Source organism: Salvia splendens, chromosome 5 (genome assembly GCF_004379255.2).
Source record: "Salvia splendens isolate huo1 chromosome 5, SspV2, whole genome shotgun sequence".
NCBI classification, from domain to species: Eukaryota; Viridiplantae; Streptophyta; class Magnoliopsida; order Lamiales; family Lamiaceae; genus Salvia; species Salvia splendens.
Genome location: NC_056036.1, coordinates 22,109,799 through 22,181,887, shown reverse-complemented (window position 1 = coordinate 22,181,887; position 72,089 = coordinate 22,109,799). Strand labels below are relative to the sequence as shown.

General features: G+C 40.5%; 1 protein-coding gene and 1 long non-coding RNA gene across 2 annotated transcripts; both read right to left on the bottom strand.

The window, feature by feature from the left end:
* Positions 1-32,791: 32,791 nt before the first annotated feature.
* Positions 32,792-33,338, bottom strand: LOC121803372. The gene is made up of 2 exons (XR_006050973.1): positions 33,134-33,338; positions 32,792-33,007 (listed from the first exon to the last, which is right to left on the bottom strand). It is a non-coding gene; the product is annotated as an uncharacterized LOC121803372 (long non-coding RNA).
* A 27,888-nt stretch (positions 33,339-61,226) lies between these two features.
* Positions 61,227-61,994, bottom strand: LOC121803970. Its single transcript, XM_042203535.1, has one exon. The coding sequence runs from the start codon at positions 61,992-61,994 to the stop codon at positions 61,227-61,229; it is 768 nt and encodes a 255-aa protein (XP_042059469.1).
* Positions 61,995-72,089: the final 10,095 nt, after the last annotated feature.

The following is a 72,089-nucleotide window of genomic DNA, read 5'->3' as shown; positions in this document are numbered from 1 at the left end:
TTGGTCCGATATGATCGCTCTTGGTACTCCGAACCGGCTAAAGATATGACTCTTTAGGAACTTGGCCACCTCCCTTGCTTCACACGTGCTTGTGGCCTTGGCCTCCACCCATTTGGAGACGTAATCCACTGCAACTAAAATGTACAAATTGCCATAGGATGAAGGAAACGGACCCATGAAATCCATTCCCCATATGTCGAACAACTCACAAACAATGATGGGTACCTGCGGGCATTTCATCCCGGGCAGATATTCCTCCGGTCAGTTGACAGCGCTCACAAGTTCTGCAGAACTCGTACGCATCCTTGTTGAGCGTTGGCCAATAAAAGCCGCTGTCCAGAATCTTCCTTGCCGTCTTCTTAGGACCGAAGTGTCCTCCACATGCCAAAGAGTGGCAATGTGTCACAACGTCCCTTTGCTCCCAGTCAGGAACGCACCTCCTTATCACTTGATCGGATCCTACTCGCCACAGATAGGGGTCGTACCAAAAGTAGTATTTTGCCTCACTCCTGATTTTCATTCTCTGGGCCTTGGTAATACTCGGCACCTCTGGAAGTTCTCCAGTCACTAGGTAGTTGGCCAGGTCTGCATACCACGGCTCTTGCCCTACCTTTTCTTTTCCTTTTTCAGTATCGTACTGGCCAGTAAGCTTCATCACTTCTTCCCACTCAATCTTCCTGGCCTCAAAATTTACCTCACATAAATGCTCTTCTGGAAACTTGTCGTACACTTCTTCGCTGTTTCCCTCTTGCACTATTCTACTTAAATGGTCCGCCACCTTGTTCTCGACTCCCTTCTTATCTTCCACGTCCCAATCGAATTCTTGTAACAAAAGGACCCATCGGATCAAGCGGGGTTTGGATTCCTTCTTGGCAATCAGATACTTAATCGCTGCATGGTCAGTATAAACGATGACCTTGGATCCCAACAAGTATGGCCGGAACTTCTCGAAAGAATACACCACTGCCAGCATCTCTTTCTCAGTGGTATCATAATTCCGCTGGGCTTGATTCAGAGTCTTAGATGCATAAAAAATTACGTACCTCTTCCCATCGATCTTCTGTCCCAGTACGGCTCCCACTGCATAATCGCTGGCGTCGCACATCACTTCGAAAGGATAGTCCCAGTCAGGAGCCCGTATGATAGGTACGGATATCAGCTTTTCCTTGAGAAGGTTAAACGCAGCCTTGCATTGCTCATAAAAAACAAACTCTACTTCATGCTGAAGGAGTCGGGTAAGGGATTGGGCAATCTTGGAGAAATCCTTGATAAATCTTCGATAAAATCCGGCGTGCCCCAGAAAACCCCTTATCCCCTTCTGATCAGTAGGGACCGGTAATTTGGATATAACATCCACCTTAGCTCGATCCACCTGGATTCCCCTCTCTGAAACCACGTGTCCCAGAACAATCCCTTCGGTGACCATAAAATGACACTTCTCAAAATTCAACACCAGACTTTTTGCTTGACATCTTTCTAGAACTATATCCAAATGATGAAGGCAAGAATCGAAAGAGTCTCCGTAGATCGTGAAGTCATCCATGAATATCTCTATGCAGTCTTCAATCAAATCGGAAAATATGCTCATCATACATCGTTGAAACGTGCCTGGAGCGTTGCATAGACCGAAAGGCATGCGTCGGTATGCATAGGTTCCGAATGGGCAAGTGAAGGTAGTCTTATCCTGGTCTTCCGGATCCACGTAAATTTGGAAGTAACCGCTGTACCCATCCAGAAAACAGAAGTACTTCTTCCCAGCTAATCTCTCCAACATTTGGTCGATGAAAGGTAAGATAAAATGGTCCTTCCTGGTCGCATTGTTCAGCTTACGGTAATCGATGCACATTCGCCAACCCGTGACTAGCCTCGTTGGTATTAGCTCATTCTTCTCATTCTTCACGACTTGGATCCCTGATTTCTTTGGAACCATGTGAATGGGGCTGACCCACTCGCTGTCCGGTACTGAATAGATAATCCCTAGCGACAACAACTTCAAGATTTCCTTCAATATCTCTTCTCGCATGTTAGGGTTTACCTTCCTTTGAGCATCTCGATGTGCCTTTGCTCTTTCCTCCAACCTAATGTGGTGCATGCAGACGTCAGGGCTAATTCCAACTAAATCTGTGAGACTCCATCCAATCGCCTTCTTGTTCTTGCTCAACACGGTCAGTAGCCTAGCCTCTTGTTCCTTCGTAAGGCTGCTGCTGATGATCACTGGATGTGAGTTCTCCTCTCCGAGGAAGGCATACTTCAAATTCGATGGCAGTTGCTTCAGCTCAACTTGGGGTGGAAGTGTGTCTTCGGGTAGAGGGTTTTTCTCAGCCTCTCCTCCTTTCTCTAATTCTCCCTCTGGAGATTCCTCTATACTGACTGGTAGCTGAACCCCTGCGACTCCAATGAACTCTGATTTCTGGCAGAAGTCCTTAATTGCTCCTTCTATCTCTTCATCAGTCAGCCCTTGGCTACTGATCAGATCACACCATGCAGCTGCTTCTACGTCAGCTTGCTCATAGACATCTAAAGCTTGGAGCTTTTCCTGCAATAGTTCATTCTCAAGAAAATCTTGGACTAAGGGGTCAATCACATCAACATGGAATAAATTTTCAGAATCGATAGGCTTTTTCATGGCCTCATTAATATCAAAAGTAAACTTCTCCCCATGAAAATCAATGCAAATTGTTCCCTCAGCCATGTCTACTATCGTCTTGGCCGTTCTAAAAAATGGCCTACCTAACAATATTCCACTAGATTCCCTAGCCTCGGACTCACTCATTTTGATCACATAAAAGTCAGCAGGGTAGGTAAACTCTTGCACTCTGACCAACACATTCTCTAAAACACCCTCAGGACTTATGCATGACCTATCAGCCAGTTGGATCAACACCCTAGTACTCGACAATCTAACCCCCTTCAATTGGTTATAGATCGACAAAGGCATGACATTAATAGAAGCTCCAAGATCACACATTGCATGCTCGACTTTCACATCTCCTATTGTTATAGGCAGGGTGAACATACCTGGATCGATCCTCTTGGGCGGTAGCTTCTCCTGCACTATTGCTGATGCTATCCCTTCTACCATAATTTTTCCATCCTCCTGGGCTTCCCGGCTATGAACTCCTTAATAAATTTCCCAAGTGGGGGTATCTTCATGGCTTGGAGGAATGATATGGTAACATCCAGTTTCCCGAAAATTGACAAGTAATCCACTGGGTTTTCCTTCTTTCTCTTAGTTACGAAACGGTAAGGGAATGGTTTCTCCCCCTTTCTCTCCTCTACCGGTCCCTCAGCAACCTTCTTGGGACCTTCCTTGGGCAGATTCTGGGTCTGAGTTTGCTTCGTTCTGGATTCTACCTCTTGATGGGGTTCCTTCCTGACCAGTACGTTCTCGGGCTCGCCTTTTCCACATGGTGTTTCTCCCAAGAAAAATGGGTCCTGCATCTGGGGTAGAGGTCTGCGTAGCTCTTCTTCCGAGACAACGTCCCCCAATAATGTTGCTCCACTTGGTTCTCCACTAGACTTCTTTGGCTGGGGTCCTTCATAGGTAGTGTCGGATCGTAGTGTGACTTTGCTCACATTCGCCTTTTCAGGCAAATGGACTGTGGACGGGAGTTTCCCTGAGTTTCCTTTTATTTCACCCATCGAACTGGCCAGTTGGGCCAACTGCCTATTCATCATATCCATGTTCGCCTTATGCTCCTTCTGGGCACTGTGCATCCCTTGCACTACTTAATTATGGGATTGTAACTCACCCTTGATACCTTGCTGCGATCCGAGCAATTCTCCCATCATGTCCTCCATAGATCTCCTTGACCTGCTAGGATATTGGGATTGATTCGGCCCTTGGTGCTGGTTATACTGGGAATTTTGGAAATTTTGCTGGTTCGGGTTAGGTGGGTATTGGTTATACTGGCCAGGAGGGTTGTACTGATCAGTATGATATTAGTTCTGGTTCTGGTTTTGGAACTGGGTTGGGTTTTGCTGAGGTGGTGGTCCTTGGTTAGGTTAACTCTGATAATTTTGAAAGTTCCTCTGGTGGGGTGGCACATAAACAAGGTTTGGGTTTTGTGGGTGTTGGTTTTGAGGTTGTTGACTGTGGGGTTGTTGGTTCCTTCCTGACTAGTTGAACTGGTTGTTTGGATTTTTCGGGCCACGGTTGAAATTCTGGTTCGGGTGGGGGTTTTATTGGTTCTGACCTTGACCTTGGTTTTGATTTTGGCTCCCATCTCCCCATCGAAAATTTGGATGATCCCTCCATGGTGCATCCCGTTGTCTCCCTTGGATCCAATGCCCACTAGAATTGTAATACCCAGCAGCGTTGACTTGCTCCATATTCACGAAGTCATTGGGCTGATCATAACTCGGCCCTTGGTTCCCTTGTTCTGCACCCTTGTAGTTTCCAGCTGGGGAAGTTGGTGGCGCATTTTTCTCGATTGCGCTTAAGAGCGTCTTCTTCAATTCGTCCATCTTCAAATCCATCTTCTGTTCTATCTTCTGCTTCTGGTCAGTAGACAAGGCGCTGGCAATCCTTTCTCTACTGTAACCATCTCTGGAATTGTCATACTCCTTTTTTGCGCTCAACAGTTTCCCTAGGACCCTTTTAGCTTCGCTGACCCTTAGCTGCGTGAAGCTTCCTCCTGACGAAGAATTCGCTAGATCCTTGGTTGCTTTGTTCATCCCTTCATAAAAGACATGGTGTACTTCAATATCCGCCATGCGATGGTTGGGGCACGCATCCAAGAGGCTCATATATTTCGCCCAGTAATCACTCAAAGGTTCATCGTACCCTTGCTTCACATTAGTTATCTCTCTCTTCAGCGCACTTGTCTTCGACGATGGGAAAAACTCGCCTAAGAATGCTGACTTGAAATCGGCCCAACTCTCAATGGAGTTGGGTGGCAGACGCATGAACCAAGTGTTGGCTTCCCCTTTTAGAACAAACGGCAAAGCCTTCAATCTATAGTCATCCTCGGTCGCCCCTGCTGGCCTCCTTTGCACCCTACAAATCTTACAAAACTCATGCAGGAACTCGTAAGGTCCTTCATAGCTCTTTCCGCAGTATGTAGGCAGAATTGCGATAACATGGGGCTTCACATCACAGGCAGTCTGCCCCGGGGTGACTACAATGGCTTGCGGTGGTTCTTCCTCGGTATGCGCGTTCAGGGTACCGATCTCTGGATCATCATCTCCGTTGCCAGCCATCTCCCCTGGGTTGCCTTCCAACAGTGGTATCTCTTCTGGTATTGGTCCTTCTATGGTGTATTGCTCCTCGTCGCTACTCGAACCTAAGTCAGACAGAGCCGTCGACAAGCCGGATCGAGTGGTTATGAATATAGATCCTCGCTGAAGTATCTTCGGCCTCCACTGGTCAGGAGCCGAGCTGCTTCTCATATACTGAAATAAAAAGAAAAGGAAAACGTTATGCACAATATATACGCCAAAGTATCACACACAATAGCTTCAAATAACGACATCCATCTCCGGCAACGGCGCCATTTGAAAGAGCATGGTTTGCGTAGGTGTCGCTCAAGCAAGGATCTATCCTACTGATCAGTATAAGAATCCCCGCTAGCCTAGAACCTGCTTTCAAAGAATCCTCAACCCTCTTCTACTGGGTAGTATAGTGAAGGTAGGGGTCGAATCCCACAGAGATGGTGACGGTTGGACAGATTGCGGTGATATTTTGGATGGTTTGGTTAGCTACCACGCTTGGGTTGAGTCTCTACCTAGATGGGAAATTAAGATGGTGTCCTACTGACTAGGAAGGGTGAATGGTGGTCGACATGTAGCGGTGTACGTGGAATTATGGTGGATGCGGTGTAACAGAAAATATGCGGAAAATACTAGGTTTCTATAAAAGGCTAAACAGAAAAGCAGAGAATAAGTGGTAGTTGTGGTGATTAGGCTGACAGATCTGCAGGGTGTACTAAAGGTGAAGGACAAAAAGCAAAAAGCGTCTAAAAAACAAAGTGGTCCCAAACTTGGATATGGACATCATCTTCTTCAACAAACACAAACTAAAATCAGAAAACAAACCAGATTCAGCACCATAAAAACACAGATTAATAACTCACGAACACAGATCTACAATAAAAAATTCCAAATTGAAAATCAAACATCGAAACTGAAATCCCGCCTACTGATCAGCATGGAAGAAAACAGGAAACACATAACTGCACCTTGCATGAAACAAACCTCTATGAAATAAAAGTAAACAGATTATGCTAACTCGAAGAAATAAACTACTAACTGGAAACACACGATTCGATACTCAAAACGACCAGAAACTCTAGATCTAAGCTAACTAGGCAGAAGGAAAAGAGATCGGCAAAGTACACTGAACAGAAAACAACTTCATAGCATAAAACATGTTTGGATCTTCAAACAAAGTACTTCTAGGCGGTGAAATTCAAAAGCAAACAAAGATCTAGCGTAAGGAAAAACAAGCAATTTAACTACGAAAGCGAAATAAAAGTATTTTGCCACGCCGGGCGATGGAACTTCTAACTACGATCTTGATGACTGGATGAGAACGTCTGGAACTCTGGGAACTTCTTGATCTTCAAATGACCATGGCAGTGGCGAGGAACGAGACTCTGGACTGGGCTGAATGACTGAACTACCGAGAGAATTCTACCTAAGAGTGATGATGATGAATTTGTTGATCCCCTTTCTCTCTCCAAGTGGCTTCCTTTTATAGGGAGGCTTACCCTTAATTTTAGGGTAAAATCTTGTGGTGAGATGACTTCTTTGCCCTTAATTGTGGTTGATCAGTCCCAGCTATCCTTCTTCTCCATCTCGAGCCATTTTTGCATGTATACTGGTCAGTACGTAATCGTCCTGACGCCCTTTTCACCTGAAGTATCTGAAGCTTTTCCTACTGGCTAGAACACTCAACCTGCACGGTTAAGCAACTTGTTTTGCAGATAAAGTTCAAATATGCACATCATACTCACCAGTAACCAAGGCCTAGAATACGACTTATCATCCACTTATTTCTGTTTGTTCATTTCAGGAAAGTTTTAGTATGAGTTGATCAGTTTAGTTAGTTTAGTCTCTCAAGTCAAGTAGTTTAACTTAACCCACCCATGGAATCCAAGCCCCCTAGCTCAAGTGGTTGAGGAGGGAGGCAAGGATACCGCGCCATCCTGGAGGTCACGTGTTCGACCTCTGGGAGGCGCATCATGGGGATTAATTTCCCCTGGGGCTTATGGATTCACTGCCTGGACCCAGGCATCGGGGGAGTGATCTGGACCCAGGTATCGGGGGAGGCTGTTGGCCTGGACCCGAGCCAGGGGAAGGAAAAAGCTGGACCCGTGCTAGGGGGAAGGTAGGTGGACCTGTTGGTTCCCACCTTGGCAACGAAGCGCAGCTCGGTGGTAAGACGCTTCACCTCCGACCGTTAGGTCGGGGGTCCGAGTTACTTCAGGGTGTAGATGGGGAACCATCGACGATCCTCTTTTTTTAAAAATAAAAAATAAAAAATTAACCCACCCATGGAAAGCGTGGTCACAGCCATTCCCATTGAGCTCCGCCATTCATCTCACTCTAGTCGGATCGAGTCAAGTTGATCAGTCTGAATCTCCTCTGGAACCACTCACCGATATTCGCAAGTGAAAGGGGCACACATAGGCCAGATGGATCAGTTTGACAATTCAACTTGAGCAGTTCACAACGATAGGAAGCGAAGTTCATCAGACAGCATTCTTCAATTACAATCCAAAATTGCAATCTGAAACCCCCCACACTTTTTCTTGTATTTGTAGCAATGTTTCATGGTTAAGCGTTCGAGTCGCTTGAAGCAATCACTTCACGAACTCCACTCTACTAGGTCTGTGTCTTCAATCAAAAGAGATCGAAGACAAGGAAATCCCGATCCCTCCACCCTCCAACTCGCGCCACTGAAAGCATAGCCTCGCAATTTGAGCACTTTAAGATGTAGCAACGAAGCAATCTCGCCCGTTTCCTCCTAAGGGAGACCCAACCCACTCAAACTCAACTTTGTCATACTCGATGGTAGAGTCGCAAATGGAGCAAGCCGAATGGCACCTCCAGGATTCACGACATCACATTTAAGGGATACTAATCTCTCAAGACAGGAAATGTGATCGAAGCATCTTAAAGGCTCACTTTTACCATTTGGCGCCAACTCGATCCGAATCCCTAACTTGCTTAGATTGGGGATTGCTGTAACGCCCCACTTTTCGAACCCTAAGACGATTGTTTTAATTTCTTTTAATGTCGCGAATTAAATGACGGATTGTTATGTGATTTCTTTGGTGACCTAATTTTGATTTGACTGAGTCAACTTCGTTGATTTTTATGACGGGGCTTTTAAATAATTGATGCGGGATGAAATATATTGCGGTGAATTATTTTCCTAAGGGTGAGTGAGATTAAATAGGATCATCAATTTTTATCTTGCCCTTTTTATTTAGAATTTTCGACCACTATTAATTATTGGAGTGGAATTCTATTTTCTTGGATTTAATTATTTGTTTGGGATAATCATCCAAATTAAATCCAGAGCCCAATTACTTTATTTCTTCATGAGAAAAAAATCGATCCCTATGCTACTCCAAGGGAGGTTTCAAAATTTCCCTAACTATGGGAGGAGGAAATCATTCCACTATATTAATTGATCCCCTAATTATTTCTTTCCATGAATGAATTGGAATATCCTAGCAAATCTTGCCTTACCTTATTCTATTAAAGATTTGGAAATTTTTCCTTGTGGGAGGAACCCAATTACACGCCTACTTCCCTATGTTTTGGAAGGATTATTATTAATTTTCTGTTCGGTATTATTTTATTCTACTCCGTGTAATACAAAATTTAATCATAGGCTAATTAAATAGCCTATGATTTTCGAAAATTTCCCCTTATTCCTCCCCATAGTTCACGCCAATCTCCCCCTCAAATCTCCTTCAAATCTTCATTTAATTAATTAATTGAGATTTCATTGCACTCTATAAATAAAGGGGGAGAGAAAAACCCTAAACCTAAACTACACGTCTCCCTCCCTCCTCATTCCACACGCCCATCTCCTCCCGACACCTGTCCCACTTGTTCTTCTACTCTACTCAAGATCTTTTCATCCTTGCCAAGAGTTGTTGAAGAATCAAGATTTATATTTGTTCTACCGATCGTTTCAATCAAGAAAGGTACAATCGAACTTTTTCTTCATCATCTCCTTTCAAACCTTGTTTTGACTCCCTCATGCATATAGTGAGTGTAGGGATTTCAAATCTAGGAATTTAATCGGTGGGAATTCGTGTTTGAATGAGAGCAAATTGTGAATATGTGTTTTGAATGAATTTGTGTGGAGTCTAAATGAATCATGGGTGAAAGATGTGTGATTATATGAGAACATGATTTGAGAACCTTTTAAAGCATGGTTGTGTGTTGGAAGCATAAAAAGGTTGTGTTTGGATGAATAAGGATAAACCCCTAATTCAAATTTTGAAGCATGAAATCTGTAGTGTTCGGATAGTAGGTTCCGACGCATGTTTGACCGACCAAACGAACTCCTTTTTGTACGATTCTTTTTTCTGAGTAAACCTCAAGGTGTCTTATGTGTCGTGTGTGAATTTCAACCTATTTTTACGAAAGATGAATATTTGGTGAATTTTTGAAATTGCTTGCGCAGTTCTGCCAGAAATTATTTTTCTCGACCAGTGAGTTACGTTTTCGATTTGACCGACCTAAAAAGATTATTTTGATGTGAAATTTTAAATGAATGATATTCAATGTGTCTACTGTATTGTGGGAAAGTTTCAGCCCCAACGGAGGCCGGATGAATTTTAAATGATTTTTACAAAATGACCGCGCTTTTCTGCCAGATTTCTATCCTTGTGAAAATAACGATGTTGTTGTGTTTAAATGATATACATGAGTTAAGGAACCCACTCTATGATGAAGTGATGTGTTATTCGATGATGCATGCTACGGTGTGCTTCCTTTTGTTGTTGGGGAAAAGGGAAACGTTGGGGGCATGCATAATTATGAGTCAATGTTTGTGACTGATTGGTAATACATATTATCTAAAGGTGATAACTCGTGCACGAAGCGTGATAACAAAGGGAAAGAAGTACTTAAGGTCTAAACGGTCGAGGTGGGCTTTCTTTTAACTAAGGACAATGTCCTAAATACTTTATCGGTGGAAATTACTATGTTTATCATGCCGTGTTTTGTTTTAACGTGCCAATCTGATGTGGCTTTTGTCACTATTATTTAAATCGAATTCGGGTCCTCGTAGGGCCGCAAACCGTACTTGGATTAGTGTACACCTATGGTAGATCGTGTGCTAGCGTACGGGCTGGCCGGTATAGTGACCTGGTTTGCGGCCGCATTCCTTGTCATGTATTGGCAGATGTGGCTAATGTCTATGGGAAAATGACTGACCAGTCGACTTTTACTATGGGAAATGATTTTGAGTGCCTCGGCCCTTTCTAAAGCTAAACCCCGATGGTTACTTACGTATGACATGATAAATTATATTTTTACTAAAAAAATACTTTCGGCATGAGCCACTGAGTATTATTTTTATAGTATTCAGCCATGCATGTGTTTTCCGTCGACGAGCGGTTGAGCGGCGACGAGCGGTTGGTGGTGTTGAGCAAATATCAATAAAAACTATGGTTGTCTTGAAACACCGATTGTCGTTTTGTCTTTACACATGACTTCACTCTTCTCTTGGATGCTTCCGCTGTGACATTTCCTTTACTTGTCTTTTATTAAAATTTGAAGCTGTTTATTTGAATGTTTGAAAACTTGGTATCTTTTGAATAATGTCAAACCCTTGGTCGTTTTATTAATTATGGGTCAAACCTTTATTGAAACTCTAGTTTTCTATGTCTGTTCTTTAAGTTCTTTAATCACGATCGCCCGCATTTATTAACCCTAAAAGGCGGTCGTCACAATTGCCTTGAGATTTCCTTTGGCACAACTCAAAACTCTCACATTTGAAAGTATTGGCATGTTCTCCAACAACGTGCCACAAGGGTCTGGCAAGTCACTCCCCATCACACTAACATGCTGCAATTCTTTCATGTCCCATATCTCCACAGGGAGGTATGTTTGATTCCTGCAAGATTTGACAACAAAATGTCGACCAACAACAAGGAACCTAAGCTTCGACAGTTTGGATATCGAAGCAGGAATCTTTCCATCCAAAGTGAGGGCGAGGTATCTCAATTGTACTAGTCCTAGTATCTCCATTGGGAACTCGTAGAAACGGATAGCGAGAGCATCAAGTTCTCTAAGCAACCTCAAACCAAAACATATCGGCACTTGGTATTGATGATATGGACCATAGTAAAAAAGAGAACACGTTGAGTATGCGCAAGTAGCCATCACTAACGCAAACACATCCTTGATGTAGAACAAAATGTTGTTGTGGAATGCCAACCTTTGTTGCCCCATTAATATCTCCTTATCTAAACCATCATCAATAGTTATCAGAACTTGACAGAACTTAATCTTCCCTGCTTCTCTAACGGCCAAATACCAGAACGACGAATGGAGGCCACATCGCTTTATCTCTTTGAAACCAACCAATGAAGTCGCACCTGCGGTTTTCTCATAGATCATAGCAACACTATTCGAAACAAGCTCCTCCAAACAAAGAATTGCATCAATCTGAAATTTTCTCACAAGAAATCCAGCAATACCCTACAGGGTAAGGAGCTTAGAACGCGTTACTTCAAAATTTTGAGGGAAAACAACCATATAAAGAAAGCAGAGTTGGAGGAGCAGAGGTAAAAAGTCATAGCTTGTACGTAGCAGCTTTGAAATCTCAAGATACACATCCTTGAAAATCTGATGGTCTTTCTTAGCAGGCAACATGAATCCAATACTCAAGCGTTGGAGGGTTTCCTAGTTTATCCGCAACTCTGACAATCGTGAGAGGAAGGCCATCACAATTCTCCGCAATCTTCTTTCCAGGCTCCTCAAGCAGAACAGGAAAGGGGTGGGAGCCAAAGACCCTCAGACGAAGGAGTTCCCAACTTTCGTCTTTATTCATCAGCCGAATCTCCATATGATCAACATCCCCTTGCTGCAACCTGGTGGTAACCGACACTCGACTCCCATTATCTCCTCTCACATCACCAAACAACTAGTGCAAGCGATAAACCGCGTTTCTCTCCCATACATTAGCCAATACAATCAGATGCCTCTTACCCTTCATGTAACGCCCCACTTTTTGAACCCTAATTTTCGAACCCTAAAATTTTTGCATTAAATGTTTTAATGCCGTGAAGTATGTGGATTAATTGACGAGTGAATTAATTGCTTGATTTCTATGTGACCTAATTGTGCTTGGAGTTGAGTTTTGGTTTGAATAGTCAACATTGTTGGAGAAATGACGTGGCCATAGAATGGTCAATATCGTTGAAGACGGACGAGAATGTGGAATAGTCAATCTTGTTGACTTATGACGTGACTGTTTGAATAATCGATGCGGGGTGAAATATATTGTGGTGAATTATTTTCTAAGGGTGAGTGTGTAACACCCGTCCATTAAGTACGAAATTTATTTTATGTAACGAAATAATTGATAAAATTATTTCGTTATATGATGTTTCTCGTTAAATGTGCTTTGGAAAATAGTATGGTTTCTATGTGATGATGTGTTTTTTTTTGGAACGTCCTTTTTTTTATGAACATTGAGAGACATGTTGAAGGTCTCGTTGAAAGAATGACGACGAAATTGCTATATTTAGTAAGACGAATGAAATACGTGGAGATGAATATTTTTATGGAAGACGACGTGCGTAAATCGAGGAATGGTTGAAGGGATTATATTTGGGACAACACCAAATATAAGTTGTGCCATTAAACGTACTTTAATTTTTTGTTTGGTTGTGAAGAACGAGATAACCAAAATTAATAAAGACTCGTGAATTTTAATTATCGAAGGAAAATACGAAAATATAAAGTATGAACTTATTTTGGGTTTTTTCAAAATAAATTAGAGTCCAATTAATTACAAAATAACTTGGATCCTAATTACTCTTTTAATCCATCAAATAATGATATTATTTCTAACTTGGGCTTCCAATTAATTTGATCCCAAACCAAAATAAATTATTGAAGCCCAAGCATGAATTTAAAGTGGACCAAGCCCAACTCCCCTCTTCTCTTCTTCTTCTTTTCTATCTCCTTATGGCCGACGGTTTCCTTCTCAAAGAGGAGACTCTCCATTTTCTCCACCTCTCCATCTTCCTCATCAATGCTACCATCCAAGAGCCACCACCACTCCTCTTTAATCCATTCTCGGACACTTCACATTACACAACAAAGAAAACAAAGAAAAAAAAAGTGAGAGGAGCCGAGAGGGAGATTGCCGAGAGGAAGGGATGAAGTTTTGGCTACCATCTTTTGTGTTTCTTCTACCAAATTCAACCATTTTTGGAGGTATAATTCTTTCCTATCACCAAGCATGAGATTATTATAGCCTTGCATATTTATTTTTACACCTTCGTATTCCATAACCCAACCAAATAACATCAACTAAGAATCAACTAAACGATCGTCGTACGTAACCGAAACTACGAATGAACTTAACTTTATAATGAAAACGCGTGTTGAGGGTTGATTCGGGGTCGTTCGGGGTAGTTTCGAACGAGAAGAAGTCACCGCCGGTGACGGGGAGCGGCGAACATGCCGCGCTCGACACTCCCGGTGCCGACGACGTCCCTGAGGCTGGACCTCCCACGGCGACGACCGCGACGTTCCTCTCCCCGGCGAGACAGCAGCGGCGCTGGAGCAGACAGCGACGGCGGGTGAACGGCGACAGCAGCTTCTTCCCTGCGGCCCTGCGACGGCGGCGAACCGAGGAAGCACGGCTTCGCGACCTCCCCGGCGGCGACAGCAGCTTCTGATGGGCAGCAGCCCTCCCGGCGCGAGCGGCGGCGGCTGCTCGTGGTTTCAGTCGAAGAGGGAGAGACGGAGAGAGAGAGAGGGAGATGAGATAGAGAGTGAGATAAGATTGGGCCATGTTTTTTTTCTCTTTTTAGTTGGGCCTCACCAATTATTTTTTTTTGGAGGAATAAGGTGGGCTAAGTAAATATATCCTTTGGGCCGTCAATTAATTTAAATCTCAGGAAATTATTTAATTAAAGCTCGGAACGTTTGAAGAATGAATAATTTACCCTAAGCATGAAATAGTAATTTTCAAAGGTAAATAATTGCGATAATTAAAGTATACGCTTAAATAATTCTTTTTTTTTGAAATTATTTTTTCGACGTAACGGAAAATACGAGGAACCAACGGAGGAAAGAACGAGCGTAAGCGGTCGACCGGTGTCGCACGCGATGCCTTGGGCGGCCGCCGAATAACTGAAAATGCACGAAAAACCGAGAAAGAGAAATAAAAGATTCTAATTAGAGTGCATGCACTCTAAATGTCTTCGTTACCGAGATTGATGTGTACTTTATGTATTTTCCGAAAAGGTGGTTCGCACGACCGCTAAAAGTCGGAACAAAAAGCTACTTAAGGAAAACTCTAAGCTTTTGAGGTGGGCTCTATTACTTAAACTCTTTTATTTGCAATGATATGTATATGGTGAGATAAGGGTGGTTTAAATGGTATGTCATGCCGTATTTTATGTTTTGAATTGCCTATCTGATTGTCTACTAGGATAATGTCCTACTAGACTTTGATGGTTAACGAATTCGGGTCTGACTAGGGAGTGAGTCCCTACTCAGACTAGTGCACTAATGGGGATCGTGAGCCGTCCCTTAGGTCGGCCGGTCCAGTGATCGAGTTTGTGGCCACATTCTCGTTCCACATGATGGTTCAGATATGGTATATGATGGAGGATGACGATTGTCCGCGCGGACACTATTTTATTAAAGGAATGGTTTTAGTATTTCTCGGCCTTTTAAAGAAAAACCCGAGTGTCACTCAATGATGGCTGACATAATTCTATCGATAAATGTATTTCGGGCATGAGTTCACTGGGTGCATCAAGTACTTAGCCCCTGCATATGTTTTCCCTATGTGCAGGTTGAGCGAGGACGGGAGGCGGAGGATGTTGAGCAATGATTCCGGAATTGTATTCAATAACTGTTCCGGTTATTATTGTGTCTTTATACATAGTAGTAGCCAAACTCTCAATTGCTTCCGCTACTCTACATTTTAAGAATTTCTTTTATTTCCTTTGAATTGTCAAACTATGTCATTCACGTTATGTACTTTCGGGATTTGAAACTTTGATTTGATAATGGAATTTCGCCTTTTGATCTACATGTCGTACCCCTTGATTGTTTTTCCCCCTTCTTCCCCACTTCTTAATTCCCCCATTAGTCGCGATCAACCGTGTTTTCTATCCTTAGAAAATGCGGTCGTGACAGAATGGTATCATAGCAATTTTTCCTTCCGCTCTGGACTGAAAGTCGTTTATTCAATCTAGTCTAGACTCGTTTTGCTAGACTAAAAGAGTATCCATTTAAGGCTCAACACTCCGTTTCACCGCGCTCAACAAGAAAGAAGGTAAAAGTTTGAACGAGGAATATTGGAAGTGATAACGAATGAGAATGTTTGAGAAGTAGACTTCAACAGCCTTTGGTGTAGGCTAGTCGTTCATACGAATTTCTTCGGTGATGACGATACAAGTATTGATGAAACGAATGGGATGCGAATTCCAAGGGATGATGAGATGACGAGATAAGGACAACCTTGTGAAGCGCGACTAACGCTAGATCGAAAGATCGATGAAATTGCAGATTGCTACGTTTATAAAATACGCAACATCTATCCTTAGATGAAAAAGGGAGAAAAGAATTGTTATGACTTTTCCTTATGGAAATCGACAGGTATATGCACGGTAGCACGTATGACGTTCTCTACGCTTTTTATCTTTCTCTACCTTGCTCTATTCTTTTCTGCGACTGGTTGCTAAGGGAACTTACTTTCAAGAATGGACTGAGGGCGGTGGAACTGTATCGCGGGTTCGAGAGGGATGAGAGGGCCCCTTTGTTGTCTTATGTTTCCGACTACCTGGCACTCTGGCGGGATGCTCATGGGTGTGGAGTGAGGCACTATGAAGGCATTAAGAGATTGATTGATGGATTACCGGCACCTTGGAATAGGTGGGCCGACGAGGCTTAGCTGCCATACTTTTGGCATAAGCTCCCTGACTATAGTGTGCAAGGAGACATGCATGGTTTTGTGAAGGTCCTCTTGGAAGCCCTGGTCGATGCTCGTGACGGACCGCCACCCTATGCTCCACCTAGGAGGGAGGCATCCTCATCGAGTCGCAGCCCCTATAGCGGGGGTCGGTACGAGGGTGAGACGCCGCAACCAAACTTCCCCAAGAGGAGGAGACTTGGGATGCGCACCTCCGCACCTCCCGCGATGGAAGTTCTTGTGGTCGATAAGCATATCGACGTCGCTACTTATGTGAGGGAGAACGATGAGGAAGAGGAGGAAGATCCTCTTGAAGATGAGGAAGAACCCCTTGAAGACGAGGAGGATCTCATGGAGGATGAGTATGACCCCGAAGAAGAGCCCCTTAGAAGGGAGGTTGAGGTTGAAAGTGAGGAAGGGGCGAATTATGAGAGAGCTCCCGAGGAGTAGTGTTCCTTTTACTGTTTTGCTAGCTTTGAATGTTTTGTTTTAGCGAACGATGTAATGTTTTCTTTGAAGATTTGGTTTTTCTTGTTGCAAAGACCTTGTGGAAACACGTACTGTTTTGTTTTAAGTTAATAAAGTTTCCGTTGTTTTATCGTTGTGTTCGTTTTACCTTGTTATGTGTAGGAAAGTTTGTGAAATAACTTTTGGAAAGGTTGTGTGGTGTGGTGTGGTGATGGTAAAATCGGACTTTTGGTACTAACGCATGTGTTGAACAGAATGCCTCCCCGACGTGCAGCTGTTCATCACGAGAATGAGGCAAGCAATGAGACCCAAAGTAGTGTGGGCCCTGAAGGAAAACCACCACCACCACCTCCACCACCGCCACAGCCAGAACGAAACATTGAGAAGGAGTTTCAGAAGGAACGTCCTCCTTTTTTCGATGAAATGGGAGATCCGGCCAAGGCTGAGACCTGGATTCGGGCCATAGAACGTATCTTCAAGTTCCTAAGATGCACCGATCAGGAGCGCCTATCGTGTGTGACCTACCAGCTTACGGGGTCCGCGGAATTTTGGTGGGAGACCAAGCAGCGAACGATGTCGCAGGAACAACTGGACGCCCTAACTTGGGAAAACTTTAAGGAGGAACTCTATGATAAGTATATCCCGAGGAGTTACCGCAAGGCAAAGGAGGCCGAGTTCTACAATCTGAAGCAGGGGTGGATGACAGTGACTGAATATGACCGTGCCCTATGCGACATGTCGTGATACGCACCGGAGCAGGTGAATACTGACGAGAAAATGTCGGAGAAGTTTTGTGCCGGTCTGAGGCATGAAATAAGAATGGCTCTAGCATGCCGTGGAAGACACTCGTATGCCGAGTCATTGTCTCGTGCATTGGGTGTGGAGGAAGCGATGCCACGGGAAAAGACAGTTACACCCACACCGCCGACCCCACAGCAAAATTTCTGAGATAAGAGGAAGTGGGACGGGAACCGCGAACCCTTTGACAACAAGAGGTTCCAGGGAACCCAAAAACTCTACTCGGGGCAAAGGAAAGCAAGCTGCTCCATACCAAAGTGGAGATTTCCGTCAGAGAGCACCTCCCTGCGCCAAGTGCCAGAAGAACCACATGGGGAAGTGCAGAGTCGGGACAAACGTGTGCTAGAAGTGTGGTGGAGTTGGACACTTCGCCAAAGAGTGATCGAGCAACAATAACACTAGAGTTGGGGGAACACCGAATGGGCCTCGAGGGAATCACACACCACCTCAGCAACCGCAACAGCGTCGCCAACCATATCCCACTCAAGCTAGGGCCTATGCCTTGGGACGCAAGCAAGCTAAAGCCCCACAGGGAGATCCAAAACAATATAATCTGGCAGGTATGGGAACGCTACTTGACATGCCTGTTGCTGTTCTGTTCGATACGGGTGCGTCTCACTCCTTTATATCGCACTCCTGCGTAAATGCTTTAAGACTTCCTGTTGATGAACTTGAACATAAGATGAATGTGAACTCACCGGTAGGAGGCCTTATAGACCTTTCACAATCTTGCTCAAACATAGAATTTATGGTGGGAGAACTTAGCTTAGTGGCTCACAACCTACATGTTATGCCAATGGATAACGTTGACATTATTCTGGGGATGGACTGGCTAGCTGAAAACTATGCCACTATTCGATGCCAAGAGAGACAAATCTCGTTACAAACCCCGGGGAAGGAGCCCTCTACTTTCCACGGGATTTCGATGAATCAGCGGACTTGTGTGATATCGGCACTTCAAGCAACTACGATGATTAGAAAGGGGCGTCCTGCCTATCTCGTTTATCTACAAGGACATGACAAGAAAGAAAGGAAAGTTGAAGATGTGGCGGTAGTACGTGAGTTTTCCGACGTGTTTCCCGACGCGTTGTCAGGCCCTCCGCCTGATCGAAAATTGGAGTTTACTATCGATCTGGAACCAGGAGCCGCACCAGTATCGAAGGCACCTTATAGGATGGCACCGAAAGAGTTGGAAGAACTCAAAATCCAGCTACAAGAACTTTTGGACTTGGGTTTTATCCGACTGAGTGTATCGCCGTGGGGAGCACCTGTGCTGTTTGTGAAGAAGAAAGACGGGACCTTGAGAATGTGCATAGAATACCGAGAACTGAACAAATTAACCCTCAAGAACAAGTATCCTCTGCCGAGGATAGACGACCTGTTCGACCAACTCAGGGGAGCAGGAGTAATTTCAAAAATGGACTTAAGGTCAGGATATAATCAGCTGAGAGTACGAAGAGAAGACATACCAAAGGCGACGTTCCGAACGAGGTATGGGCATTATGAGTTTGTAGTAATGCCGTTTGGATTGACAAATGCACCTGCAGTATTTATGGACTTAATGAATCGAGTATTCCACCCCTACTTGGACAAGTTCATCCTGGTGTTCATAGATGATGTGCTGGTCTACTCGAAGAATGAAAAAGAACATGAGGAGCACCTAAGGATCACGCTGGAAACACTAAGAACGGAGAAGTTGTACGCCAAGTTCAGTAAGTGTGATTTCTGGCTAAAGGAAGTAAACTTTCTGGGGCATATTGTGACAGCCGAAGGGATTCGAGTTGACCCCACAAAGGTGGAGGTCGTATAACAGTGGAAGGCGCCAAAGACCTCAAACGAGATTCGGAGTTTCCTTGGACTGGCAGGGTACTACCGGAGATTTATTGAAGGATTTTCTAAAATCGGAAGGCCGATGACTCAACAACTGAAGAAGGGGACCAAGGTCCATTGGACACCGGAGTGTGAGGCTAGTTTCCAATTGTCGAAGGAGAAGTTGACCACCGCACCTATTCTAGCCGTGCCGGAATCGGGAGTAGACTATGTGGTTTACACTGACGCGTCTAAGGTTGGACTCGGATGTGTTTTGATGCAGAATGGTAAGGTGATTGCCTATGCTTCACGGCAGTTGAGGCCACACGAACTGAACTACCCCACTCATGACCTGGAATTAGCAGCCGTTGTGCACGCATTGAAGATTTGGAGGCACCATCTCTATAGAGTTCGGTGTGAGATTTTTACCGACCACAAGAGTCTGAAATACTTCTTTGAGTAGAAAGACTTGAACATGAGACAACGCAGATGGCTTGAATTGGTCAAGGATTATGACTGTGGCATTAACTATCATCCGGGCAAGGCAAACGTAGTGGCCGATGCATTGAGCCGGAAAGCCCAACCACAATTGGCAACCTTTCTCACTCAAGAAGCGGAGTTGATTCGCGAATTCAGCAAAATGCGATTGGAAGTAGTGAGAGCTCCGGAGACCGTGAAAGGAAAGATCGCCACCTTGGTAGTGGTATCCGATCTGCGAACAAGAGAAGGTGAGGAAGGGCGAACAATAGAAGGACAACGAAATGATGAAAATTTAGAGAAGGTTCGACTGAAGGTGAGGAAGGGCGAGCAAGAGAAATTTCGAGAAGAGGCTGATAATGCTCTCACTTATGAAGGGAGACTTTGTGTGCCAGATGACGAAGGACTTTGAAATGAAATTTTGATCAAGGCACACGAGACTCCATACACCGCTCAACCTGGAAGTACGAAGATGTACCGGGACTTGAAGGGATCATTCTGGTGGGATGGAATGGAGAGGGACATAGCTTCGTTTGTGGAAAGATGTTTGGCGTGTCAACAAGTAAAAGCTTTACATCAACGACCCTATGGGAAGCTGCAACCGTTGGAAATCCCGTAGTGGAAATGGGAACATATCGCCATGGATTTTGTGACGGGATTACCAAAGACCCGGCAAGGGAATACAGCCATTTGGATAATCATAGACCGCCTCTCCAAGAGTGCGCATTTTATACCTATCCCTATAACTCATGGTTCTGATAAACTGGCCCGGATTTATGTGAAAGAAATCATTCAGCTACATGGGGTGCCAGTAACAATCACGCCAGACCGAGATACAAGGTTCACTTCAAGGTTTTGGATAAGTCTGTAACGAGAGCTTGGTACACGACTGAATTTTAGTACTGCTTTCCATCCACAAACCGATGGACAGTCTAAGAGAACGATTCCAACTCTCGAGGATATGTTGAGAGCCGTGGTTCTTGACAGAGGAGAAAATTGGGAAGTTGTACTACCGTTGATCGAGTTTGCCTATAACAACAGTTTCCAGGCGACAATAAATATGGCCCCATATAAAGCATTGTATGGGAGGAAGTGTAGATCACCACTCTATTGGGATGAGGTTGGTGAAAGAAAAATACTCGGGTCAGATTCGGTCGAAGAGATGATTGAGGTCGTGCGACAAATTCGACGAAGGATAAAAGAAGCTCAAGACCGACAGAAGTCGTATGCTGATGTCTGGCGTACAGATTTACAGTTCAATACGGGAGATAAGGTGTTCTTGAAGGTATCTCCGTCGAAGGGGGTAACGAGGTTTGGTGTAAAGGGGAAATTGAAGCCACGATACGTAGGGCCTTATGAAATCCTTGAGAAGGTGGGACCCGTAGCGTATAGGTTGGCATAATGTTTTCCATGTGTCACAATTACGAATGTGTTCGATCCCAAACACGTGGTTCATCAAGAGGAAATGATATTGAATCCCGATTTGAGTTATGAGGAGAAGCCCAAAGCTATTCTGGACAGGAAAGTACAAGAATTGAGGAATAAATCGATCGCGTCCGTGAAAGTACTTTGGAAACACCATGGCCACGAGGAGGCTACTTGGGAACTCGAGGATAAAATGAAAGAGAAATACCCGGAGTTGTTCGTTAGAAATGAGTAAATTTCGGAACGAAATTTCTGTTAAGGTGGGTAGAATGTAACACCCGTACCTTAAGTACGAAATTTATTTTATGTAACGAAATAATTGATAAAATTATTTCGTTATATGATGTTTCTCGTTAAATGTGCTTTGGAAAATAGTATGGTTTCTATTTGATGATGTGATTTTTTTTGGAACGTCCTTTTTTTTATGAACATTGAGAGACATGTTGAAGGTCTCGTTGAAAGAATGACAACGAAATTGCTATATTTAGTAAGACGAATAAAATACGTGGAGATGAATATTTTTTTGGAAGACGACGTGCGTAAATCAAGGAATTGTTGAAGGGATTATATTTGGGACAACACCAAATATAAGTTGTGCCGTTAAACGTACTTTAATTTTTTTTTGGTTGTGAAGAACGAGATAACCAAAATTAATAAAGACCCGTGAATTTTAATTATCGAAGGAAAATACGAAAATATAAAGTATGAACTTATTTTGGGTTTTTTCAAAATAAATTAGAGTCCAATTAATTACAAAATAACTTGGATCCTAATTACTCTTTTAATCCATCAAATAACGATATTATTTCTAACTTGGGCTTCCAATTAATTTGACCCCAAACCAAAATAAATTATTGAAGCCCAAGCATGAATTTAAAGTGGACCAAGCCCAACTCCCCCCTTCTCTTCTTCTTCTTTTCTTTCTCCTTATGGCCGACGGTTTCCTTCTCAAAGAGGGGACTCTCCATTTTCTCCACCTCTCCATCTTCCTCATCAATGCTACCATCCAAGAGCCACCACCACTCCTCTTTAATCCATTCTCGGACACTTCACATTACACAACAAAGAAAACAAAGAAAAAAAAAGTGAGAGGAGCCGAGAGGGAGATTGCCGAAAGGAAGGGAGGAAGTTTTGGCTACCATCTTTTGTGTTTCTTCTACCAAATTCAACCATTTTTGGAGGTATAATTCTTTCCTATCACCAAGCATGAGATTATTATAGCCTTGCATATTTGTTTTTACACCTTCGTATTCCATAACCCAACCAAATAACATCAACTAAGAATCAACCAAACGATCGCCGTACGTAACCGAAACTACGAAAGAACTTAACTTTATAATGAAAACGCGTGTTGCGGGTTGATTCGGGGTCGTTCGGGTTAGTTTCGAACGAGGCAGCACGGCTTCACGACCTCCCCGGCGGCGACAGCAGCTTCTGACGGGCAGCAGCCCTCCCGGCGGCGAGCGGCGGCGGCTGCTCGTGGTTTCAGTCGAAGAGGGAGAGACGGAGAGAGAGAGGGAGAGGAGATAGAGAGTGAGATAAGATTGGACCATGTTTTTTTTTCTCTTTTTAGTTGGGCCTCACCAATTATATTTTTTTTTGGAGGAATAAGGTGGGCTAAGTAAATATATCCTTTGGGCCGTCAATTAATTTAAATCACGGGAAATTATTTAATTAAAGCTCGGAACGTTTGAAGAATGAATAATTTACCCTAAGCATGAAATAGTACTTTTCAAAGGTAAATAATTGCGATAATTAAAGTATACGCTTAAATAATTCTTTTTTTTTTTGAAATTATTTTTTCGATGTCACGGAAAATACGAGGAACCTACGGAGGAAAGAACGAGCGTAAGCGGCCGACCGGCGTCGCACGCGATGCCTTGGGCGGCCGCCGAATAACCGAAAATGCACGAAAAACCGAGAAAGAGAAATAAAAGATTCTAATTAGAGTGCATGCATTCTAAATGTCTTCGTTACCGAGATTGATGTGTACTTTATGTATTTTCCGAAAAGGTGGTTCGCACGGCCGCTAAAAGTCGGAACGAAAAGCTACTTAAGGAAAACTCTAAGCTTTTGAGGTGGGCTCTATTACTTAAACTCTTTTATTTGCAATGATATGTATATGGTGAGATAAGGGTGGTTTAAATGCTATGTTATGCCGTATTTTATGTTTTGAATTGCCTATCTGGTTGTCTACTAGGATAATGTCCTACTAGACTTTGATGGTTAATGAATTCGGGTCTGACTAGGGAGTGAGTCCCTACTCAGACTAGTGCACTGATGGGGATCGTGAGCCGTCCCTTAGGTCGGCCGGTCCAGTGATCGAGTTTGTGGCCACATTCTCGTTTCACATGATGGTTAAGATATGGTATTGATGAAGGATGACGATTGTCCGCGCGGACACTATTTTATTAAAGGAATGATTTTTGTATTTCTCAGCCTTTTAAAGAAAAACCCGAGTTTCACTCAATGATGGCTGACATAATTCTATCGATACATGTATTTCGGGCATGAGTTCACTGGGTGCATCAAGTACTCAGCCCCTGCATATGTTTTCCCTATGTGCAGGTTGAGCGAGGACGGGAGGCGGAGGATGTTGAGCAATGATTCCGGAATTGTATTCAATAACTGTTAAGGTTACTATTGTGTCTTCATACATAGTAGTAGCCAAACTCTCAATTGCTTCCGCTACTCTACGTTTTAAGAATTTCTTTTATTTCCTTTGAATTGTCAAACTATGTCATTCACGTTATGTAATTTCGGGATTTGAAACTTTGATTTGATAATAGAATTTCGCCTTTTGATCTACATGGCGTACCCCTTGATTGTTTTTCCCCCTTCTTCCCCGCTTCTTAATTTCCCCATTAGTCGCGATCAACCGTGTTTTCTATCCTTAGAAAATGCGGTCGTGACAGAGTGAGATTAAATAGGAAAATCAATAATTACCTTGCCATTTTTATTTGAAATTTTCCACCACTATTATTTATTGGAGAGGAATTCTATTTTTTTTCCTGGATTTAATTATTTGTTGGGATAATTATCCTAATTAAATCCAAAACCCGATTATTCTTTATTTCTCCATGAGAAATTCGACCCCTACCTTATTCCTAGGGAGATTTCGAAATTTCCCTTATTTAAGGGAAGAAGGAATTGTTTATAATATTTTTTGATCCCTTATTTATTCCCTTCCATGAATAAATATAAATATTCTAGCAAATTTTACCATACCTAAGGAGATCTTGCGATATCTTATTTTTATTAGGATTTGAGTTTAATTCCTTGCGGGAGAAGGAATAAAATCGCCTACTCCATATATTTTTGGGAGTATTATTATTTTTATTATGCTCCGTATTATTTTATTCTACTCCGTGAAATACCAAATTAAATCATAGGCTAATTAAATAGCCTAGATTTCGAATTCCTCCTTATTCCTCTCCAAAAATCAAGCCAACTACACTCTACCATATCTTTCAAATCTTTAATTTATTTAATTAAAGATATTATGTTCTGCACTCTACAAAGACATGAGAAACCCTAAACCTAGGAATCAAAAAAACGCCTCCCTCCCTTCCCTCTCTCTCCCACACGATTATTCTCCTCCCTCTCTCCTTCTCCACCAATTCTTCACCAATCTCTTGTTCTTGCATCATTTTGGATTTGGAGATTCCAGATTTATTGAAGAATCGAGCCACTTTTCGCTTCTACCGATTGTTTTCGCAAGAGAAAGGTATACTTGAATCATCTTTCTCACCCTTACCTTTGAATCCATGTTTCTTGATTCCCTCATGCATATAATGAGCGTAGGAATCGTAGATCTAAGAATTTAATCGGGTGGGAAGAATGATTTCATGAGAAAAGTGTGGATATGCGTTTAGGTATGTGTATGTGTGAGATGGTGGATTACTTGTTGGTGAATGATATGTGAATGTATGAGAACATGGTTGTGAGATCCTTTTGAAGCATGAATATATGTGTTTGGGTGAATGATAGATAAACCCTAATTCGAAATTGTGAAGTATGAAAACTGTGGCGTTTGGACAGTAGATTATGATGTGTGTTTAACCGACCAAACGATCTTATTTTGACACGAATTTTTAACTGAGTAAAATTTGAGATGTCCTCTGTGTCGTGTATAAATTTCAGCCTCGTTTGACGAAAGATGAATTTTTAATGAAATTTTGAAGTCAACTGCGCAGTTCTGTCAAAATTTATATTCTCGACCAGTGAGTTTCGTTTTTGATTTTACCAACCTAAACATGTGATCTTGATGTGAAATTTTAACTGGATGACCTTTGATGTGTATACTGGGCTGTGGTAAAGTTTCAGTCCCAACGAGGGTCAGATGGATTTTTAATGATTTTTAAAAAACAACTGCGCAGTGCTGCCAGATTTCTGTTATGTTTAAATAATACTTGTTGTCAAGTTTGAATGAAATACTTGATGCATGTGTGTCTAAGGAACGTATCTTATGACGAGATTATGTGTTATACATGGAGGTATACTAGGGTGTGTTTCCTTATGTTGGTAAACGTTTGGGATGGGTGATCTAAGAAAACGATGAAAGGAACGATAGGACATGCATGTTTTTTAGTCAATGATTGAGACTGAATTGTGTTACACATAATTTAAACGTGATAACTCGCGCTCTCAGCGTGATAGCAAAGGGAATGAAGTACTTGAGATCTAAGCAGACGAGGTGAGCTTTGTTTTAAATAAGGACAATGTCCTAACTATTTTATCGATGGGAATGAAATGTGAATATGTTATCATGCGAAAATTTTGGTTTTAACGCGCCTATCTGAAATGGCCTTGCCATTGTTTTTAAATCGAATTCGGGTCCTTGTAGGGCCGCAAACCCTACTTGGATTAGTGTACACCTATGGTAGACCGTGTGCCAGCGTACGGGTTGGCCGGTCTAGTGACTTGGTTTGTGGCCACATTCCAAGTCATGTATGAGCATATATGGTTGACGTCTATGGGAAAATGAGTGCGCAGTTGTGTTTTTGAACAATGGAATATTCTGGTGCCTCGGGCCTTTCAAAAGCTAAAACCCAAATGGTTACCTAACAACGGCATGATAAATAAATATTCTTTTGATGAACTGTTTTCGGCGTTAAGTCCACTGAGTATTATTATAGTACTCAGCCCTGCATGTGTTTTCCATATGTGCAGGTTGAGCGGCGACGAGCAGTTGGCGGTGTTGAGCAAATTAATTAAATTGATATGATTGACTTGAAACTCCTATTGTCGTCGTGTCTTCACACATGATTTCACTTTTCTCTTGGATGCTTCCGCTAAAACATGATTTTCTTATCTTTTGGTTGATACTGAAACTATTGGATTACTGTTTTGGATTATTTTGAACCTTGCCCTTTTGACCTAAATTACGATAGTCACTCTTCATTGGTTTTTTCTTCATTGCTAAAGCGTGACCTTCTTTTCTTATATTTAATTGTTCACTAAATACTTTGGGAAAACCTCTTGATGAAACCCTAGCCTATGTCCTTGTTGCATTTAAGTCCGTTTAAGTCGCGATCGCCGCATTTATTCTACCCTAGAAGGGCGGTCGTGACAGTTTGGTATCAGAGCCTCAGTTCTTTCTGCTCTGGACCCAAGAGTCTTGTTGAGTCAAAGTCTTTTCATGTGTAAATTGATAAATTAATAATCGTCAAAGGCTCAACACCACGACTCGTCTCCGCCCAACCACGAAGAAAGAGGTAAAAATATTTTATGAGTTTTGGATTAAATTACAGAAGTTTGGAATTTTCGATGGGAATCTAAGCTAATTTGACATGTTGGAAATTTTGCTTGGAATATGAAATAATGAATATGCATGGATATGAAATTGTTATGTACGTCTATGCAAAAAAAAATGATGAATGTTGTTATGCAAATGAACTTGCATTTTACTCGATAATGAAAATCGGCAAATATGTGTTAAACCTATATGAGTTGGATGAATGAAGTTTTATATGATTTTGATTATTCGATTGCATTATGAGACAATATCTATTAGAGTGAACTTGAGCATGCTGCTATACCTAATTGTAAATCGTGTGTGAATGAATTTTTTTTGGGATTGCATAATTCGCCTGAGATAGTGAAACGCGAAGTGTGATTGCTATTATTCGACTATACTATGAAACAACTCATATTGGAAACGTTTTTCTCTTGCAACCTTACATAATTACAAATAGTGCGAGGAATGTAAAACTTTGTGATAATGATGAACGTGGAGGTGCGAAATGCTAATGTGAGGCGAGCAGCCTATGGGGAGGTCGGCGTACTGCGATGCAACAAAACGCGGAGGGTTTAGACCTCCGCTTCGTCCACCTGGGCATAAGATCCCGCCGGGTCAAGCCCGCCGGTGGAAGTATCGTTATGATGAAGAGCCGCATGTCGCTCACGTTCCTAGGAAACCAAGGCTTAGGGCACGTACGTCTAACCCTTTGGTCATACACGAAAATGTAGAGGATAGGCGCGCGATAACCCCTCCGCCCCCACATGCTGGAGGAGTGGACGAGGAAGAGCAAGAATTGGCTATGGAAAGTGTTGGAGATTCCGAGGACCTGGAAGAGGACATGAACGAAGTTGACTAAAGATGATAGTCGTGGAATACATTGTTTTGCTTCCCCATGTTTTAATTGTTTTATTCAACTTTCACCATTTTCGCCATATTTTTTTGCTACCCTTCTACCGTTTTGCGTTTGATACTAAGACCTCGTTGAGGCAACGTTTTGATTTGATATGCCATGGGGAATTTTCTTCTTTTACAACCTTATGGTGCAATAACCTCTCATTATGTCTTTTTCATTGCCATTGTGAAATTTGTCTTTGCTATCTCATCCTATCATCACATTACGCCATCCTATTATACTTCAATACCTTCTTGCGCCTTATAATTCGCTACTCAGTAGCACAACTGTCTTTGTGACATTAATATACAATTGCCCCTTTTGCTAATGAGCATTGACCCTTTTGTCATCCTATGGCGCAACCGGTCTTTGATATGATAAAACTTTGACACTGCTCTCTTGCTATCCTTCTATGCGACGGACTTTTGATATCTTGTGTTGCAAGAGCATTCCATCTTCCTTCATTACAATTGTTCCATGGACATTGGTTGTCAACTGCCACATGACTATTGCAAATTTGGAAAATAATTCGTGTTATGATAAATCAGAATGCCGTCAGGACACAATAACTGAAAACCGACACCTCAGCCAACGAATGAGGAAAACGTGACGCAACCGATTCCGCCGCCACCACCTCCCCCACCCCAGTCGATCAGGAAATAGTAAAGTTTTTCCTAGAATAGAAACCGCCTGTTTTCGATGGAATGGGAGAACCGGCCAATGCCGAATCATGGATACGCGCACTGGAGTGAATTTTTGCAATCCTAGGATGCAATGATCGAGAATGGTTAAGTTGTGTGAACTACCAACTAACCGACGCTGCTGACTTTTGGTGGGACACCAGGATGAAGACAATGCCCCGAGACCAAGCAGAAGGAATGACTTGGGAAGGCTTCAAGGCGGAAGTTTATAGCAAGTACGTGCCGAAGAGCTACCGGAAGGCGAAGGCGTCTGAATTCTACAATCTGACCCAAGGACGTATGACCGTGATGGAGTATGACCGTGCACTCTACAGCATGACACGATACGCACCTGATCAAGTCGATACTGATGAGAAGATGTCTGATAAGTTCCGCAAGGGACTAAGGCACGAGATAAAGATGTCATTGGCGAGTCGTGGGAGACTCCCCTACGCGGAAGCACTAGATCTAGCACTGGATATTGAGGCAGCGATGCCTAAGGAGAGAGCCAAGGAAATCACTACCTCATCATCACACCACTCCCAGGAGAAAAGGGAGTGGGATGATTCTAGGACTCCATACGACGGAAAACGGTACCAGTCGAGTCAGCATCGATCTCAACACGGAGGAGGACAACATACTTCTAGTCAGAGAGGAGACTACCGATCCAGGGCACCACAATGCAACGTGTGCTCTAAGTATCACTTCAGAGAATGTCGACATCAAAATGTTACCAAGTGTTACAACTGCGGAGGGAATGGTCACTTTTCTAGGGAGTGTCCGAGCAAGAAGGAAGGATCGGGATCGAGGCAGAACGATCAAGGATCCCGTCAGCAACCAAGGGCACCGCAGGGTGAATCGAGAGGAAATCGCGACCAGCCGTCATGACAAAACAACCCCACCGCCCAAGACTTCCGACTCAAGCTAGAGCGTACGTGTTGGAACAAAAACAACCGAAGATGGAGCGAGGTGATCGCGAAAAAGGAAACCTGACAGGTATGAGCGAAATTCTCAACACTCCTGTCGTTGTCCTGTTTGATACGGGTGCATAACATCCATTCGTATCTGATTTGTGTGTGAATACATTGAGCTTGCCTGTTAGCAAATCTGAACATAAGATGGCAGTGTCTTCACAAGTGGGTGGGACAATAGAAATCTCTCGAACATGCTCGAATGTAGATATCGTTATGGGAAAACCTTAAGTTAGTCGCTCACGATCTGCAAGTTATGGCGATGGGAGATATCGACGTAATTTTAGGGATGGATTGGTTGACGACAAATTTTGCGACGATTCGTTGCAAGGAGAGACGAATATCTCTGCAAGCCCCGGGGAAGGAACCCACCATATACTATAGAATCTCGATGAACCGGCGAACATCTATCATCTCCGCGCTCCAAGCTAGTACGATGGTGAGAAAGGAAAGTGGAAGATGTTGCCGTTGTACGAGAATTTCCAGACGTTTTCCCCGAAGCTTTGCCTGGACCGCCGCCAGATCGACAAGTGGAGTTTACGATCGACCTCGAACCAGGAGCCGCACCTGTGTCTAAGGCACCGTATCGAATGGCGCCCAAGGGGTTGGAGGAACTCAAGATACAACTTCAAGAGCTCATGGTCCTTGGATTCGTTAGGCCTAGTGTGTCACCGTGGGGCGCACCGGTGCTTTTCGTCAAGAAAAAGGACGGGTTGATGAGAATGTGTATCGACTATAGAGAGTTGAACAAATTGACTCTCAAGAACAAGTATCCACTGCCGAGGATAGATGACCTGTTTGACCAACTCCGAGGAGCCGGCGTGTTTTCAAGGATGGACTTAAGGTCCGGATATCACCAACTGAGAGTTCGAAGGGAGGACATACCGAAGACCGCATTTCGTACAAGATATGGTCACTATGAGTTTGTTGTGATGTCGTTCGGTCTAACGAATGCACCTGCGGTATTCATGGACTTGATGAACCGGGTATTCTATCCGTACTTGGATAAATTCGTTTTGGTCTTCATAGATGACGTCGTGTTCTACTCCAAGAACGGGAAAGAGCACGAGGAGCATCTACGAATCACTTTGGAGACATTGAGGACCGAGAAGCTGTATGCCAAATTTAGCAAGTGTGAATTTCGGCTGAAAGAAGTAGACTTTCTTGGACACATTGTATCGGCAGAAGGAATCCAAGTGGATCCCGCCAAAGTTGAGGCTGTACAACAATGGAAGTCACCGTCGACACCGAACGAAATTCGGAGTTTCCTGGGATTGGCAGGATGCTACCGAAGGTTCATAGAAGAGTTCTCCAAGATAGCGAGACCAATGACCCAACAACTCAAGAAAAGGAGTCAAAGTCAATCGGACCCCGGAGTGTGAAGCGAGCTTTCAACTCTTGAAGGAGAAATTGACCACCGCGCCAGTGTTAGCTGTGCCGGAGCCTGGAGTGAACTACGTAGTCTACACCGACGATTCGAAGGTGGGACTAGCATACGTGTTGATGAAGAACAACAAAGTGATCGCCTACGCGTCACGACAATTGAGACCGCACGAGTTGAACTACCCAACCCATGACTTGGAGCTAGCAGCAGTAGTACATGCCCTAAAGATTTGGAGGCACCATCTCTACGGAGTTCGATGTGAAATCTTTACGGACCACAAGAGCCTGAAATATTTCTTCGAGCAGAAAGATTTGAATATGCGACAACGAAGATGGCTCGAATTAGTAAAGGACTACGATTGTGGCATCAACTACCACCCTGGCAAAGCAAATGTAGTGGCAGATGCTTTGAGCCGAACGAACCTTTCACAACTAGCTGCTTTTCTGACGGAAGAGGAAAGTCTAATACGAGAGTTTAGTAAAATACAATTGGAAGTGGTAAGGGCACCTGAAACAGTGGAAGGCCGAATTGCCACCTTAGTGGTTAAACCTAATCTAAGAACGAGAATCGTTGCAGCACAACGGATGGATATGAAACTTGGAGAAATTCGAACTAAAGTGAGAACTGGCAAATTTGGAAGCTTTAGTGAGGAGTCCGACAACGCCCTCATTTTTGAAGGGAGACTGTGCGTACCAAACGACGTGGAACTCAAGAACGAGATCATGATCGAAGCTCATGAGACTCCATACACCGCTCACCGAGGAAGCACGAAGATGTATGAAGACTTGAAAAAATCCTTTTGGTGGAATGGAATGCAGAGAGACATAGCGGCATTTGTGGAGCGCTGCTTAGCCTGCCAGCAAGTGAAGGCTCTACATCAACGACCATATGGAAAGTTGCAACCACTAGAATTTCCCGAGTGGAAATGGGAACACATCGCCATGGATTTTGTGACGGCATTGCCAAAGACGCAAAAAGGGAATACTGCCATATGGGTAATTATAGACCGATTCACCAAGTGTGCGCATTTCATACCGATTCCCGTAACGCATGGATCGAGCAAGCTAGCTCAGATCTACATAACGAAAATAGTGCGACTGCATGGAGTCCCAGTGACATTCACGTCCGACCGTGACCCGAATTTCACTTCAAGATTTTGGATGAGTCTGCAACGAGAGCTTGGAACTCGATTGATTTTTTTAGCACGGCGTTTCACCCGTAGACCGATGAACAATCCGAGGGGGCGATCCAAACTCTCGAAAACATGTTGAGAGCATTGGTGCTCGACCGCGGGGAAAGTTGGTAATCGGTGCTACCTCTGATCGAATTCGCTTACAACAACATTTTCCAAGCAATGATAAACATGGCGCCGTACGAAGCCTTGTATGGAAGAAAGTGTAGATCGCCGCTCTATTGGGACAAAGTTGGCGAACGAAGAGTACTTGGACCTGATGCAGTTGAAGAAATGATTAAAATTGTTCGACAAATTCGTGAAAAGATCAAAGAAGCTCAGGACAGACAAAAGTCGTACGCGGATGTTCGACGAACCGACTTGCAATTCCAAGCCGACGACAAAGTTTTCCTCAAAGTATCCCCGTCGAGAGGGATAACGCGTTTTGGTGTTAAGGGAAAATTAAAACCGCGATTTACTGTGCCTTATGAAATCCTTGAAGAAGTGGGTCCTATTGCATACCGTTTGGCGCTACCCTCAATCCTTGGAAATGTGCTGTAACGCCCGTACTTTTTATGGAAGATGATGCGCGTAAATCGAGGAACGGTCGAAGAAATTATATTTGGAACAACACCAAATATAAGTTGTGACGCTAGGCGTTCTTTAATTTGTGTTGAACAAGATAACAAAAGTTAATAAAGTTTTGTGAATTTTAATTATCGAAAAAAAATGCGAGAATATAAAGTACGTATATTTACATTTGGGCTTCTCAAATTAAATTAGAGTCCAATGAGTATATATAAAATGGCCTTGGGCCATAACAATATATACCTAACAATTAAATAATTATCAACTTGGGCTTTCAACTAAATGAACCCAAACTAATTTAAATGATATATGTTGAGCCCAATACAATTTCCAAAGATATGAGAGCAAGCCCAAAAGAAAAAAAAAAGTCTTCCTTCCTTCTTTTTCTCCAAGTAGTCTACGGTCTTTCACCATGGGGGCTCTTCACCTCCAACTCTCTTCACTTTCCATCTTCTCACAATTAATTCTACCAAATCAAGAGTCACCCATATTATAACCTATGTTCATTCATCTTTCCACTACTCTTCTACTTCAACTTCAAACAAAACAAAATTTGAGAAGAGAGCCGAGAGTGAAGGAAGTGGGTTGCTACCATTCTTGCTCCTCCACCACCAAATTCAATCCTTCTTGAGGTATAATCTCTTTTCAAGCCTCAAAGCATGAATCTTTGTATATATATTTCATACATCATTGCATAATCCACTTCCATAATCAAATCAAACAAAATAACAATCAACAATTGAAATTAATCGAACACTCGCCGTATACAATCGAAAGTCCCAAAGAACGTAACTTGATAATAAAAATACACCTTGCGGTTCTTTTCGGAGTGTTTCCGAGCGGGTTCGGAGTGGTTTTGGGGAGGAGGAAGCGACGGCAGCGGCTCGACGGGGAGGGACGATGGCGCGACAGCAGCTATGCTGTCCGGCGATAGCAGCTGCGCTGTCCGTCGACTCCGGCAGCAGCTGCGCTGTCCGTCGACTCCGGCAGCAGCTCCCGTTGGCGAACAGCAGCAGCGACGGAACAGCCACGACGGCACTGTGCAGCGGCTAAGTAAGCCGGCGGCTGGACCCCCACCACGACGGCGACTCTGACGGATCGAAGGCGACAGCGGGAGTACAACGACGCTGAGCGACGCTCGGCGGCAGCACTCCTCTCACCGGGAAGGCGGCTCCGACGCGAAAAGGGAGGGGCGGCGGAAATTTTAAATGAAGAAGAAGAGAGGAAGAGGAGAAGAGAGAGATAAAAGAAGATGAGAGAGACGTGTAAAATGGTGGAAGAAAAAGGGATTTGGGCCTTTGTCATTTGGGCCTCTACTTGTTTTTTTGAAAGTGGACCTATTAATTAAAATGGGATGTTTGGTTAGTTGGGCTCCAAATCTTTTTGTTGGGCTTCAAAATTTTAAATTTGGAGATAAAAGGTGGGGGAATGATTAGATGATTGGACCGATAATTTAATCGTGAATAATGATTTAATTAATTCCCGGAATAATTTGAAGCACGAATAATACTACCCAAGTGCGAAGTAAAAGTATTTACGAAGAGAAATAATTGCGATAAATTAAGTATGTGTTTAAATAATTTTAGGAAATTTATTTCCGACGTCATGGAAAATACGAGGAGCCAACGGAGGAAAGACCGAGCGTAAGCGGCCGACCGGCGTCGCACGCGACGCCTTGGACGGCCGCCGAATAATCGAAAATGCATGAAAACCGAGAAAACGAATTAAAAAATTTTAATTAGAGTGCATGCATTCTAAAATATCTTCGTTACCGAGATTGATGTGAACTTTATGTATTTTCTGAAAAGGTGGTTCGCACGGCCGCTAAAGTCGGAACGAGGAATTTTACGGAAATCCTAAGCTTTGAGGTGGGCTTTACTTTTGTTTTAAATTGATATGTTTATGGTGAAATAATGGTGGTTTAAAATAGTATGTCTTGTCGTTTTTATGTTTTGAATTGCCCATTTGATTGTCTACTGGGATAATATCCTACTAGATTTTGATAGTTAACGAATTCGGGTCTGACTAGGGAGTGAGTCCCTACTCGGACTAGTGCACTGATAGGGATCGTGAGCCGTCCCCTAGGTCGGCCGGTCCAGTGATCGAGATTGTGGCCACAGTCTCGTTTCACATGATGGTTCAGATATGGCATATGATGGAGGATGATGATTGTCAGCGCTGACACTTTTAAAGGAATGATTTTGGTGTCTCTCGGTATTTTTAAAGTAAAATCCGAGTTTCACTCTATGATGGCTTGACATAACTTAAATGATAAATGTATTTCGGGCATGAGTTCACTGGGTGCATCAAGTACTCAGCCCCTGCATATGTTTTCCCTATGTGCAGGTTGAGCGAGGTCGGGAGGCGGAGGATGTTGAGCAATGAGCCAAGAATTGTAATCAATAACGTTCTGGTTACTATTGTGTCTTCATACATAGTAGTAGCTAACTCTCAATTGCTTCCGCTACTCTACGTTTTAAGAATTTCTTCTATTTCCTTGGAATTGTCAAACCATGTCATTCACGTTATGTACCTTCGGGATTTGAAACTTTGATTGATAAATGTAAATTTCATCTTTTGATCGATATGTCGTACTCCTCTTGATCATTTCCCCCTTCTTCCCCGCTTCTTAATTCCCCCATTAGTCACGATTTCCCGTGCTTCCTATCCTTAGGAAGTGCGGTCGTGACATGTGCACAACGTCTTTCATGTGTCGCAATTGCGGAAATACATGTTCCAGAAAGAAGTCGCTTTGAACTCGGACTTGAGCTACGAAAAGAGACCCCAAATGATTTTGTACCAGAAAATCCAGAACGTGAGAAATAAACCGGTTGCTTACGTAAAAGTACTTTGGAGAAATCATGGGCACGAAGAAGCCACGTGGGAGAATGTGGACAAGATGATAGAATTGTACCCTGAACTCTTTTTATGAGGGTACCAAATTTCGGGACGAAATTTCTTTTAAGAGTGGTAGGATGTAACGCCCCACTTTTTGAACCCTAATTTTTGAACCCTAAAATTTTTGCATTAAATGTTTTAATGCCGTGAAGTATGTGGATAATTGACGAGTGAATTAATTGTTTGATTTCTATGTGACCTAATTGTGCTTGGAGTTGGGTTTTGGTTTGAATAGTCAACATTGTTGGAGAAATGACGTGGCCATTGAATGGTCAATATCGTTGAATACGTGACGAGAATGTGGAATAGTCAATCTTGTTGAATTATGACGTGACTGTTTGAATAATCGACGCGGGGTGAAATATATTGTGGTGAATTATTTTCTAAGGGTGAGTGAGATTAAATAGGATCATCAATAATTACCTTGCCCTTTTTATTTAAAATTTTAGACCATTATTATTTATTAGAGAGGAATTCTATTTTTTTCCTGGATTTAATTATTTGTTGGGATAATTATCCTAATTAAATCCAAAACCCGATTATTCTTTATTTCTCCCTGAGAAATTCGACCCCTACCTTATTCCTAGGGAGATTTCAAAATTTCCCTTATTTAAGGGAAGAAGGAATTGTTTATTATATACTTTGATCCCTTATTTATTCCCTTCCATGAACAAATATAAATATTCTTGCAAATTTTACCAAACCTAAGGAGATCTTGCCATATCCTATTTTTATTAGGATTTGAGTTTAATTCCTTGCGGGAGAAGGAATAAAATCGCCTACTCCATATATTATTGGGAGTATTATTATTTTTATTCTGCTCCGTATTATTTTATTCTACTCCGTGAAATACCAAATTAAATCATAGGCTAATTAAATAGCCTAGATTTCGAATTCCTCCTTATTCCTCTCCAAAAATCACGCCAACTACACTCTACCATATCTTTCAAATCTTTAATTTATTTAATTAAAGATATTATGTTCTGCACTCTATAAAGACATGAGAAACCCTAAACCTAGGAATCAAAAAAACGGCTCTCTCCCTTCCCTCTCTCCCACACGATTATTCTCCTCCCTCTCTCATTCTCCACCAATTTTTCACCAATCCCTTGTTCTTGCATCATTTTGGAGTTGGAGATTCCAGATTTATTGAAGAATCGAGCCACTTTTCGCTTCTACCGATTGTTTTCTCAAGAGAAAGGTATACTTGAATCATCTTTCTCACCCTTACCTTTGAATCCATGTTTCTTGATTCCCTCATGCATATAATGAGCGTAGGAATCGTAGATCTAAGAATTTAATCACGTGGGAAGAATGATTTCATGAGAAAAGTGTGGATATGCGTTTAGGTATGTGTATGTGTGAGATGGTGGATGACTTGTTGGTGAATGATATGTGAATGTATGAGAACATGGTTGTGAGATCCTTTTGAAGCATGAATATATGTGTTTGGGTGAATGATAGATAAACTCTAATTCGAAATTGTGAAGCGTGAAAATTGTGGCGTTTGGATAGTAGATTCTGATAAGTGTTTGACCAACCAAACTATCTTATTTTGGCACGAATTTTTACCTAAGTAAAATTTGAGATGTCCTATGTGTCGTGTATAAATTTCAGCCACTTTTGACAAAAGATGAATTTTTTATGAAATTTTGAAGTCAACTGCGAAGTTTTGTCAGAATTTGTATTCTCGACCAGTGAGTTTCATTTTTGATTTTACCAACCTAAACATGTGATATTGATGTGAAATTTTAACTGGATGACCTTTGATGTGTATACTTGGGCTGTGGTAAAATTTCAGCCCCAACAGAGGTCGGATGGATTTTTAATGATTTTTCCAAAACGACTACGCAGTTCTGCCAGATTTCTGTTATGTTTAAATAATACTTGTTGTCAAGTTTGAATGAAATACTTGATGCATGTGTGTCTAAGGAACGTATCTTATGGCGAGGTTATGTGTTATACGTGGAGGTATACTATGGTGTGTTTCCTTATGTTGGTAAACGTTTGGAATGGGTGATCTAAGAAAACGATGAAAGGAACGATAGGACATGCATGTTTTTGAGTCAATGATTGAGACTGAATTGTGTTACACATAATTTAAAGGTGATAACTCGCGCTCTCAGCGTGATAGCAAAGGGAATGAAGTACTTGAGATCTAAGCAGACGAGGTGAGCTTTCTTTTAAATAAGGACAATGTCCTAACTATTTTATCGATGGGAATGAAATGTGAATATGTTATCATGCGAAAATTTTGGTTTTAACGCGCCTTTCTGAAATGGCCTTGCCATTATTTTTAAATCGAATTCGGGTCCTTGTAGGGCCGTAAACCCTACTTGGATTAGTGTACACCTATGGTAGACCGTGTGCCACCGTACGGGTTGGCCGGTCTAGTGAATTGGTTTGTGGCCACATTCCAAGTCATGTATGAGCAGATATGGTTGACGTCTAAGGGAAAATGACTACGCAGTCGTGATTTTGAACAATGGAATATTCTGGTGCCTCAGGCCTTTCAAAAGCTAAAACTCCAATGGTTACCTAACCACGGCATGATAAATAAATATTCTTTTGATGAATTGTTTTCGGCGTTAAGTCCACTGAGTATTATTATAGTACTCAGCCCTGCATGCGTTTTCCTTATGTGCAGGTTGAGCGGCGACGAGCGGTTGGCGGTGTTGAGCAAATTAATTAAATTGATATGATTGAATTGAAACTCCTAGTGTCGTCTTGTCTTCACACATGACTTCACTTTTCTCTTGGATGCTTTCGCTAAAACATGATTTTCTTATCTTTTGGTTGATACTGAAACTATTGGATTACTGTTTTGGATTATTTTGAACCTTGCCATTTTGACCTAAATTATGATAGTCACTCGTAATTGGTTTTTTCTTCATTGCTAAAGCGTGACCTTCTTTTCTTATATTTAATTATTCACTAAATACTTTGGGCAAACCTCTTGATGGAACCCTAGCCTATTGTCTTTGTTGCATTTAAGTCCGTTTAAGTCACGATCGCCGCATTTATTCTACCCTGAAAGGGTGGTCGTGACACTTCAAAACCTGTGCAAGGCAGGAGGAGCATTCCATTCCCAGCTTAGCCAGAATGTGACGCGGGATATCTTCAAGCTCGCAACTCGGCCCAATTCTCACCCACACACGAAGCTCGAAGCGCTTCACCACATCCACATCTCCAAAAAACTTCCTACAAAGAGTGGTCTTACCGATTCCGGCCATTCCAACCACCGGCAACACTTGGAAGAAGCTCCCCTCGAACAACTTCTCTTTAAGCTCCTCATATTCACCAGATAATCCCACCATCTCAACCTCATCATCACTTTCTTCTTCTCCTTCTGTAGCTTGTATAGCTTCATCCAGAGACGAGTACTGGTTGTACAGCGCATCTGCATAGTCCTTCTCCATCTTCTTCACCATTCCCACGAGAGCTTGAACCGCTTCGCTCAAACCGTCTGTGGACAATTCTTCACGGATCTGATCGGTTGAGAATCGAGATCGCATGTTGTCTTCTAATTTTGATACCGATCTGATCTTCTTCGACTTTCCCATCGTGCATTTCCTCAACTCTTTTGGGGAGGAAATGGAGTCAAATTTGGATAGCAATTTGTATGCTTCATTTTCGATTTCTCCTTCCAATCGATGCAGGCCTCTCCATTGCATTCTGGCGACGATTGCAGCCACGGATTTGACATCATTGTGCGCAGATTCTAAGATTAGTTGAGTTGGGGGATCGAGTGAAGCATGTAGGAGGAGACGCTCTAGTTTGAAAGTTAATACATCCAGATTTTTAAACGCCATCACTCTCATTCTGCTTCACCAGCAACATAATATATGCAAGGCATGTGTGGGGCCCACCTACGTCTTCAATTTTTTATTTATTTTAAATTTTGATTATATTGATTTTAACAAAACCAAAATTCAATTTATATAATAACGTACATTAAAACAATTTAATTTTAAATATATAACAAGAGTTCAGTTATTTTTTTGTATTATCGGTTTGACTCATTTTAAATTCTACTCCTTCCCCATCTCATATCTAGTCATTAAAATATCCAATTACTTTTTTCTCTTTACGTATTCTACCTAACAATTTTTCATAAAATCTCGTGTCACTCAATAATGTGGACATTTTAAGTGGGATGAAGAAAGTAAATATTTTAATAATTTAATTTGGTGAGTATAATTTTGTACTTTGTCAAACTTAAGTAAGATGTTTCTATTTTGAAATAGGAATATAAGGAATTGTGTTTAGTAAATTTAAATATCGCAAATAAGAAAGTATGAAAGACAAGCAACAAATTAGGAGCGAGAAGGGAGATTATTATTGTCAAAAAGGAAATATCTCACCCAAGATGTGATATCAGGAAATCTATGGTAGATATAAGTTTTAAATAAGTAGGAATATAAGAGCTATGACTATGATATGATTTTTTTTTAATTTTTAGATGAAACTAATTTTTATAAACGGATATAGTAACTATTTTTCGTATAGAAGAGATTTGTTCTTTGTGTATATTTTCTTTGAAGCTATTTCCGTCATTTTTATATCCAAACCAAAACCGACACAAATCAATTCAAATAAATTCATTACATTTTGTGACGTGTCATCTTCTGTTCCTCTCACTTTCCTTCTATACATATACATTAATGCATAGGGTGCCGGCTGGATATTGCGGAAAACAAATTTATTCAGATACAAACTATTTTTTTTTGAACTAACTAAAATAGTTCAGGGTAACAACATTTACATTTTAAATATCCCTGATCAAATTTCATTAGCATAAATATATCATGCAGGTAAGGAAATTGTAAATTCATTGTGCATTATTTTTGAACACTTTTAAATTTTTTTATATATTTTGTTTTCAAATTATTTCTGTATTGTTAAATGCATGAAATATTTTAAGAAAACATATTTTTTGGAAAGGTTTTATGAGATGTAGCATGTTTATTTTTTCAGAAAAATAATTTGGGTTTAAGAAAATGGAGACGGATTGTATAAGAATTTTCGATGTGTTAACCAGTGGCGGAGCCAGAGATTTTATAATGGGGGGTCCAAAATTAAACTTCAAAAAAAATTACATAAATTAAATTATAAGGTTCAAAATGTAAAAGTCAAATGCAATCACATCATAACATTTGTCTTCTATTCTTCATCTTCTGAAAACCGCTGCATAATAGTTTCATTGGTAACTTTAACAAACACATCCTTTTCGATGTAAGGAACTAAGCAATCATTCAATAGTTGGTCTCCCATGCTATTACGTAGAGAAGTCTTGATGATCTTCATTGCTGAAAAGGCTCTTTCTACTGATGCAGTGGCAACTGGTATGATCAATGACAACTTAACTAATGAATAAACCATTAGAAAAACTTCATGTTTCCTTGTAGAAACCATCTTTTGAGCAAGACCACTGATTCCTGATATTTGTGAAAACTTTTCATCTATGCGCACATCGAAAATAAAGTTCTCAAGTTGACTTTTAAGCTCGGACAAAGCAACTTCAGAAAATTCAGAAGGATAATACCGTGCACGACAAAGCAGCTTCTCCAAATCAAATGCAGAAAATAAATCCCTAGGATCAAAACATGACATGCATAAAACTAAGCAAAAATCGAACACTTAAAGAGATGATGAATGCTCTGTTGATTAATTCTGGTCTATCCCAGAACATGTGGGGGGAGGCTGTGTTAACAGCGAATCATATCCTGAATAAGATTCCACTAAAAAATAGGGATGTGACTCCTTATGAGTTGTGGAAAGGGAAGAAACCTTCATATTCATACCTCAAAGTGTGGGGGTGTTTAGCGAAGGTAGAAGTGCCACCTCCGAAACAAGTTGCAATAGGCCCTAAAACAGTCGATTGCATCTTTATTGGCCATGCACTTAATAGCAGTGCCTATCGTTTCCTAGTCCATAGGTCAACTGTGCCTGGCGTGGCTGAAGGAACAACGATTGAGTCAATGAATGCTATATTCTGTTTCTCAGATTGTACATTTCGGGGTTTTAGGGCTCGATTCGCGATTTCTTTTTTTGTAATAGATTTTTCTCTTCGATTATGTCTTACCTAATCTCTAATACAGCCAACTGAATTTATATAAATGTTTTTGAGGATTTTATCAACTTTATACTTGGTTCAAAAAGTTTCAGTAAGCTTGGTTATGTGTCAAAAAAGCGAATACAACTGATGAGAAGTTACCCGACTAATCCACAGCCGGAGCCCAACTCAACAACATTCTTCCCTTGGAGCGAAATCTTTCCAGATTCAACAGAATGTTCCAGAAACTTCCCAAGAATAATGCCACTGTCCCACATCACAGACCCAGTTACTCCAGGAGTGCCCTGCAAATGAAAATAGAAATGCTATTAAATTTCATCAATTGAAGGACTGATGAGTCCATGTTGGAAGGAAAGATCGCACCGTGGAAGGGAAGATTTCCCGTAGCTGATTTCCTGTGATCACGATTAATTAGAAATTGATATTTACCATGTATAGAAGATTAGCGTTAGAGAAATCAATCTTACCTTTTTGTATTCTTGAAAGCCTTTAAAGAGGCGTGTAAATCTTGTGATTATCAATGAGAAAGAGTGATATGAATTCCCCAAAACCTGTTTCTGCATGGCATCAGAGCCTTGTTTAAACAAGGGCTCAGAATTATTTTCATCATTGCCCAAACCTATCTCGGCCAAAATAACCAAGAACCAGTGAGCAAACAAAATTCAAATCAGTGTCCAAAATGTTAGACGACAAGAAGAAACCAACAACAGATTCGTCAGAATCATCAAGCAGCAAGATTCGAGCAAGTAAGAATGTAACTGTTGCATTCAAACTTAATGGAAGAAATTACCCGCTGGAAACCGCATATGGGTGGATTAAAAAGGAGGCGGCCCGACGTAGATTAGGGCCACCGGAATCCTCAAACCCTAGTACCCACGGCGGAACAGAATCGCAAGGAATCGGTCATGGACTTGCGGCTCAGGGGCAACACCAGGGTAACCAGAGCGGAACCTGGAGCCAAGCCACCCCCGTTCACCGCCCGGGGACCGCCGGTAGTGAAGCGGCGAAAACTATATCGGGCAATCGAGAAGTGGTAACCGAACGGGGAAAGCAAAAGGAGGAACCGGAAGCTTCCGGCATAGGCGGGAACGGCGGCGGGGTGGTCGGCGTTGGCAATTTCGCCGGCAAGATGTGGAACCAAAATAGGGGAGGCGGCGCAAGAATTGAAGGAGGTAAAGGGTTAGGGTGTATTAACCCTGACCCTAATTCTCATTTTACACCCCCACACCATAATTATTCACAAAAAACCCCCCCAGAATTTTATTAAATACCAACATGCACCCCACCTATTACATGATAGTCCCCAATTTCCTGATACTTTCCATAATGAACCCCAGCTTATACATTATTGTGACAAACCCCCAGTTTTTCGGCCAAATATGCAATTTAACCCCTTTCCACTGAAAAATTATTTTGAGCCCTTGGACTGTATTTCCACTGCATTTACTGTTAAGAAAGATAATGGGGGTGAAAAACGGGGAATGATATTTGATTGTGGAGCTACAGACACCATGACCCCAAATAAAAATGATTTTATTAGTTTTAGTGATATTACTAAAACCTATATACAGACGGCTAGTGGTGAATTGATTATTGTGGCCGGGGCAGGCACTATTGAGATATACCCAACCTTGAGGCTGTCAAACTGTCTTTATGTTCCAACTTTGTCCCAAAGATTGATGTCTATAAGCCATGTAACAAAGGAGTTGAAATGTACCTTACTGATGCATCCCGACTTTTGTATTTTGCAGGATATTCGGACGAGGAAGATACTTGGGCGTGGCACTGAGAACTAAGGACTCTACTACGTGGATGAGATAGCTCAAAAAGGCAGTGTGATGCTGGCTCACGGGTCCACAGAACGAGAGATTTGGCTTTGACACCAACGATTGGGACACCCTTCCCCTGGTTATTTTCGTTTACTTTTTCGTAAACTCTCTATTCCAAAAGACTTTTCTTGTGAGACTTTTGTTTTAGCCAAGAGCCACAGACAGTCATTTAAATCTACAAACACTCGTATGAATTCCATTTTTTCCCCTGTTCATGCCGATGTGTGGGGTCCTGCACCTATTGTTGGGGGTAATGGGTTAAGATACTTTGTGATTTTTGTCGATGATTGCACTAAGATGACGTGGATATATTTTTTGAAACACAAGTCTGAGGTAATTGACAAGTTTATCCTTTTCTTTAATCTTATCCAAACCCAATTCCAGACCACGATAAAAACCCTTCGATCCGACAATGGGAGGGAATTTGTGAACCAGAAAATGACAAACTTCTTTGCCCAAAAGGGCCTGATACATCAAACCTCCTGCCCCTACACACCAGAACAAAATGGGGTAGCAGAACGAAAAAATAGAATCATCCTTGAAATTACCTGAGCCTTGATGTTAGAATCAAACGTCCCAACTCACTTTTGGCTCGAAGCTGTTGCCACCTCTATTTACCTCATAAACCGACTCCCTACTAAACAAAAAAACACCTCTCGATACCCTCTCCAAACTCACCAAAACACCCGAACATCTTAACCTTCAACCCAAAGTTTTTAGATGTACTGTATACGTCCATATCCCAAAACATGAAAGAACTAAACTATCACCTTGTGCTACCAAATGTGTGTTTGTGGGGTACGGGATTAACCAGAAAGGGTATAGATGCTATGACCCAACCACAAAAAGGGTAGTAACCACAATGAATTATAACTTTTTGGAAACCGAGTTTTATTACCAAACCAACCTTAGTAGTCAGGGGGAGAGTGAGTCATACAACACTTTGGACTACCTAAGTTGGTTTGTGCCTGGGCCAAATCCCTCCAACGAGGACTCAACAGAAAAAGGTTAGCACTATCACCGAGCATGTCTCAAACACTACGGAGTACTCTCAACCACGCTCGAGTACCTCTCCTCAACCGGAATCCCAGGCCCCTGAGGTAATTCCCGATTCACCTCAAGAAGATACTACTACTACTGACTCTACTGATGCAAAAATTACAGATGAGAGTACGACTCTAGATGAGAGTACGACTCTAGATGAGAATACAGGTCGCTATATACTCCCACCACGAAGTAATCGTGGAATCCCTCGGAAGAGGTTCTCCCCAGAGATGACAGGCAGAAAAAGTCAATATGCGGTGGCAAACTTTGTGAAAGGAAACCTAGCTAAAATGGCTAGGGCATTCGAAGCTGCCCTCTACGAAGAAGAAGAAATTCCTTATACAACAGAAGAGGCATGGAAAGTTAAGCATTGGAGAGATGCTATGCTTGTAGAGATAGGTGCTCTGTTGAAAAACAAGACTTGGGAAGTTAGTAAGCTACCCGAAGGAGCAACTACAGTGGGGTGTAGATGGGTGTTTACAATTAAAAGAAGGCCCGATGGATCCATTGACCAATACAAGGCGAGACTAGTTGCGAAGGGATATACGCAAACTTATGGTGTCTATTATGCGGAGACCTTTTCTCCTGTTGCCAAGATTAATACAGTGAGAGTGTTATTTTCGGTGGCGGCTAATCGAGACTGGCCTCTACATCAGTTTGACGTGACCAATGCTTTCCTACATGGAGAGCTGACCAAACCCGTCTATATGGTTCCCCCACCTGGGTTTACTGGAGATTTTCAGAATGGAGACGTCTGCAAGCTCAAGAAGGCACTATATGACCTCAAGCAGTCTCCTAGAGCATGGCTCGGGAGATTCACCGAAGTGATGAAGAAGTATGACTATCGTCAAAGCAACTCAGACCACACCCTGTTTCTCAAGAAAAGAAATGGTAAGATCATCTGTCTTATTATTTATGTTGATGATATGATTATTACTGGCGATGATGAAGAAGAAATAGATTAGTTGAGGAAAAATTTGTCCAAGGAATTTGAGATGAAGGATCTTGGCCTCTTAAAGTACTTCTTGGGGATAGAGGTACTCAGGTCAAAACAGAGGATCTTTATCAATCAAAGGAAGTATATACTCGATATTCTAGCAGAAACAGGGATGATGGACTGCAAGCCAGCAGACACCCCAATGGTCCAGAATCATGGACTACAGATCCGGGAAGGAGCCAAACTTGTTGATCGAGGAAGATACCAACGGCTGGTCGGGAAACTTATCTACTTATCTCACACCAGGCCAGATCTTGCCTACGCCGTTGGAGTAGTAAGTCAATTCATGCATGCACCGCAAGAAGAACATTGGGAGGTGGTATTGAGAATTGTACGATACTTGAAGAGTACACCAGGACATGGGGTGCTATTTAAGAAGCATGGACACTTAGAAATACATGGTTACACTGATGCAGATTGGGCAGGAAAACCTAATAATAGGAAGTCTACAACGGGGTATTTTACCCTTGTAGGAGTAAATCTGGTGACATGGAGACGTAAGAAACAGAAGGTAGTTGCGCTATCAAGTGCCGAGGCAGAATTTCGAGGAATCAAGAGTGGATTGACAGAAATATTATGGCTCAGAAGACTCATGACAGAGCTTGATCTCAAGTCCACATAGTCGTGCCGATTGTTATGTGATAATAAGGCGGCCATTAGTATCTCGGAGAATCCAGTTCAGCATGATCGAACCAAACATGTGGAGGTTGATCGACACTTCATAAATGCTACAATTGATGCAAAAATAGTTGAGTTGCCCTATGTCAAGTCAGAAGATCAACTGGCGGATATCTTGACAAAGGCAGTGAGTTCTCACTCATTTCGAGATGTATTGGACAAGTTAAGTATCGGTGATCCCATTACTTAACTTGAGGGGGAGTGTTGGAAGGAAAGATCGCACCATGGAAGGGAAGATTTCCCGTAGTTGATTTCCTGTGATCAAGATTAATTAGAAATTGATATTTACCACGTATAGAAGATTAGGGTTAGGGAAATCAATCTTACCTTTTTTGTATTCTTGAAAGCCTATAAAGAGGCGTGTAAATCTTGTGATTATCAATGAGAAAGAGTGATATGAATTCCCCAAAACCTGTTTCTACAGTCTATAATAAACATCTGGATCAATGTGTGATTATATGCCATGAGCAAACACTGAAGACTTTGTTGGCAGTTTAGTAGTTAACTGCTTCAAATATGGAGAGTCCGAAAAGGGAAAAACTTAATCCCTCCGTCCCCTAAAAATAGAAACTCATTTTTCTTTTTGGTCCGTTCCCTGAAAATTGAAACTTTCTATTTTAAGAAATATTTTTCTATCTAATGAGGTGGGATACATATTCCACTAACACACTTTTCTTTCTATCTCTCTTACTTTATCAATTTTGCATTAAAACCCGTTTAAAAAATTCTTATTTTTAGGAGACGGAGGGAGTATTATTCTCCCCTATTTCGATATCCTTACTAGTTTCCCCAATTGAGCGATACAGTATAATGAGACATTGATGGTATATGGATAGTAGTGTTTTGCTTGAATATGATTTGAATTTTTTTCTATTTTATTTTGTTTTATCCTACAATAGTTGTAAAATGTGGACAAAAACACACAACATCTATCAACGCTTACCCAAAAAAAAAGGTGTGGAGAAAACATAAGGAAGAATTCATATCCACTCCATCAACTATATATATCTATATATCTATCAATACACATACAAAAAACCACAACTAGTTTCTCTCTCTCTCTCGACTGACATGGAGACCGAGCTCGAATTCGAGTTTCTCCCATATATCAGAGCCTACAAAAACGGCCTTGTCGAGAGGCTGAAGGGAACATGAGTCGTTCCGGCAGGCATTTGTACAACCCCAGCTCTGCCACTACGTTCTCCTCCTCCTCTGCTATTCCCGCCATCGCCAAGAAGTAGTCACTTTACTGTATATTGACACAAAAACGCCGATATCGTTGGCGGGTCTACCCAAAAATGCCAGTGCCGTTGGCGTGTTTACCTTGGAACCACGTCATCTCTCTATATTGAAACATGCCAGTGGTGACGGCATTTTTGACGGCGTTTTTCTAAAAAAACGCCAACCAGCTTGGTGTGTTTTAACAAATACTGTATTTCAATAAATACGACGACATACGGTTCTAAATTGTAAAACGCCAATGCGGGTGGCGTCTTCACTTATAAACACGCCAATGTGGGTGGCGTTTTTCCCATATATGGAATAGATATCAAAATGGGTACATTTACGTTATTTTAAACGTAAAGTACCCTATAAACCCGATTTTCTCTTTTAATTGTACATCCGTCAAGGCTGCGATTTTAGTGATGGATTTGGGGTATTGGGCTGTCATTGTTAGCGACGGGTTGCCGAGCTTGCTGCCTGAATCCGACAGATTCATACTCGAGATAAGTTTTCTCATTCTTTCTAGTTATTAAGGCAGTAGGATTCTACTTTGTTTCTATTTACTGGATTTGGTGAATTATGAGTATATGCCTTGATATATGGAATACTTAATGGTGAAAAACAGTATGTTGTTACACTTGTGGTGGCAGATTCTATTTCCAAATACATATATGCATGCATCTTACATGAATTAAAGGAAATGTTTGTTGTTTACCTTTTTATGTGGAAAGTAAAGTGTGCTTGGATTGTAGTGTTTGATTCTACAATTGGGTGAAATTCTCCTTCCTCGGACTCCTCTATCCACGTTAGGTTGGTGTGTGCAGAGAACTTAGGAATTGATGGTGATGTGGGTGAGACAAAAAGATTTGTATATACGTACGTATACATAAAAGATGCAAGTGGCGTATCTTGCAAGAATAATTGTCAGAGAATGATGATTTCTTCTGAAAAGTTGATCCTCCAGGATCTGCCCATCTCTTTTCTTTTTCTTTTTTTATTTAATTATTTAATTAATTATTTGAGTATTTATTTACTTGTTTATTTATTTGGTGTAGATATAATCGGTTCAAGTTCGTGGTCGTCCGCGTTGAAGTACTCGCTTTCTTAAAACGCATGATGTATAAATTTAATTTTGTTGGATTTTTGTTAAATGTACCGGGCATTAAAATTTTGATTGTGGGATCTTATTTATTATTTATTTAAATTTATTATATTCATATAGGTGTAATATATTTACGTGTTCTATTCACTTGCCTAACGTCAAAACAAACAACAACGACAATCTATCGTAGCTCGGATTTAATTGCATAAAAGTCACTTATATAGATAATCAAGCTAATAATATTGTTTGTAATAATATCGTCTTAGCGGATCGTTACAGTTCCAACCCAAGATCACATGTTTATTGTTACTACTAGATAACTATATTTAATTTAAAGATTCAAATTTCTTGCAGGTCCTATACCAATAGAGATGGGCCGTCTTGTCAATTTATGGGAGCTGCAGTTGCAATCCAATAATCTAAATGGATCAGTACCAAAGGAAATTGGGAATATCACTTCTCTTTCCTACTTATTGCATAATGAATTAAGCGGTATGATATTTTCTCTTCCACTGCTTCATGCACCATAAACTTGACAATCATTATCTACTTAATGCTCCTACAAAATTTGAAACAATATGTTTAATTTCTCTCCAATGATCCAGAACTAAAAGTTGCATTGAGTCATTTAACTGAGAATTGAGGCATATTAATACTACATCAGTATCAGTGTCATTCAAGATGTTCATCTTTCTTTTTTAATTTGTCTCAGTTAATATGTTCATTTTTCGTATTTGGAAATAAATTTCTTTCTCTTCTCTTCTCTCTCCATATTAAAATATTCAACTACTTCCTTCGTCCCTGAAAATTTGTCACTTATTTCTATTTTCATTAGTCCCTAAAAATTTATCACCTTTCACTTTTACCATTTTTGGTAGTAGACCTCACATTCCACTAACTCATTCTCACTCATATTTTATTATAAAACTAATATATAAAAGTATGACTGCATGCCACTAACTTTTTCAAACTCAGTTTCTATTACGTTTGTTAAAACTCGTGCCGGGTCAAATGGTGATAAATTATTAGGGACAGAAGAAAATATTATTTACTCCACCTAACAACTTCTTCTAAAATCACATGCCATGCCACTTAAGAATGTGAACTTTTGAGTGGGACATGTGAAGTATTATTAAATTACAAAAGTAGTGTTAGACCTTTTCATGCATTGGAATTTCACTATTAATCGATAATTACATGGTGCTTTGAATACTTCAACAACTATGCAGGTCATATTTCAAAAGAGATTGACTATCTTACTAGGAGTTGCATTTGGCAAGCAACAGTCTAATGAGTGGATCGTTACCAAAGGAAATTGGGAACATAACAGCTCTTCGCTATTCCACGCTTAATGGGAATAATATAAGCGGTATGATAGCATTTTGTTTCAAGCTATCAATGTTATATATACTTCCTCCATCCCTAAAAATTCATCATTTATTTCTATTTTTATTAGTCCCTAATAATTCGTCACCATTTGATCCGGCACGGGTTCAAGAAATGTAATAGAAAGTGAGTTGAAAAAGTTAGTGGCATGTGCGTCCTACTTTTATATATTAGTTTTATAATAAAATGTGAGTGAGAATGAGTTAGTGGAATGTGAGGTCCACTACCAAAAATAGTAAAAGTGAAATGTAAGAAATTTTTAGGGACAGACGAAATTGGAAATAAGTGACAAATTTTCAGGGACGAAGGAAGTATAACTTATAATTATAAGTACGTTTATGTTTTGATTTTATATTTATAATCTAACAGGTGAAGTTCCAAAATGGATTTTTCATCTGAATAAATTACAGCATTTGAACATTGGACACAACCAACTTCATGGACCATTGCCGAGAGAGATGGGCAACACATCCATTCAAATATTGTGGCTTTATTACAACCACTTAAGTGGTATGGTTTTATGTTTCATTTTGCTCCTTTATTTAGAGATACATGTACTTATGAATTATACTTGCTTCCCCCACAAAAATAGACATTTTTTGGATGACACGAGTTTTAATGCTCAATTGATAAAATATAAAGGAGATAGAAAGATAAAATGATTGAAGAATTATTAATGAAGAATGAGACCCTCCTCATAACATAAAGAGGTTGTGATCAAGTACTAACTAGTAATTTACAGTAATAACCGATAACTTTTTAATTCTATGTATTAAAATTAGGGTTTTTGGCTTTAAAAACCAAAAACTTTCACCAAATTCCGGTTTTTCCCATGAACTATGAGATTGGTTTTTAAAACCACGAACTTTCACATCGTATGCCATTTCCCAACCCGACCCGAATAACACATTTCCGGTGCAGAAGTTGTCCAACGTGGACAGCCGCAGAAATGACATGGATGCCGGAAATATGACCCTTTAAACGACGTAGTTTTACCCTCAATCAGGAATTAAAACACTTAAATTATGAAAATCGATCAAAATTCATCAAAATCTCCTAAACCCTAAACGAAGTCGTCAGATTTTGTTCATCTTCATTACGTCTTCGTGTGAATTCAGTCAGATTTTGGTCATCTTCATTTCGAATTCATTAGTTCCTCAGGTAGGCGAATCAATTTTGGGTGTTAGGGTTCCATCTTCATAATCGTCCGCACAAATCGTTCTCAAATATCAAACTTCATTGATTCTCTTGCGTGCAGGTTGAATTTGAAATGTCGAGTTCTTCACAAACCTCAAACTTCAACCACTTTTGGCCTGAAGGTGACTTTGTAATCTGTAACCATTGAGTTCGGGCTGAGATTGGGACGTCGAGGACTGATAATAATATGGGAAGACAATTTTATCGTTGTCCGTCTTGGAAGGTATTTTGTACTCGTCCATTTAACCGTTTATAAGCAGCATGGAGTGAAAAATGATTTTTGTATCATTTTGTAGAGTGATGACTGTAAATTCTTTCGGTGGATTGAACCGACTTCTCCCCTGAGCCGGGAAATTCTCCTTAATAGGACGAGTAAAGAAAAGGTCGAGTTCGCAGAAAGATAGAGATGTGCACACTTGAAGGCGGTTTCTCTGGAAGAGGAACTAAATGCGAAGATTGCAGAGTTCAAGGACAAGCTCGAAGAGTGTAATGCTAAGATTGAAGAGTGTGAAATGCTGAAATCGATGGTTGAAGATTTAGGAAGCACCACGCTAAAGTTGAAGCTGTTGATCTTCCTTTTGTGTGTCGTAATTTTCTTCATTATGTAGTAACATTTTTGTTGTAATGTGTAGCTGTTGTAGTAATTTGGATGCTAAATTTGAACACTTTTGATGCCTTTTGGATGCTAAATTTGATGCCTTTTGATGCCTTTTGATGCCTCAAAGACACACGAGTAATATCAAAGAGTACTAATCAAAGACATTAGTTTCCTCCTCATCATAACAAGTTCGTTATAGCAAAACAAAGTGACAGATAAAGTGTTGGACAATATGCTAATAAAGTGTTGCCAAAACACATCCAATTCTGAGTTATAGCAAAAAACCATCATGACAAATATAGTTTGATGGCAAAAAGGGTCAGGTAAACCGATCAACTACTTAAATCTTGCTTTCTTGTGTTGATAAGCCAGATTGTGCTTCACTTGAGTGTGCGCTTGCTTTTGGCCTTCCTCGTTTTGGGTGACCTGCTGCTTGTGCTGGCTTCGGGCGTGCTGCTGCTGCTGGACCTGGGCGTGCTGCAGGTGCTGGGCGTGCTGCTGGACCTGGGCGTGCTGCAGGTGCTGGGCGTGCTGCTGGGCGTGCTGCTGTTGGGCGACCTGCTGGTGCTGCTGGGCGTGCTGCTGGACTGGCTGTGAGCCGACTTGCGGTGCAGACTTGCGAGGGCGGCCTGGTTTTCCCTTATGAGAAAAATAGTTTCAAAGTAAACATAACAGTTTCAAAGTAAAGTTACTGACTGACCAACAATAGTTTCAAAGTAAACATAACAGTTTCAAAGTAAAGATAACAACCTTCTCCTTTGCTGGCTTTGCAATTGGATCATTTTTGCAAGATCTAGTGTTGTGCCCTTGCTGAAGGCATCTTTGACAAGTCATGACACAAATCTTGCGAAGCTTGTGGCCTAGATGGATCCTTCTCAAATGGGTCTCTTTTCCTCAATTTCTTGGGTCTGCCGGGCATCTTCTTAGCCGGCGGTGGCATGACATTGTATCCTTCAGCCGCAGGCCACATATTCTCACCATTCAAAGGTGGAATGCCAAAACTGTGAGCCAACTTGTACTTCTGTACAGTATAGTACTCACTGACATATGATTCAACCTTCTCGTTCAAGAATGTAATCACAGAACAAGCATGAATACAAGAGATTCCAGTAATATCCCAAACCCTACACCCACAAGACCTCAAAGATGGTGTAACCACAAATCTATGTTCATCAAAAGACACCTCAAACATACCCCCTAAAGCAGGTGTTGTGATACAATAACGACTCTTATACATCAAATCCTCCACTTTTTTTCTTATCCTCGGACACAATACATCATGGCTGTCACGCACCTCATGCATTTTCCTATAACATCTCTCCATCAACGAAGACATAATGTCCTCTAACATGCTTATAACATGTTTAGCCCTTGCATCCACAATGTAAGCATTAAAGCTTTCACACACATTGTTCAAGATAGAATCAGATTTCTGAACTGGAGTAATGAAAGCCTTACAGAATCTAGAGATGTTTTTAGTCATCAGAAGGGCAAAGGCATCAGGAAGTTCCTTCTCAAATTCATTGCATGCAGCCCGGTATTCCTCAACGTACGTGCTCCTAACCACTCCCCAAAAAAGACTCTTCAGTGTTGGGTCCTTGTGAGACTTCTTCAAGTTGGAATACACATGCCTTGCACAATTTCTATGTTCGGCAAGAGGAATAAATTCCTTAACGGCATTCTCCAAGCCCTGAAATTTTTGAAATTTATTAATAATGATTAAGTTTGTAAATATGAATGCATTTGGTTGAATAATTACCTTTTGTTGGTCACTGATTATGGTGATTCCAACACCTTCTCCCAAATCCAATTCTTCAGCAAGAATCCCTATGAACCATTTCCAGTTGGTCTCATTCTCAGCCTGAACAACCGCCCACGCAATTGGGAACATTTGATTGTTCCCATCACTTCCAACAGCCGTCAGGATGGCACCTCCTAAGTAAGTCTTTAGAAATGCACCATCTAGCCCTATTACTCTTCTGCAGCCCATCATAAAACCCTTCCTCAACCCACTAAACCCAATGTAAATACCCTTGAACACAGACCGCATGCCAACATCAATCTCAAACCTACCTTCTTTATCTACCTTCATCAACTCAAGAATATAACTCCTAAGCTTTGCATAATGCTCCTCTACCGAACCTGTCAATAACTCAATTATCTTCTTCTTTGCATTGTACAACTTCCACTTTGATGCATCATGTGCAAACCTCTGCACTAAGTCTGCCCGGAGCTCCTTCACAGTTGTGTCAGGCTTAAGCCTAAACACAGTCAAATACCTCTTAGCAATCAAGTTTGCTGAAACTATTTTATTTCTCATGTTCCTAGAACAAGTATGTTCAAACTCCACCCTTGACAGTAGAAAGGCCCCAACAGCGCTACTGAAACTCCCATAGCACCTCCACTTGCATGGTTTCTTACATTTAGCTTCCATTTGGGTCTTGCTGGCCCGTTTAAAACGCAGTTCCCAACCATTTTCAATGGCATTATTGGTCACGGCATCCCTAGCTTGGAATCCATCCTTAAATCTCATCCCCGGGGTAAATTTCAATGTCTTGTGGTCACACCTAGGATCATACACACGCCTGCGATGTCTTTCTTTAATCCTTGAATGATCATCTTCCTCATCAGTGGAATCAGAGACAAAATCACCATCAGATTCCACATAATCTGAATCACCACAACCCTCTTTAGTTTTGTTGACTCCAACATTAAGCACAATACCATTAAACAGATCATCAGTTATGACCCTCAAATTTGATTTCTTAAATTTGTCTCTGGCCTCGATATGCTCATCATCTTCTGAGATAAATCCATCTAAGCTGGAGTAATCAGTGTCATTGTCTCTGTCAGTTGATGGAATGTAACTCCCATCATCAAACTCATCCCAGTCTTCATATTGTTCATCCTCACCTTCCCCTCCCTTCTCCAAGCTAGGCCCATCCTCCTCTCCCTCAGGCTCATCCTTACCTAACCCATCACCATCTTCAGAATCATCCTCATCCCCCCCATCATATTCTACCTCAGTTTCACCCACTCCATCATCAGCATGCTCTCCTCCTACACTGCCCTCAACTTCTTCAAAATGTGTTTCATTCACTCCATCATCAGCATGCTCTCCTCCTACACTGTCTGCAACATGTGCTTCACCAAGCTCTCCACCAACAACATACACATCGAGTACACATATTCCTAAAACAAGGTATGACAACATCAACATATCATCATTGTCATCCTTTATGTCTATCTTTTTCATACTTTTTGGGACTGTAAATGCAACCCTACTCCATTCAGCATAACCCAACTGCTTAATCTCATCAATCAAGTCAAAATAACCAAATCTATCTGCATCAAAGTGGGATTTAAATGTTTCATCACCACCAATATATATCTGCATCCCTCCATCATTCACCATTTTCCCACCATGATGGAATTGTATAGTGAAATCATCCCTTCAAAGAGGTAAAATCACCACATTAAATGCAAAATCTGAAATATATTTTTCACAGCGTACAAGCTAAAACTCTATACGACTTAAATGCACAAAAAACCCCAGGCAATCCCAATGCACAAAAAAACCCTAAAGAAACGATTTTTTTTGTCTTGTTTTAAAAAGGAAACACTGTATAAAACCCTACACCAGTAAAAGAACCCGACAAACATAGAATAATTTCAATTCTTTAAACAAAATGGGGCCTGAGACACCCGACAAACACTGAATAATTCTTATTCTTTAAACGAAAGTGGGGTCATTGACGAAAAGGACCGCACCTGTGAGACATTGCCGACAATCGGGACCACACCAGTAAAAGAACCCGACCAACTTCCACCTTCTTCGATAATCCACGTTTAGCGCGGAAATCCACTACCTGTGCGCACACCTTCCTCGCGAATCGAAGAATCGAAGTTTTGGCGGACTGGAAATCCCCAAATATGCGAGAGATAAAGAAGAAGAATGAGTGAAACAAAAGCCCTAACTTTACGACTATGAAAACTTTTTTGTTTAAGTCTTTTTTGTTTAATTTATTTACTTAATTGAATTAAATTATCTTCTGTAATATTTATTTGTTTAAGTTAGTATTTTGCCAAATAGGATCCAAGTAGGATTAAATTGACACATAGACAAACCGGGTTTAGCCGTTGACCCGTCGGGGGAAATGGCATACGATGTGAAAGTTTGTGGTTTTAAAAACCAATCTCATAGTTCGTGGGAAAAACCGGAATTTGGTGAAAGTTTTTTGTTTTTAAAGCCAAAAACCCTTAAAATTATCTAAGTTTATCAACACAAGAAAGTTGATAAAGTTATGTCTCTGTGTTGATATTTTAAACATACAAAACTGAAAGGGTTATTAGTTATTACTGGAAATAGTTATTATTTTAACGCGGCTCTTAGATAATGAGAGAAAAGCTATCAAAAATAGAAGTGAACTATATTAATGGAATGGATCAAAATAGATGAGTGATATTTTTATGAGAAAGAGTGAGTACATAATTATTGCAAATTAAATCCAAATTTTATAGCAGCATTGTATGAGATTTGATGGCTTGAGGAAATTAACGTAGTGGCATAACGTTGGGGTCCAATACTTGTTAAATGGTGGCTAATATTCTTAGAATATTTATTTCAAATTGATGTTACATTGGATGTTGAAATTCATTGTCCCACATTACTTTAGTCATTTCTATATTAGAGTTATCTTGTCTAAAGTATCGAACGGTATCATACCATATTACTGAATGTTGAAACTTCTAGGTTCAATACCTCCCACCATTGGAAATTTGTCGAAGCTGAAATATTTAGGACTCCAAGCCAACAAATTTAATGGAGAGATCCCTGTTAGTAATTCTTGTCTTTATCTAATGAGCGCAGCGAAAATTGCAGACAAGAATAACAGATTTAGATTCATAATCATATTGTAAGTTGAGCATGTAAAACACAACGGAACTAAATCTTACTTGTTGTGTTGTTTTCTTTTACGATTGAATCCTGCAAGTTGAATCCACTACTATCGAGGTCCACGTGCAATCCAATCTGATGCAGGAACTATCCCGGTACAATTGCTCTGTAGAAGAAAGCTATGAATTTTCTCTACAAAGCTTTACGTATTTTCTCTCTAATGTTATGCTATTTCTCCTCTCCCACAATGGAGAATAAATAACCATTATATAGATGGCGAGTCACTAGGATTCCATGATTGTTGGGCTTATGGACTATTATAATTGTAGCCCAACTATAATTAGTTAATCCATATTAATCTAATCTAGCTCATATCCTTTCAATCTCCCACTTGGACTAGCATTAGATATAATAAGCAGTTCCAACTTTGTACCCTTGAGCGGATCAAAATACACATATAGTGTGACCCTTTAGGCCATCATTATCGGCGACGATCTAATCGAAGTCTGCACAAAACTCCTAGACTGCGTTGGCAGCGTAGCTCGATATATGAAGGACGTTTACGTGAATTCGGTAAACAAGCCTTTACACAAATTTTAAAGTAATATCCTTTCATTCCCGAACCACCCGATTGAGCCTAAGATTTGTCATGTGTCATCCAAATACCTTAATCAATTTATCTCATCTTTATTAAATGACCCATTCGATCATATTCAATTACTTAAATTGAATATATCTTTGCATTGGCCAATGACTTAATGGTCAAGTAATATAGAGAATTTGAGTGTTCTCTCGAAATTCTAATCAAGGAATGAATCTCATTCTTGGCTCAACTACCATTTCCATTTATCTTATGATGTACCCAACACAAGTCCGTGTCTCAATCCTCCGAGGGGAGGCAAAGCGTTGTACAAGATCAAAGCACATCACTCAACAAACAAAATGTGTAATGATCTCAGATCCAAGGACTATTACATACTTCATGTACTAATAAACTGTAGACACTTAACAAAATAGTTTAATAGTAGGGTATACCAATACTCTCTAAAGTATACCATGCGTCCATCACAAGTATCTAATATCTCATAGTTGTGAGAACAACTACATTCTCGAAGAATGTGATGCAAACCCCATGCTAACCAATAACATATCATTAATATCTCATTCTTGATGATCATTGGTTAGGGCTATTTTATAATTATACTATATCATTAGTGTCTCACACCATTAACGACAGTCATAATTCAAGGGAACAAATATTTAGAATAAATACAAACATTTTAAACAATTATTCCAATAAATGCACAAAACCCTTAGGAAATAAAATTTTCATATAACGCGATCATGTAATATTGTCTCAACACAAAATGTTTTTAAGACACATAAAACTGTAACTCCCATTGATTCAAAGCCATCTACCAACATGCTTAACACCTAAGCTCTCAAAGTGCTTTTTGTGTTTTGCTATACATAACGGTTTGGTGAAAGGATCAGTCAAATTAACATCAGTGGGTACTCTTTCTAATTTTATGTCGCCTCTTTCAATTATTTCTCTAATCAGATGATATCTTCTAGGAACATGCTTGTTCCTGTTCGTAGCTCTAGGTTCTTTTGCTTGCGCAACAACACCAGTGTTGTCACAATACAGAGGTATTGCACTATTGGCACTCGGAATGACACCCGGTTCTTTAACGAACTCTAACAAAGCAACAGCTTCTTCGGCAGCTTCAGATGCAGCAATATACTAGACTTCGGTGGTGGAATCGGCAGTTGTACCTTGTTTGGAACTATTCCAACTCACTGCTCCACCATTGAGGACAAAAACATATCCTGACTGAGACTTATAGTCGTCATGGTCTGTTTGGAAACTAGCATCAGTGTACCCAGTAACTGATAACTCTGGTTGTCCACCATAAACTAAGAAATATTCTTTAGTCCTTCTAAGGTACTTAAGAATAGTCTTAACAATTTTCCAATGTTCCTCACCGGGATTTTTCTGAAATCTGCCTGTCATGCTAAGCGCATAGGCCACATCTGGCCTAGTAGAGATCATGGCATACATAATAGATCCTATAGCCGAAGCATACGGGATCCTTTTCATGTTGTCTCTTTCTTTGTCATTAGAAGGACAATCCTTCTTTGACAATACAATGTCATGTCTCATAGGAAGAAAACCTTTCTTAGAATTCTCCATTGAGAAGCGCCTTAGCAACTTGTCTATGTAAGTGGATTGTGATAATCCTAACATCCTATTTGGTCTATCTCGATAGATCTTAATTCCAAGGATTTAGGAAGCATCACCTAGATCCTTCATCATAAAAGAACTAGACAACCACTCTTTCACAGATTGCATCATGGAACGATCGCTTCCCATAATCAAGATGTCATCAACATATATGATAAGGAAGACAACGTTACCATTCTCGTGTTTACTATAAACACATAGGTCCTCTTTGCTTCTGACAAAACCAAACGATTTGATTGTTCTGTCAAAACAAATATTCCAACTCTTCGAAGCTTGCTTAAGTCCATAGATGGACTTCTTTAGCTTGCACACTGCATTCAGCCTTTCTTTTGATAAAAAACCTTCAGGCTGTGTCATATCGACATCACCTTCTAATTCTCGATTGAGAAATGCGGTTTTGACATCCATTTGCCAAATGTCAAAATTGTAGTATGCAACAATTGCAAGTAATATCATAATGGACTTGATCTTAGCAACTGGCAAAAAGGTTTCATCATAGTCAATGCCTTTGCACTGACTATAACCCTTTGCCACTAACCTAGCCTTGTAGGTTTGTACTTTGCCATCTGCATCTCTCTTCTTTTTGAAGATCCATTTGCAACCTATGGGGTAAACCCCATCTGGTAAGTCAACTAGTTCCCAGACTAAGTTGAAGTACATCGAGTCCATTTCAAATATCAAGGCTTCAAGCCACTTCTCTCGATCGGTGTATGTCACCGCCTCGGTATAGGTCTTAGGCTCATCATCATCTAAATCAAATTCATCATCTTGGTTCTCAACCATTAGATTTAGTCTCTCAGGTGCACGACGAATCTTTCTAGGCCTATTGAATTGGTTTTGCTCTAGTTCAGGCTGTTCATTCTGTATGTGAGAAGGTTCAGGAATATCACTATGATCTTCTTGAGGTAGAGGTGATGCAACTATTGTATCATCTTATCTTTGATGCATCTCATTGTCTTGAGGTGGTCCTTCAAGAGTCTCTCTAAGGTCCTCTCTAAGAGTAATTTCCCCTCCCAATAGATCACCAAAAACTCCCACTGAGTTATTGTCCAATCCAGTGGATAATACCTCATCCTCATTGTTAACTTGTGGTTCTTGAATTTCTTCAAGATCTACTTTATTTTGACCTTGTTCCTTGCTGATATAACTGTCTTCAAGGAACGTCACATTCCTTGATGTTATCACCTTGTGATTTTCAGGACAGTAGAAATCATACCCTTTAGTTTCTTTAGGATATCCCACAAAATAACATTTCTCACTTTTAGTTTCCAATTTATCAGTCATCATTTTCTTAACAAAAGCTGGACAACCCCAGGTCCGGATATGGTTAAGACTTGCTTTCTTGCCACACCATAACTCATATGGTGTTTTCTCGTCTCATTTAGAAGGAACCCTATTTAGAATGTAAATAGTTGTTAGTAAGGCATGACCCCATAGGAATAAAGGGAGACTGGCGAAGCTCATCATGGATCGAACCATATCTAATAATGTTTGATTTCTCCTTTCAGATACTCCATTCATTTGAGATGTACCAGGAGGTGTCCAGTCCGACTGGATTCCATGTGACTTCAAGGAATCAAGAAATTCTCGGCTCAAGTATTCCCCTCCACGATCTGATCGAAGAGTTTTGATACTTTTCCCAAGTTGTTTCTCAACCTCACACTTAAACTCTTTAAATTTCTCAAAGGCCTCAGATTTGGGTTTCATAAGATACACATATCCATACCTTGTCAAATCATCAGTTAAAGTAATGAAGTACGAATAACCACCTTTTGCTTGAGTTGGAAACGGTCCGCACACATCTGTGTGGATCAACTATAGCACATCATTAGCACGCACCCCTTTCCCAGGAAGTGGCTTATTAGTCATCTTTCCTTTGAGACAGAATTCACAAGCACCATATGATTCAAAATCAAATGAATTTAGATAGTCTAACTTTCTCAATCTCGCTATCTTTTTCTCATTGATATGACCAAGTCTACAATGCCAAAGATAAGTAGCATTATCCGTATTACATAGCTTAAGTCTTTTATTTTGCACATTGAGAATATTCCGTTTGCATTCAAGCATATATAATCCATTCTCTAAAGAGGCATTTCCATAAAACAATCCATTATTAGAAAACGAGCATCTGTTGTTTGCAAAATGGAAGGAAAAACCTTCGATGTCCAACATCGGAATGGAAATAATATTCTTTGAAATAACTGAAATAAAATAACAATTATGTAAATCTAGTCTATGTCCTGAGGGAAGATCTAATCTATAAGTTCTCACACGTTCGGCAGCAACTCTTGCTCCATTTCCAACACGTAGGTCTACTTCCCCAGGCCTCACTTTCCTGCTGTCAATTAAACCTTGCACATTATTACAAATGTGTGAACAACAAGCGGTATCCAATACCCAGGATTGTGAGTTATTCATAGACATATTTATCTCAATGACAAACATACCTGAGCTCCCACTTTCTGCACCTTGTGCCTTGAATTTTGGGCAGTCTCTCTTCCAGTGCCCCTTCTAATGACAGAAAAGACACTCATCCTTTGATAATTTCGACTTCTTATTCTCCCCTCCACTCTTAGGCTTTAGAACAACATCCTTAGATGCTTTCTTCTTCTGTTGTTGCTTATTCTTCCATTTCGAAGACTTCGTAGAAGAGCTCACCATGAGCACAGATTTTACCTTAGCAGTGGAAGACTCATAAGTCTTAAGCCTATTGTGCAGCTCTGGCAGCCCAACCTTCGTATTGTTCATGTTGAAATTCACAATGAAATTCTCAAAACTACTAGGAAGAGACTGCAAAATTAGATTTGTTGAGACATTTGTGGGGAGCACCGTTCCAATCGATGCTAACCTCTCAATCAAACCAATCATTTTCAGCACATGCTCAGAAACCTTGCTTCCATCATGAAGCATGCACTTGAAGAGATCGCGAAGTATCTCATAGTCCATAGTTTGAGCTTGTGAAGCATACAAACTCTCCAAGTGCTTAAGCATTTCATATGGAAACACGTGTTCTTGTTGTCTTTGCAGTTCCAAACTCATAGATGACAACATGACACACTGAGCATCAAAAGCATTATCAATGTGTTTCTGATGAGCTTCAACGTCAAACGTAGCAAACTCAAGAGATTCCTTATCTGGGATGACACAGATTGGTTTGTCCAGGACATACTCAACCTTGTCATGCCTTAGCACCAAGTGCAAACAACGGAGCCAATCCGTGAAATTTGACCCAGTCAACTTGTTTGTTTCCATCAAACATTTGTAAGCCAAGTTTGACATTTTATCTGAACATAAATTAAAATGAAAGCAAATCAGAAAAGCATACAAAGATCACATTCACATCACTAATCAAACAAGGGTTTATTGTATTGATTAGCTCCCACTAATTTTAACATATATTATGCCCCCAAACATAAAATACGAATTCATATCAAATATAAATTTTAGTGGTCGAAGATCCAAGTCTATATAGTTGTAGCCTCTACGAGGGCTGATGACTACAATAGTATCACCAGGTAGGCCTCCAAGCCAATTGTAATAACAATTTTACAATTCTTGGTTTATATGCGTCCATAAATCATTTGGTTGCGAGGGCTACTCAAAATAATTTAAGCAAGTCAACTCCATCACACAATGCCAACCATGCATCTATGAATGAGCCTAAACCTTGTAGATTTAGAGTAAACGCGAGGGCGAAAAACTCGTGGTCGAAAAGACTAGGAACATCAAACAATGGTGAAGGACGACACATTTGTTTCAAAACCAAGACTTATATTTTATGGGGAAGAGTGTGATACTAGTTTTGTGAATATAATATCTAATATTAAATTTCAAACAATTATTGGGCGCCGCCTACCCAGGCATAGTATAACACGGACTACAAATACTTGGCGACGCCTACCCATACAATAAAACGGTCTCTAACTACTATAATTAAATAAATAAGCATAAATCAAATAGCATGCTTATCACATAGGATATCAAATAATGCTCAACAAATAAAATCAAATTTTATTCTATAATTAAATGTGGATTTAACTAATTGTATTAATTCTAAATTAATATAATTATACATATTTAATATTAATTCTAAATCAATAGTGGTGATCGAAACCATGATTTACTAATCAAACTAATAAATCATTAATTGAGATTTTATTACTAATTCTCAACTAATAATAATTTATAAAATTTTGTAACCTTAGTGCATGAATGACTCCTGCACGGCCCAATTTTAAAATTGAGTAAAACTCAAAAGAGTAAACTCACGACCACGCGTCCCACGCCTTGTAATCCGCGAAAAGAAACACAAATTTCCAAAATACATTTTGGTTCAAAAACACGTTTTGATTTCAAAAATCAAGTTAAAACCTTTTCAAACATTGTAAAATCATGACAGCATGTTCAAGGAACAAAATTGAATATAGATTTTGATTATTAAAACATTAATTTTACTTTTGGTTTTCGTAAACTTTAATTGAAATCTAATTTCAATTTTCAAACTTTGAAATCTAATTTCTCATTTATTGTTCATTCCCAAAATTCAAAAATTATCTCAATTACATTATCACAGATAATCCACAAATAATTCGCAAACAAAATAATTATGAATCGAGCCCTAAGCTCTGATACCACGGTTAGTAATTCTTGTATTCATCTAATGAGCGCAGCGGAAATTCCAGATAAGAATAACAGATCTAGAGTCATAATCATATTGTAAGTTGAGCATGTAAAACACAACAGAACTAAATCTTATTTGTTGTGTTGTTTTCTTCTACGATTGAATCCTGCAAGTTGAATCCACTACTATCGAGGTTCACGTGCAATCTAATCCGATGCAGAAACTATCCCGGTACAATTGTTCTGTAGAAGAAAGCTAGCAATTCTCTCTACAATCCCATCATCTATTTGCAACTTGAGATCCCTTCAGGTTCTGCTTCTATCAAATAACAGCTTGGAAGGAGCAATTCCAAAATGTTTGGGAAACCTCAATAGCTCACCGTTGGTTATTCTTTGGGTGGAAACCAAATCACTGCCCTTCAATCTATATTTGTAAAGGGATGCAGTGTGCAGTCCCTTAATTTGAATGGCAATAAATTGGAAACAATACCCCACTCCCTAATGAATTGCCAACATCTTCAAGGTATTGACGTTGGCAATAATAAAATACGAGGTGCATTTCCCTTTTGGATGGAAATACTCCCTCAACTTCGTGTCCTCATCTTGAGGTCTAACAAGTTGAATGGTAGCATGCTGGAAGCTTCAAAGACTCAGGATCCTTTTCCAAAGTTGCTAGTCTTTGACATATCAAGAAACGCATTTGTTGGCTCTTTACCTGATAGATATTTCAAGAATTTCAAAGGGAAAATATGACACGTGATGAGAAGAATGTGTTTAGACAATTTATAGAGATTAACTTCACTTTGAAAGGATTGGATCAGTAGAGATTGTTGAACACGTTTATAATGATCGACTTATCTTCTAATGGATTTTCAGGGAATATCCCAATTTCCATAGTTAAACTTAATTCTTTGAAATACTTGAATTTGTCCCGCAATACTCTCACGGGACATATTCTTGTATCTCTTGGAAATATAAGTAATCTCGAGTCGTTGGATTTATCATGGAACGGGTTGGACAGAAAAATTCCAAGTGAATTGGTTAGGTTGACATTTATTTCGAAATTAAACCTTTCAATGAATAACCTTGTGGGAAGAATACCACAATTTCAGAAGTTTTTACGTTTCTGAATGATTCATATATATGAAACTCAGGATTGTGTGGAGATCCGTTGACGAAACGGTGCGAAAGAACTGATGGAAAACCAATGCTTCCTCAAGAAGATAATGATGTATCTGGATTTATAGATGGATTTGGTTGGAGAAGTGTGGTGATAGGGTATGGATGTGGATTTGTAGTTGGAACTGGAATTGGTTACATTATTATTAGAAGTGAAAAGGCCAAGGTGGTTGGTGGAATTCTTTTTCGACTTTGGATATAATAATCAAACGAAGAGAAGAAAGAGAGTTGCAACAACCAGACCAAGGAGAAGGTGATTCAAGACAATCAATGTGATTATATTGTGTTTTGCAAATAATGCATCTTAAATATAGCAATGATGTAATTCTATGTTAGTCTCACTGCACAACTAATTTTGTTCAGAAAACTCAGTGGGAAGTATCTATGTTATTGTGCGCTTAAAAAATAACTAAATACTCACTCTATCCACAAAAATAGACTAGTTTTATTAATTTGGATTATCTATTAAAATTAGATTAATTCTAAAAATAGAAAATTTTAAACTAATACTAACCCTAAATATCGTTTTAAATATGGACCACACATATCTAACAATACTTCCACCATATTCTCTCATTCTATCATACTTTACCAATTGTGCATTAAACTTGTGATGTTTATAACTTTGTCTAATTTTTATGAACGGAATAAGTATAAAGTTACCACATACATCCATTAGATATATGCATCGGATGGTTGGGAAGTTGCCAGGCAGCCAAATGAATCAAATTATATGCTCATATATTTCACTGGTGGGTATATTTGTAATCTTTTTTCATTGGTCAATATACTCTTCCTTAATTCACGCCAAATTTTACCTAATCATATGTGAAGTTAATTCTTTTCCTATTTCTATGCTACTCATAATATTTGGCTATATTATTTCATTTCCCAAATTGCGCAATATTTATTTATGACAAAATATATATTGTGATTTTTTAAATATTTATTTCTGAGTTTTAAGTTTTGTGTGTTTTTAAATTCGTCCATGTTGATTAAATGGGTTGTTATGTTGGTGGACTATTATTTGGGCCTTGGATTAATTCTGGCCCAGATTGTTTGGACTTCTGCTTTGCCCTAGCCCGTTTACTTGTATGATATACACCCCTCACTCCACTCCACCGCCTCATCTTCGGTCTCTCACTTCTCTCTCTCTGCTTTCTGACGATTTAGTTTCCCTGGTGTTTCTTCTTCTCTGATGATTCTCTGAGTGTTACACGATGGTTTATCACGAGTGTTTGAGTGATTAAACGTGTGTGTGGGTGGGAGATAAGCAACTGCTTTGGTTACTTGGGTTCCAAAGAAGTTAGGGTTTCTTGTTGAGAGGTTTCTTGTGAAGTGAGGTTCTGAGAGTGAATAGATCAAGTGTAGTGGAGTGGTTTGGGGTTGGAATCTGTGGTTTGTGAAGTGTTTTCACGGTTGGATTCAACGTTGCTCCCTTGGATCGTGGTTTTGGTGAATAGATATGTACTATTAGCGGGTGGCTGAGCCATAACTACAAGATCTATGCGATTCCTTTGATTTTTCTCTTTTTACCTGCATTATTTGTTTAGATCCGAGAGGATCTTGTATTTTGCTACTAACTAGGGTTTCTAGTGTGTAGGGTTCTCGGTGGTTCTTGGAGCTTCTGGTCTAGGAGTGCTGTGTTCGAGATCTTAGCTAGTTACTATTGTAATAGCTTGTATTTGTTTGTAATATCAGTCGCTTGGTTGATAGCTTGACTGAGCTATCTTGTACAAGACCAAAGAGGTCTCGGTAAATAGTGAATCCAAAGTAGTCTGATCCCTACAGTGGTACCATAGCCACGGGGGGACTGCTTTGGCACGCCGAGTCGCTTAAGGAGGTGGGCAAGTGGAACCCTCCCTCGAGTGGGGGTTTGCTCTGGTAAATTGGCTGAAACTCTCAGGTTTTTTGTTTCTGTATAGTGCCAAATATAGGATTGGGATCTTTGTTGCTGGTAGACAGTCTTGGCAAGACTTAGGGTTTCTCTCTGGTGTTTTTTCACTCTGTGGTTTGTGCTTCCGTGGTTTCTTGGCGCTCTCTGTTTCTTGATCTCTTATTACTTGACCACCCAGCATATTGAGCTGCCTAAGTGACTCCCTGCGCCATCCAGAAGTGAGTGATTGCGAACTGGGATAGCCTTAGCCAGCCTTGCTCGTGACAGTCAGGGATTTGAGGTCTATTTGTGTGAAAATTTAGGTGAAACCTGTGTGATTTTGTGTTCTGTTGTCTGTGTGATTGTCTCAGTGTTGGCTGATTGCAAGGTTGTGAGTTTGTGTATATTTTCTTGCTCTCTGTGTTGTTTGAAAAAAAAATTGATTTTCAAAATGGCCCAACCTGTTAGCCTAGTCCCATTTAATGGCAAAAATGATTTTGTCATTTGAAAACAGAAGCTGAAATGTGTTCTTATTCAACAAAAGGTTTTTAAATCTGTTGATGGTTCTGTGCCTGGTGATACTCCACAAGATAAACTGGATGAAATGAATGACATGGCTAAAGCTACTATTATTCTCAATTTATCTGACTATGTGATTATGAAAGTTAATCACATTGAATCTGCTTCTGAAATGTGAAAACACCTTGATAATTTGTATACTGAAACTTCTATGTCTTCAAGGATGCATCTACTTGAAAAACTTTTTAAATTTAAGCTTGATTTGTCAAAAGATATTGATGACAATGTGGATAGATTTCAAAAGCTTGTTCAAGACATTAAGAGATCAGGTGATAAAACTATTGATGAATATACTAGTATTGCTTTGATGAATGACATACCTGATTCTTATAGTGATGTGAAAGCTGCTATTAAATATGGTAGAGATACTGCTCCTCTTGATTTGATAATTAGCTCTCTTAAATCGAAGGAACTTGAATTAGGGAAAGAGCTTCTGACAAATCTGCTCCTAATAAGGTTTTAAATGTTAGGGGAAGGTCTAAATCAAGAGGGGGTAATGAATCTAATGGAGGATTAAATTCCGAGAAAAAATTCAGATCTAGGTACAACAGTAGGGACCCCAGATTTATCAAGAAATGCTATAATTGTGGAGAGCCTGAGCACTTTAAAAAGGACTTTAGTAAGCCTAAAAAGTATAAACCTCCAAATAACAATGGAAACCCTCAGATTGAAAGTGTTGCAGATATTGCAAAGTTTGGTGCTGAAAATGATTTTGTGTTTATGTTGCATGATTTGATATACATAAATGCTTCCCCTATGTGTCCCTTCTCATCAAATGATTGGCTGTGTGATTCTGGTTGTACATATCATGTTAGTCCCTTCAGGAGAGTGTTCACTGAGATAAAGCCTATAACCAATACTTATGTGTCAATGGCTGATGACAAGAAGTATGAAGTACTTGGTATTGGCACTGTTTGTTTGAAATTTGAGAATGGCTATGTGTTGAATTTGAAGGATGTTAGATATGTGTCTGAATTGTGCTATAATTTGATGTCATGCACTGCTTTAGAAAACTCTGGCATGAGTGAAAAATGGGGGGAAGGGTGCATGAAAATCTGTAAGGGTTCCATGTGTTTGTTCAAAGCCAAAAGGAAATGTGGTTTGTATGTCTGCTCTGCTGTGCTTGTGAGAAAGCATGTGCCAATGTTGTTAAATCTGATAAATTGATGCGATGGCATAATAGGCTAGGTCACATGAGTGAAAAGGGGTTGAATATTCTAAAAAAAACATGCCATATTGTCTGAATCTGATGTTTCTGGTGATTTGCCTTTCTATGACACATGTGTGCTAGGGAAACAGCATAGGGTTTCTTTTCCTACTCATATGCCTGCAAATATTAGTAAAAATATTTTGGAATACATGCACATGAATGTTTGGGGCCCTGCTTCAGTGTCATCTCATTCTGCTTCTGTGTATTTTCTTTCAATAATTGATGACTTTTCAAGGAAGGTTTGGTGCTTTCTTATGAAGAACAAAAATGATGTTTTTGAAAAATTTGGTTCTTGGAAAGTTTTGATTGAAACTCAAACTGGAAAGAAGATTAAGGCAATTAGAACAGACAATGGTTTAGAATTCTGTAATAATCGGATGGATGAATTGTGTGCTGGATTTGGTATTAAAAGACATAAAACTGTTCCTTATACCCCACAACAGAATGGGGTTGCTGAAAGAATGAATAGGACTCTGCTTGATAAAGTGAGATGCATGTTAGCTAAATCTGGTTTGACTAAAAAGTTTTGGGGTGAAGCTTTAATGACTGCTACTTATCTTGTGAATAGGTTGAAGGGGCTGGCAGCGGAAGCGTGCGGACGAAACGGATCACATGAATTTGATTTATTTAGCAGATTATTTAGACAAAATCTATTCGCGTAATTATCACATGTATCATGCTCATAACTTGAATTAAAACATGCTTTAGCACATAAAATTCCTAAAACATGCTTACTACGGAATTAGCCAATTTACCTCGTTGATTCAATCAAGAATCGATGATGGCTTGCTCCGTCTCCACGTGAAGATCTTCAATACAAGACCTCGAATCTTCTGACTGGTGTCCCGGACTATACACTGATATTTGTGTGGGCAAATCTCACCAACGTACTAGGACTCGAATAATGGAAGACAGAACTCAGCTCACGGAGGATAGCACAATTTTCGAAAATCACTCTTTAGAGGGGAGACGAAAATTTGACAAAATAATTGTTGTGTTTTATGTCTCCTTTATTCTCCTATTTATTTAAGTCACATATTGGGCCCAGTCAGGGATCTAAGGAAGAATCTGGAACATGCCTCACCCAATTAGCTTTTTACTAATTAAATTGAACCCACAATTTAATATAAGCTTATATTGGAATATTACGAGCAGCCACTACAGAAGTACTATTGCAATGCCTTCCAAATCCGAAATTACAAGTATTCCGGGTTTCCTTTAATTGTATTTGATTTATTTCCCGCGCTTAAGATGGAAACATCCATTAATTAATTAATGTCTGCTATAGACTTAATTAATTAACATATTTTGAATTCCAAGAGTGGACTTAGCAAGAAACTCTTATTTATTATTCATAGAGTAATCAAACTCCAACTAGCTAGGTTCCGAATAATAAAACCTCGTTTCGAGCTCCTCTTGTGGATGTTTTCAAACGAGACTCTCCTCGCGCACGTTTCAACATAATAGCAATCCTAGCACCTCTAGATAATGATCACCACTACCCAATATACCTGGATCGTTGGGTTACGAAAAACCCGCACCTTTGGTAAGTCAAAGTAGTGGATACTCAATATCGTATGCTCAATGCTAACGTACATTGATTAAGAAATTAATTCTCAAGACCTCGTCTTTCAGTAGATAGCATAAAGACTCGTCTTGCTGTTAGATCCATTCAGTGCTATACCGCACCAACGTCATCTTATTTCAATAAGGTTTAGAAATAATCGGACTGACATTGCAACCTTTCTGGATAGGTAGTCTAGGCCTATCTAGGTTGTGAAATTCTTATTTTTCTTTGTTTAGAACTGACCGTGTTACCTTAAATTGGACGACGCCCACAACCGGTCTACTAAAACAAAGACTTAGACTTTGTTACGTTTTCTCATACATTTAAATATGCAATAAACAACCATTAAATGTAAAACATAACAACATTATGACAAAAATAATCTGTTGCATTTATTGGAAAATAACCATTAGAGTTTTACAGTATCCAATCACTCGAAAGGTGATTTCTAGTATACAAAACCCTAACAATCTCCCACTTATACTCAAAACAGCTTTCGAGTATACAAAATAGTAGCGCACATGTCTAAATTTCTCCCACTTATACTGAAAGCGAGTTGAGGTCTTGAATGAGTCGAACTCCCATCCCTTCAACGTGGCACTCGAACGGTTTTACCGCCAAAGCCTTTGTAAAAGGATCTGCCAGGTTGTTCTCTGGCGCAATCTTGACCACTTTTATGTCTCCTCTCTCCACTATATCTCTAATGATATGATACTTCCTTTCTATGTGTTTGCTCGCTTTGTGAGCTCTTGGTTCTTTCGAGTTTGCCACAGCACCAGAATTGTCACAATAAATAGTGATGCTCTTGGGCAGATTCGAAACCACACCTAAATCTATAAGGAAGTTCTTGAACCATACAGCCTCTTTTGCAGCCTCTGATGCGGCCACATACTCGGCTTCCATGGTCGAGTCCGCGATGCATTTCTGCTTCACACTCTTCCAAATTACGGCTCCACCTCCTAAGGTGAACACATATCCTGAAGTAGATTTTCTCGAGTCCTGATCAGCTTGAAAGTCTGAGTCAGTATATCCCAAAGGACAGAGCACGACTGCATTGTAAACTAGAGCATAGTCCTTAGTCCGTTTAAGGTACTTGAGTATGTTCTTTACGGCAGTCCAATGTCCTTAGCCCGGATTCGACTGATATCTTGCCACCATGCCAACAGCAAAGCAAATATCTGGTCTAGTACAAAGCATAGCATACATGAGACTTCCAACTGCCGAAGCATATGGAATCCTTCTCATTGCTTGTATCTCAGACGGCGTTTTAGGGCACATCTCTTTAGATAAATGGATGCCATGTCTAAAAGGTAAGAAACCTTTCTTGGCGTCCTGCATGCTAAAACGACTAAGTACTGTTTCGATGTAAGATTCTTGAGCTAAGCACAACATCTTCTTCTCTCGATTCCGAAGAACCTTGATCCCGAGGATGTGTCCCGCGTCTCCCATATCCTTCATCTCGAACTGGTTTGATAACCATGTTCGAACTGATGACAACATCTTTTTATTGTTTCCAATTAGAAGAATGTCATCTACATACAAAACTAAGAACACCACATTCCCCTTATCAACTTTCTTATACACGCAGCTCTCACTTGGGCACTTTTCGAATCCAAACTTGCAAACAGTTTGATCGAAACATTGGTTCCACGATCTGGATGCTTGCTTGAGGCCATAAATGACCTTCTTAAGCTTCCAAACCATGTGTTCTTTGCCCTTTATGGCATATCCTTCGGGTTGTTCCATGTAGATGGTCTCCTCAAGACTGCCGTTTAGAAATGCAGTCTTAACGTCCATCTGCCATACATCCCAATCCATATAAGCTGCAATAGACAACAGTATCCGGATCGATTTGAGCATGGCCACTGGGGAGAAGGTCTCATCATAATCGATGCCTTCCTTTTGGGTATACCCCTTGGCCACTAGTCTTGCTTAGAAGACTTTAACTCGTCCATCGGGTCCACGTTTACGTTTATATATCCACTTGCTCCCAATGGCAGTACAACCTTCGGGTAGGACGGACAAATTGTAGACGTCTTTGTCTATCATAGATTGTAGTTCCGAATCCATTGCTTTTACCCATTCGCAATGATCGATATCTGCCTGCGCCTCCGCAAAGTTCCAGGGATCTAATACATTGCTGTCCGAGGAGTGATCCATAGATTCTCCCAAACCAATGTATCTGTCGGGCTCATGTGAGACCCTCCCACTGCGGCGCGGCACTACAATATTTTGAGTAGAGGTTGAAGTTTCGGGAATTGTTTGTACACTTGGTACTTGTTCTTGGTTAATGGAACTTGTGACTGAAGTTGGCTCATCAAGAGCCACTTCACTGCTGGGTTT

Coding starts and splice junctions, on each gene's coding strand:
- LOC121803970 (XM_042203535.1), bottom strand. CDS start 61,994: ATGTCAAACTTGGCTTACAAATGTTTGATGGAAACAAACAAGTTGACT.